This window comes from Chenopodium quinoa, unplaced genomic scaffold (assembly GCF_001683475.1).
Source record: "Chenopodium quinoa cultivar QQ74 unplaced genomic scaffold, ASM168347v1, whole genome shotgun sequence".
Taxonomy (NCBI): Eukaryota; Viridiplantae; Streptophyta; class Magnoliopsida; order Caryophyllales; family Amaranthaceae; genus Chenopodium; species Chenopodium quinoa.
In genome coordinates, this window is record NW_018743906.1 from 1,173,149 (window position 1) to 1,245,237 (window position 72,089).

Here is a 72,089-nt window from a genome sequence, read left to right on the forward strand (position 1 = left end):
TGTCTTTCTCTGTCAACCCAGTATTTACTGTCCCAATACGTTCACTCAAAGCAAGAAGCTCCTGCAATAAAGAAAGCAAATATCATATCATATCACCATTACCAGGGTACATGTAAAGATGTAAGAATAATGTACATGTCAGATTGCACTCAGTAATTGATCTGCAAGAGAAGGTTTTATTTTCTAACACTATATATAAGATTCATAAATCAAGATCAGATTCATAACTCACCTCATAGGACATGTCATCAATATCCAAACGCATATCCCTATGATGATCAATAATGCTCTCGACATCGTAGTCTACTTCATAAAGGTCTGGGAAATCCAAAAGCGCAACTCTCTACAAGTAAGCAACGACGCAGTATATTAGCAGTCTATAAAAACAGGGGTTCCTCGTCTATATTATATTGTGCATCATTTTAGTATTATCAGCAGTAAGCCTGCAACTCTAATGGCCCAGGTAACATCAAATCTCCTTTACTTGTTCATTCCCAGAACAATAAAGGAGTAATGATTTTCTAAGCAAAAGCAGATAACTTAAACAAGTGTCATGCATCATAATAGATATGCAATAATTAAGCAGATCAGATTATGTTATTCTAACCTATAGGCTAGAGATATGAATTAGAAGTTTAAAGAATGGACATACATCTACTGGAAGAGTCCTCAAACGAGGAAGATCACGTCGTCTGGAGGCTACATCAGGCACAAGGCTTCTTCCATGAGAACGATATATTCTAATGCCTGTTGGCCTATTTGCTGGCTCAGCACTTTCTTGGGATATATACGAAAGATCATGAATCATACCATCACTTGGTGGAACTCTACTTGGAACTGCCAGAAAAGGTGGATAACAGGCAACACCATACCCTCTCACGCCCTGAATATTCTGCGTTGGATGTAGATTGTGGTGTTGTTGAATAACAGGTGGCACATGCAAGAAATTGGCAGAGCCATGGTTACTAGATCTTTCAGTGTTACCAGGTGGACAAGCATTTCCTAGCTCAGGGGAACCTCCATGAATATTGTTCCCTGGATAAATCATAAAAGGAAATCATTAATTAGCCATCAGCGTATACAACAATTTCTGAAGAAAACCAAAAAAAAAAAAAAAAAAAAAAAAAAAAATCACACTTCAAGCGTGTAACTTGAAAAAAATCATCAATCATGTGCACTTGTTTATGCATGTTACACGGGTCATTGTGCCAGCCTCTCTCTCCCTCTACCCCCCCCCCCCCTCTCTCTCCTCTTTGTGAGTTGTGTGCACGTAGGAGTCAGGATGAAATAGAAATCATCAGAGACAAATGCATTACCTTGATAATAAGGCAACATGGGAGGTCCACTCCATGGTAAACCCCCAGCATTGCTGATTGACTGTTGCTCCAACCATGAGCAGCTAGATGGCTGAAAAGATTGGCCTCCATAATTCCCTTGAACTATAAAATTATTATAGTTATGCAACATAGCAGAATCCATATGAGGCCCAACAGCACCAGATCTATGCCTAGCTCCTGAAACTGCTTCCATCATAGGATAAGAGCCATTGCCTCTGTAATCTGGCAAAGAAAGTGATGCTTCCGTAGAAGCAGACCCAGAATCATAATGACTGCTAGTCATAGGGGCAGCTGAAGAGCTACTAGGTCCTGCAGAAGCACCAAAATGCATAACATTCCCAGGAATTCCTTCGGAATTTTTCCCCTTACATAACTCTCTAACACTTTCTGCTGAGTAATTGATCCTCCCATGATCATTAAAGGGAACCACATTGCCTCCATAATTACTTGAAGATGGTAGTTGGTCAACAAATCCATGGTTTAGTGGAACTGGAAACACCCTCGATCCAGATGCAGGTTCCAAATGCCCATTATAGAAGTTAGGCTGATTTGTAGCAGGATGGTTAAGCTGATTATACTGTGTCATCCCATAAAAAGATTGCCTCCCAACAACATGCTCTGGTAAATGGTGGAGATCAAAGCTGTTCATACTTCCAGATGGAGGTAACACCTGATTTATATGTGACCGTGGAAAATTAGATGTGCTTCCCAAAAAAATGCAGGGCTCAGGATGAATTTGATTCTGGACTTGCTGGCCATTTGCTAAATCAAAAGCCCGATGGCTGCTACACAACAAATCTCTTTCGTTCATATTTATCAGATGAGAAGATGTTCTTATAACTGTAAAAGAGAAAAAATTCTATCAAAATTTGTAACTCAAGAATCAGCTAGATAAACAGAGAAATTAGACCAATTGGTATGATTGCTTATGCATGATTCCAACTTCTGACAGTAGTTTAAGCACAATCAAACACATGCTTAAAATAAAATGCTTCAACAATAGAAAGCTTGTGCATCAAATATGAAGATGATACCTCCTAAAACTGTAAGAGAGAAAAATACTCTCAAAATTTGTAACTCAAGAATCAGCTAGACAACTCAAGAAATTAGACTAATACGTAAACAATAAATGCAAACAAATACGTAAAACAAAATGCTTCAGCAATAGAAAGCTTGTGCATCAACCATAGTAATGAAAACAACAAAATGTTATTATATTTTGATCTTTTCCAAATTTTTAGTGCTGATAATAAATAAAAACAACACACATAATAATTTATATTTCTATTATTACAACTAGAAAAAATGACCAACACAATTCACAGATGCATAACCTACAACATACCCCCAAATTTCATTAATTCAATTAAGGAAACTAAGACATCAACTCTAATATACTTGTAGATGAACTCACCCCCAGCCCAGCCGACCCCGACCCCGACCCTGACCCTGCCCCTGCCCTCAACCCCACCCCCACCCCCACCCCCACCTCCACCCCTCAACCTTAAAAAAATGCAGAGAAGAGAGAAGAAAAAGGTTAAGCTTCCAAAGGCATTATATGTTCCCAAATCTAAAAATTAGTTGATTTTGACATCAAACTGTTCAACAGGAAAGTCACTAACTGCCATGAAACCCTCAATTGAGTTGCACAAAAACATCAGAACCATTTAAAGAACAATGCCAACTAAGTATTCATCTTGAGTGAATTAGGAGTCTAACAGACTAGTGCCTAAACATGATATATACCAACTCAACAATTTATTAATGTATAGCTAGTCCATGCATTAAATAGGACAATTCATACCTTGAATAACATCAATAATCAAAATGGAAGTTAATTACTTCAATTTTGGCGGGCAATCGCAATCAGGAGACTAATTACCTGAAAAAATACACACAAAAAATTAGGAGCAATACAACATTAAAACCAAAAAATACCCAGAAAAACTGAAGTTCATTAGTTTGAAACCGAATAAAAATTAACGGTAAAATTTACGGTAGTTGGGCCCAAATTTTGCTAGATATTAAATCAAAACCCTAATTTAAACAGCATAAAAATCCAATTTTTTTCGTCAAAAATCCCAGAAAAATCGATTACATTAATGGGGTAGAATCAATTAAAAAAAGACGAAGAACAACTAAATCGATGATCAAAAACTCAAATTGGGAAAATTCTGATCAAAAATTGGGGAAAATAAAATCGACCCATTATAGAATTGATGATTAATTAGAGAAATTGCTTACCAAGTTAGAAAATTGATGGAGAATAAAATCTAGATCGATGAACAAATTTGCAGAAAAGGAGAGAGGAGAAGAAGAAAGGGAAGGCTAACAACGTCTGGGTTTCTATTTATCGTTGTTTTCCCCCAAATATTTATTTTTGCGGAAAATAGAGTTTGGTACTTTCTTTTATAATATAACCGTTTTTATTTGCCGGAATAAATTTGGTGCCTAATTATTTTTTTGGAAACTAAAAAAAAAAAAAAAAAAATACCGTTTGGATTATTCTTGAGGATCAAGGAATTTTTAGGCGGTTAATGTGGTAAAACTATCCCGCAATTTTTAAATATCATTGCAATAAATCCCATTTTAAATAAAAAAGAACAAAAAAAGGCCGATAATATTAAAGAGTGTGACCCTTCTTTTTCATGACATTTTAGAGTTGGTATTTCTTTTTCATGATATTTTAAGGTTTAGTCATAAAGAGTATTTTCTCTAAAAAAAAATTATTAGGAAAATATGAAAAGAGCATGACACTAAGTTGATATATTAATGTTTTTTTTATTATTTATTTATTAATGTAAACTCGATTGTACTTTGTAATATCCAATTTTGATGTTTTTAACAATGATGTATTTATTCAACGATTAGATTAATTTTCTTTTCTTTTTCTTCAATATTTGTTCTTGGAAACAATCTTTACTTCTTTTGATTATGTAATGTGTTTAGCTTAGTTTTGTTGAAATTACTTTACCCTTTTGACTTGGTAACTCTTCTTCTTATACCCTTCAACATGATGTGCTATTAACTTATATGTGGTTGATCATAATGTAGTGATGTTTCTTCGTTTGTATTTTAGACACCAAAATAATATTTGGTCTTTTTTTAATAGTGCAAATAATTCAATAGATTTTTTACTTATATAGACTTATCTTATCTTATTTGAATTCATTTAAACTTACCTAAACTTACCAAAATCTATTCGTGTCTACACTTATTTTTCTGACTTATTAACTCTTATATAAACTTATTTAATTTCCTAAATAAGTAAAGATAAGGTAAATTGAACCGGACTTAGATTTTTAGCTATTTAAATTTTGACTTTCCTACAATATATCGAAGTTTTAAAATAATTTGCTTTTTATTTTTACTTTTGTTAATTATTTTCTCTTCACATTTGCTAATACATATTTTAACCATCAGTATTTTTATTACAGATTTGTCATAGCTAGAGGAGTGGGGGCCCAGATTGTATCTCGGCGCCACTAATTTTTATAGGTTGTATGACTTTGTCTGTTTTTGAGAAATAATAATAATAATAATAATATTTTAATAATTATATGTAGTTAGTTAATTATGAGTTTATGACATACTTTGTGTATTTTAGAAAATAAATACAAAGAGACCATATTGAACTATAAGCTTTTATTAGTTATAATTATTTATTTAAATTTTATATTTTACCATTAACACTCATTAAATAAGTTTTTTCTTTCATATATTTATAACATATGTCATAATTTCAACTTTTTTTTTCTATTATCATTTGTGAACAAAAGCTATTAAGACAACTCTACCAAAAAAAATTTAGCACAAGTAAATAACAAAAACGATTAATTAGTGTTATAAAAAATAAAACAAAAAATTAAGGATCGTTAGCCCGTGGGCAAGCCCGACTCTTTTAATAAGCGGGAATGGGCAATGTATCAAGCCTACATATAAGGGTTTGGGTTTGCTACATAAAGCCTGTTGGACAAAAAAAAAAAAAAAAAAAAAAAAAACATAAACTCGGACTGCTACATGCTCATGCCCGCAAATGATCACCTCTATTTATAATTTATATTAATCGGTTAAAATAATATACGGTTTGTTTAAATTTATATATATATATATATAATCTTTTTTATTTATCAAAATTTATAATATATATAGATAAAATTCCTAATATCAAAAGATAATATTTTATATTTAATTAATTTAAACTAGGAAATCTAATTTGTCAACTTTGCAAAAAATCATTGATATAAAATTAGTTAGTAACTAGATGAAGCCCGTGCGATGCATGGTTTGTTAGTCTTTTTTAAAAAAATATTTTTCATATTTATGTGATTAAAATTGTTATTATATTAGTTTTAAAATATTAGATAAAATTTCTAATCTCAAAAGATAATATTTTGTATTTAATTAATTTAAACTTTAAAATCTAATTCGTCAATTTTTCTTACGTGGCATTTGAATTATTTAATTGTAAAAAAAATTAATAATCTCTTATTTAATTGGCTAAACTCAAGGAAAAACTCAACCCTTACCCAAAGTTTTGGGTTTTGGTCAACCCAGCGGACTTTAAACATTTAATTTATTTAATTTATTTTTTGCTAATTTTTTTTTTATTTTTTTAAATGTATTAAATCAAACAACGTTATATTAGTCATTACATGTCTACTAGATAATAATCGTCACAAAACACACATCAATTCCCAAATAATTTTGTATCAATAATATATTTTAAAATTTGATATATAGATTAAAAATTTATCTTAAAATTGAATAAATAACTCGGGAATCGCAAGGGACATATAGCAATTCATTAATTCATCCATGGCTGCTATAATTGTTTTCTTCAGTCTTATTTGGTCTTAAAGACTATACGACATGTGACATAATTAAAAGCATAAATAATCCAGGCATTGACTATAAACAGAGGCCTAACCAAACAAGTAATGAAGTTCTTAACGCACATGTGGCCGGTTGGACAAGCCAGCTAAAATATTGATTAGACATAAAGAAGCATTCATCTGTTACTTTAGAGCATATGTCATCTCCACTTATGCTCCACATATAATTATTCTTTGTTAAAATAATGATCCCTATTTTTTCGTATAGAGCCACGGATGAAAATACTCCCTCTATTTTTTTTTTATATGCATCACTTGGGAATGCACATAGTTTTAGGAGATAAATATAATATTGTGAGTGGGTGAATAAATTATTATAATATAAGTATGATGGGGACCATGAAAGAAAAAGTATGTGAGAGAGAATAGATATTTTATTATTTAAGTGGGGACTTAGAAGAGAGAGAAATGATAAAATAATTTGAGTGGGGTTTAAAGTAAGAGAGAGAAATAATAAAATATAGTATAACTTTACCAAATATAGAAATAATGCATATAAAAAAAACACCCATAAAAGGAAAGTGATGCATATAAAAAAAAGGAGGAAGTAGTATACATGGATCATATAGACAATAGAGAATATCATCCAACTATTATACGGAGTATCATATATCTAGCGAATAGATGATATCATCCCGCCAATGAAGAATATAGACACAATTATAAATGATATCATATAAACAATAGAGGATATCATCTAGCCAATAAAGAATATCATAGACACAATTATAAATGAATGATATCATATATCCAATATAGAATATCATCCAGCCATGCATGATATCATATAGCGAATAGAGGATATCATTCAACCAGTAGAAATATCATCCAACCAATAAAGAATATTATATAGCCAATAGAGGATATTATCTAGCCAGTACAGGATATGATCCAAATAATTGAAGATATCAAAATTCGCATTTCGTCAGTCTGAACTTGTGTATCTATTATGCTGAATTGCCTTAATACATATGTCATACTAAGTATTTATTTATAACATATGTATCTCCACTTATACTCCACAACATATAATTATTCTTTGTTAAAAGATCGATTCATTATCATTTTATAGCTGTTGACAGAGATAATATAAACAGAATTTAATCTACTGGTATAATTTTAAACAGTATTCTTGAAATCAAAAGTTGCCAATTGCGTTACATATGTCCTTAGTTATATACTCTATATGTATGAATACATATGTTACCTGAATGTTGTCTTTATTTTCCTATCTAAAACAAAAGTTATCCTTTGATGAGTACCCAAACAATTGTGTGAACACGTTAAAGCCAAGACGTCACGAAACTTTTTCAAGCATTGTTAGGAATTACAAGCAAAGATAAGGCATCCCGTCAAAAAAATAAAAAATAAAAAATAAAAAAAAGCAAAGATAACGCATGTTAGCATGGTAAAGGTATATTACAAGGATTTTATAATATAGATTAATTAATGTAAATAGGCTTAGTTATAGCCCAAAGCCAGGCCAAATAATATCTCTTATCTTATGTTGATAAAACTAAAATAATTTTGTGCTATTAACGTGATACTTCTTAACAAAATTAATTTTGGCGATGTTCTCTTTAACATCAATCAATAACATAACATAATATTAAAGGCGAATCTGATATGATATTTGTCATGTTTTGATTAAAAAAATTCCCGCCACTTTTACTTTCCTTTTTTTAACAATATTTATGAATATTATTTTATAATATCCTATAATATTTAACTTTCAATTTGACAACTAAATATAAAGTATATTCTATATGCATTCAATCAATGAAAATATTTTGACATATAATATTTTATATTAGGTATTTTTCTATATCAAACAAACATATACTACATATAAGGTAATATAAGGAATATTGGAATAATGTAAAACTCCAGTTTTCCATAGTTCATATTAGGGGTGAGCAAAAAATCAGGGTACCCTGAATCGGAACCGGAACCTGTTAGGAACCGCAGGTTCCGGAACCAGAACCTGTACAAGAGGTTCCGGTTCCGGGTAGCAAACTGGAGAACCTGTTGTAATAGGTTCCGGTTCAAGTTCTCAATTTTTTGGAACCGGAACCTGTAGGGTACCCTGTACCTGATAAAAGTATCACTTAATTTCAAATTATACACTAATTCTTACTCAATTTTTAAATAATAAATATCAAAATTACAATTATAAAAATATATATATTAAATTTGTTAGACAACTACTATTAGTTTGTCTTATTTGCAAGTTGCAAACATTATAAATTAGTGACCAACCATTTTTTTATTAAAATTTCCGCGAAAAAGTTAGTGAGTATATTATAATACAGGGTACCCTGAATTGGAACCGGAACCTACAGGTTCCGGTTCCGATTCCCAATTTTCAGGAACCTGTTCAACAGGTTCCGGTTCCGGTTCTCATTTTGAGGAACCTGTTGCAACAGGTTCCGGTTCCGGTTCTTGGAATTTTTATAGGGTACCCTGTTATGCTCACCCCTAGTTCATATCATTCTACATCATATATTTTTTTTCCTTTGAAAGATTTTTTGCTCCAACTGGGATTATTACATTTCCTTTTATTTATTATTTATATTTTTTTTAGAATTGTTGATTTATTTATAAAAATAACACTACAATTCAATAACAATAAAATAAAAATTAAAAACCTTGATTATTAATTGTCACAAAAAAAATTCAATTAAATTTGTATAAAACATTATACCGTCAAAGTATGCTATAAAACATTGTGCCAGTCAAAACATGCCAACAAAATAGGGATATAGGGGGTACATAAGTACATTTCACGGGTTATAATTAACATAACATTTTAATCTGATATAAAACCCTATAATCATTAAATATTGCTTTTTTTTTTTAAAATAACTTTTGATATCAATATAATATAAAATTCAATGGAAAAGAAAATCAAGTATTGTTTCAATTAAAATATTGATTTTTATTATTTTTAATTATTATTAAATTAACATTATAATTTATAAATATGCTAAGTAAAAACCGTGCATTGTACGGGACTTAAACTAGTTATTTATACTACTAAATCTAATATTCTAAGCTCACGAGCAGAATAGACGCTTGAGCCTACCACTTACGACATTCTTTCAGAACCTTAGATATGAGTACTTTGCAAGACTATTCGTCAAATGAATACGAGTATCATTTTAAGTTTTGGTTAATTGCTTGGTTGTTCGATTTTTTAATTTTTTTTTTTTTTTGGCCCTTGATAATATGCATTGAATTATTACTCCTTTTGTTTGATTTTTAAATTATGTCATATTCCCTTTTACAATAATTACATGATTAACCAAAATTGCCCTCAGTTCCTAAAATTTCGACCCTTTTGGCCTAATTTTAGTCCCAAAATGATCGATCAATCTATCTGTCTATATCTATAAATAAACTAAAGGAACAAACGCTGACATCATATATGTCCACGTGACAGCTTTATAAGAAAAATTTTCCCGCCCAAATAAAATCTAACGTCATTATATTTGGTTTCAAATTTCAAATTTAATTTTTCCTCCTCTCAATTTATCTATACTCTTTAATTTATCTATACATCTTTCCCGTATGCTTCATCGAACAAAATACTTTGATTTGATGCATATATTTTTTTCTATTTTTCTTTATATATTACAAGTTTAAAATCATTTTTTATTTACTTAATTAAAATCGTATATTAAAAATCTAACTTTTATGTATAGTATATGCTTAAATTTTCATATTCGGTTTGTTTTTCTTCAAAATTAATTTTATAAAATTAGCATTTATAACTAATGGTTATGTCTCAATAATTTTTTTTGATACGTAAGAATACATAAAATATACACTCTATATTTCAAAGAAATCCGTACATCGCACGGGACTAATCTAGTTTGTACTCCGTATTAAAATAGCCACCAATTTACAACAATATTTATGCAAAATTAGCTTCTCCATATAAAGTTTTGTTTTTTCATGCATTTTTAATACTTTATCTCTCTACTTTTTTTTACAAATTCCATGTAAATTTATCTTTCTAACATGTTTTTATTTCTTTTTATTTAACTTTCTTAATAACCGCGAAATCAACCCAAAGAGTCTGACGATTTGTTAAATTAATTCCTAATTACTTCAATGATTTTTTAAATAAAAACTTAATTGTTTACGGAGTACAAGTTACAACGCAGCCTTACTTTAAATGGTTTCCTGCATGTAACTAGCCACTGACAAGAAAGAGTGTTAGAAACAAGGTATCTGTCTGAAACTAGCTAATTCATATATCGTTTGCCGTTAGTTTAAATTTTAATTGCATGTATGGTTTTAAAAGATGCTCGACTTATTTAGTAATTTAGTTGATTATAAACAAAGGAATGAGTTGGCTATGACAATGTTCAAGGGCTACCCTTACCCTTACATTTACACCATCCACCTTCCTCATCTTCCAAGATTCTCTCTTTGTCATAATGCCCCTTTCACCAATTTACTTGTATCTCTTTCTTTGTATCGAAACAAAATATAATTTCTGTCCCTTTGAAATTGTCCCATTGATTGAAGCGGCTTGATTAGTATGGAGTACATTAATTAAGTTGGTTGGATGAAATTTATTAAAGGAGAAAATTGGTTAAGTAATTAGCAGGTGTAAGTAAGACTGTATAAAGGCGAGAGACTGATAAGCGTAAAGTATGACCCTCGACCATAGTCAATTATATATGGAATACATTAATTAAGTTTTGGAGTACATTAATTAAGTTTTGGTTGGATGAAATTTATTAAAGGAGAAAATTGGTTAAGTAATTAGCAGGTGTAAGTAAGACCGTATAAAGACGTGAGACTGATAAGAGTAAAGTATGACCCTCGACCATAGTGAATTATATATGGAATAGATTTAAAGGGATAATCTATATCGAAGTTGTAACAACAAAATAAAGGTAGAGAGATGTTCACCCATACGTAGAATTTTGTATTAATTAAAGTAATTACTATATTGAAATTTTAACAATTGTCCTAGTGGGTATTGATCTAATCTCATGAGTCATGATTGTGAGATACAATCCTTACCTCTGTTGCTTGGTGCCATTGTCAACAAATGACCCTCGACTTACTTAACAAGTGATGCGTGTATAATTCAAAAGCTTAAATACACTTCTACTAGGTTTTGTACAAAGTAATACGTAGTATATACTAGTATATTAAAATTTAAAAAGCATTCCTAATTAAACATATGAGCCACCAAGCTAAGCTTCATCTACGAGGATACATTGTACCTTTTAACTTTGCGATTGAGATTCAATCAATACTAGAGACACTTTGAGAGTGGGGATCTCTTATCCTCCTCCTTGTTTGATCCGCAAATATTAGACCAAAAGCAAATCTTAGTCTAGTGGGAAGATTTGTATCTCACAACCAATAAGAGGTTTTGGGATCAAATCACAATAGAGACACTTTAAAAGTGGGGATTCCCTTACCCTCCCCTTCCACTCCCAAAGTGTTTAGCCCACTAACCTGGGGCAAGAGGATTTGTGAGAGGTTCTGGCCTAATAAGTCTCTTTTCCTTGCTAAAAAAAAAAAAAGAAAGATAGACATATGAGCCATTAAAGGTGGGCATGGGCCGTGCAGGCACGTGGGCGGCACGGGCCTGGCACAGCACGACAGCCCACTTGTGGGCCGTGCTGTGAACAAAAAATTGAAATCCGACACGAGCACGACTGGCGACACGGTCGTCGGCCCGTGGGTCGGCACGGCCCACTAGCCCAGCACGTGGCACGGACCACCAGCCCGACACATGGCACGGCCCATGCCCACCTTCATTTATATAAACTTATTTAATTAATAAATAAATAAGTTTATTTATGTAAACTTAATCAAATTAAAGTTGTTTTTAAAAAAATATATATTAACATTAACATAAACATAAATTAATTACATTATTTATATAAACTTAAGTTGTTCCAAAAACATACATACATATATATATATATATATATATATATATATATATATATATATATTTTAAAGAATACGGGTTGACCCGTTGCCTGGCACGGCACGGCCGCCAGACACGTTAGCTGGGGTTTGCCAAAATTTGGCATGGCACGGCACGGCCTGGCACGAGCCCACCTAGGCACGACCCGACATGGCACACGATACCCATGTTTATGAGCCATGTAATGCCAAGAGTGAGGAATAGCTCAAGTGATTAGCTCTCCTTTTGGTTCCAAGTAATCTTGAGATCGATTCTCATTACTCGCCCTTATGGATCTCTAAACACTAACTGTTAGTATGCTACTTTTAATTCTTTAAATAAGCCGGATGCTAATAGTCACCTTTCTTAAAGGCTACACTCACAAATTTCATTTGTGTTGTTTTTAAAGGTCAATAAGACCATTATATTTTTAAAATGTCAATAACATCGAGTGCAACATATTAGTGCTAAATTCATGCCAAATCTAAAATTGATGTCTATGTATGATCTATGAGGCCATGACCTAACAATGTGTCTTTCATATCGTGCCAGAGTAGCCAGATTCATGTCAACAATCAAGTCAGACCATTTTCGTGCCATGTAACCATGTTTGACCTACACCGGTTAATGCTTGATGGAGGAGAGCTTATTTATCGTAGGAGCAGACCTTGTATTCCACATTTCCACCCCTAACTGGCAGCACCATCAATTAAAACTTGACGACAAAGTAAAAGAAAAAATGGGGAGTGAGGTCGTAAGGAAGAAGAAGAACCCTAAAATGGCGCCTCTAAACCCTAATTGGGCTCTGCTTCAACAGGTACAATCTCTCTCTTCTTTGCATTCAATTCAATTCTTCATATTTCCATTTATACAAATTAATTAATCATGTATTCTGCAATCTTCCACAGAAATTGAATCTTCAGGGTTCCAAACCCAAGCTTTCGCAGCACTCTAATGGCGGCTCCTCCCCTACAGTATTAGGTCGCTTTCTCTTTCTCTTCAATTTGTAGTTTGTAGTTTAATTTTATTGTTTGTTTTGCTTAACTTTTCTCTTTTTTGCAGGAAAACGGAAACAACGCTCTGTTCCTGAATCCGATGAGTCTCAAGTCAATGTTCTTGCTCCTACTTCGTCTGATTGCAGGTACCACATTCACGCTTTCGGGTTTCTGTTACATTATTTATTATCGCCTACCAAACAAGCTGTTATATGTTTACCTTACCTTCCTGTATATTAGAGAGTACTCCGTATTAGTGAACTTTGTTGACACTGGACTGTATGCATATCAATTGTAATGTGAATAGCTATATTTCGACCGTTGTTCGACCGGTAATTTGGATGTTCCAATACTATTCTTATTTACCTTCTGTTTCCCATGGGTTCTATAGAATCCTTTTTCTTAGTTGTGACTCTCGAGAGTGTGTTAACGAGTATATTAATGTTAATCTATATTCATATTTCTTAAGGTTGGTGGATCATCATCATTCGTGTTCATGCTATTTAAGTTATACTGATGTTTGGATTATATTTAAAAATTAATTTGGAGAGTAGATGGTATTGGTGTCAATTTTGTACTCTTGTAATTTCCATGTATCAATTTATCAACTGATCATTTGTATTTCCTTCCTAACTGTCAGCATAACTTTGTTTTTTCTTTTTTGCCTTTTTATGCACTCATATTTTGTTACTATGACATTTGATTCATAAGGGAACTTAATTAAATGGGGAGTGTTAATAGTTGTTGGAGTTTTTATTTGTTGCTTGGAATTTTTATTTATTGCTGGTTTATGTTGTAATGATTTTTTTTTTCTTAGTTTGACAGATGAGGTAGCCATGGATTGTGAGATGGTTGGGGTCAGTCCTCAGGGTAATAAAAGCGCTCTTGGGAGAGTTACACTGGTACTATATATTCTTCATTCTCACATTCAAGCTCTTCTGTTTCATTCATTCATATAAAGTTGTCTGCCTTTTTAAAGTACTGCATCCAAATTTTCTTTTTGTTCAATTTATAAAACGAGCTGACATGTCTGGTTGTTTGTGAATTTGTGTTATTCCACTCTTAATGATTTTTAATCAATCAACTTCTGTTATTTTTGTGTATTCACCTTTTGTTTTCTGTCTGGAGGAGCTATTAGGATGCATGTCCAATTTCCCATTGCTGTATCACCTAGCTCTTTTTATTGTGCACTTGTATGCATTTTCCATTTGAAAGTTATTTGCAGTATTTGGAATTTCGATGTAGTAATAATATTTTGGGAAATTCTCATTGGTAATCATAAACTTTTATTTTTTCTCAATGGTAAAGCCTGAAATTTTTGATTATCAATGGTAATCACGAATTGATATTACTAAACTAACGGTAACTTAAGTTAAACAATTTGTTAATTCCTTTACCATGGTTTAGTAATTGGACTACAAAAAGACATTAATACCCTTATGTCTAACCACTTCTTTTTTCTTCCTTTCTCTTTCTTACTCCATAATTCTTTCTTGCTTCAATTCTTCCCCTGCAACTCAGTTTCCAACCACCACCACCATTGTTAAACTACTTGTTAAAGTTGGAATCGGAGCGAACTCGGAGTGACGCAGCTTTAGTGTTGTATAACCTATTGCTTGATCATAGCAACCGAGTGAAACAAGAGAAGCAATTCAATGAGGTGTCTCCGCTTCTGGCGGTGCTCTGGCAAGAAAAAAAAGTCGACCGTCGGGAAAGTGCAGCTGGTGTTGTATAAATTAGCGGCGAGTGTGGAGGGGAGGCGATGTTGGATGGAAATGCGGTGGCGCATTTAGTATGGATGTTGAAAAAGGGTAAGGGCATCCATCCACCAGCTACCTCCTCCTCCTATCGACATCCAACCTCCGCCACCTCCAAACGCTGCTGCAAAACCCAGCAAAATTCAACAACAAACCCGACAATTTCGACCTAAGACTAACAAATTTGACCACTAATTCGACCCCAAATCAATATATTACGCAAATTTGACCCCATAAATTAACAGATTCGACCCTAAAAGCAACAAATTCGACCCCAAAAATCAACAAATTCAATCCCATAATCGACAAATTCGACCCCAAAAATCAACAAAATCGATCCCAAAATCATCAAATTCGACCTAAAAAATCAACAAAATCGTCAAATTCGACCCCCCAAAATCAACAAATTTGACCCCAAAATCAACAAAAGTCCTAGAAATTTCAACCAAATAAAGGGGAATGAGAGGGAATTGAGGAAAAGGGGAGGGTGGCTGATTCCGGCATGGGATGATGGTTGGTTTCGGCCTCGGCGATTTTGGTGGTGATGAGAGGAAAGAGAGGGTGGGTCGAGAACAGGGGTGAGGGTGCTCGTTCTAAGATTGGGGTGTCGGTGGTGAAGGTCTCCGGCGTGGGAGGGGGCTGAGACACCGTTAGCTGGGCCGAGCTGAGCGCCGGGGAGGGGGAGTGGTGGTTGGTTAGTGGTTAGGGAGGGGTTTGGATTTTTTTGTTGTATTATCAAATAATTTGAAGGGTATTAATGTAATTCTATTGTTACTTAACCCATGATTAACCCTAGCTAATCTTTTAATGATATTAAAATATCATTAATGTTACCATTAGCTTAGTAATATTAATTTGTGATTATTATTGATAATAAAAAATTTCAGGCTTTACCATTGAGAAAAAAACAGAGAGAATTTCCCTAATATTTTTGTCTGCCTATTACCAATTATCTACCATTGCACATGCAAAAATTGACGGAATAGGCTAATACGACGGCTTTACTACCAATTATGTTATTAGTGCACAAACAAAAACTGGCCTAAGACAATGGCCGTGTCTAGTCATTCCATCTTAATAAAATTGCTTTAGAACTTTATTTGGATGTGTTATAGTACAGATTGCGTTGCTGTCCAGTCAACTCTCTGCTTTAGTGTTCGGTACTTATCAACAATTCACTCCACAGCTCTGAATTCTATCGAGTTCTATCAATCAAAATTACATACGAGCTTCCCTGCATCTATTATGCGTTACAAAACCAAATTAGTGCTCTAGGATTATGTGGATGCATGGAGCTTAAGAGTTAAGGCCTTTCAATTATCTGCTGTCCGAAGATATAGATGCTCTCTCTTCCATGTTGCTGATGTTTTTCCTGGTTCTTGGGTTGTTTAAGGGGAAGGTATTGGAAGATGAGTATTTGGGCTTTAGGAGCCTAACTTTTATGTCTCCTCAAAGATTCTGTTCTCAATCCCTGGTTATTTGTGATTTGGTACTTAGTTTATAGGTTATGTTGTAGGAGTTTTTTTTTTTTTTTTTCATTCATGGTACTGGAAACTTTCCAAAGGATAACCAGAGGTTTGAAATTCTAGGATTCAGCAGGCTTGACCAAGAAAGGGATGAACTATCTTTAAGACTGGTTGCTTTATGTGAATTTTGTGTGCTACTATTTTAGACTAGTTTCAGCTTCCAACTACCGGTTTGATTAACGTCTCAAGTGCGTATACTTTAACATAATATATCATTGGAGTAGAATGGTGTTTTGTAGCTCATGGACTTTGTTCCTTGATCTATTATCCCTCTCATATAGTTATATATGTGGCTTTCTCCTGTTCATATATTTTCTCGTGTCTAGGTCCCCTATTAATGATTTAATGTACATCAGTTTCTGGCAGGTAAATAAATGGGGAAATGTGGTATATGATGAATTTGTCCGCCCCATTGATCGTGTTGTTGACTTCCGAACAGAAATTAGTGGAATCCGACCTCGTGATTTGAGGAAAGGTATGCTGGGCATTTTTTGTTGTCATTATTATTTGTAGTGAAGATTTGAAGCCTTATGGGATTAAGGCTTTGATTGATTGAGTTGAAGCCTTATGTCTTGTGTGGTCGTTTTCATATTCGTATTTAGGCTTCTTTGTTTTTACTCAGATCCTGCTAGTGACTGTTCATTGTATTAGAATGTCATATGTTAAGTTTATGCCTGTATCAGATGATATAGAATAAATTGGTCCAAAAAATTGTGCAATTACTATTTGTGTTTGAAGTTGAACATATCATGAGTGAATTTTAGGCCCCGTTTGGTTTAATGTAAAACATTTTCAATGGAAAATTAGTTTTCATGAAAAACATATTTTCAAAGAAAAACACAATTGCATACTAGTTTTCCTTTGTTTGGCTGCATACAAGAAAAGTCCAAGAAAATAAAAAATAAGAGTGGAAATGTAAGGATGAATGAGAGGAGAGTAAAAAAAGGAGGTAAGGAGAAGAGAGGAAAATATGGCTTCCCTTGTTTTGGGAAGGAAAATGTTTTCCATCATTAAGGATGGAATTTTCCACCCTTGGAAAAATTGTTTTCCATCCCTTAACAAACCAAACAAAGGAAAATGGGAAAAAATGAAAAATTCATTTTCCATGAAAACCTTTTACATCAAACCAAACGGGGCCTTAATATCTGTATGAGAATGAAGGCTCAATATATATATATGTGTGTGTGTGTGTGTGTGTGTGTGTGTGTGTGTAATATATATATATATATATGTGTGTGTGTGTGTGTGTGTGTGTGTTTGTTTGTTTTGAACAGCATTAAGAAGTCAGAATAATTTTAAATGGACATGAATAATATAATGATGTGTGTGTTTTGAACAGCATTAAGAAGTCAGCATAATTTTAAATGGACATGAATAATATAATGATCAGAAATTTCATTCTGAAACTAATTATTGATTATGTGACTGGGTCTTGAATAAAGTTATGGCATAATTTGTACTGTATCTGTTTTTATTGAGTGCTTCTCATTTTGCTTATGGATGATTCTACAGCTAAGGATTTTCCTTCAGTTCAAAAAAAGGTGGCAGAGTTGATCAAAGGAAAGATTCTTGTTGGCCATGCTTTGCGTAATGATCTAAAGGTTAGTTTCCCCCCTTCCCCCACACTAGTAATATTTGTTGATTTTATCTGTATCCTACATTTTAAACTATAACCTCAACTAATCATCTCTTTACAGGCACTTTTGCTAAGTCATCCAAAGAAAGATCTGCGTGACACTGCAGAATACCAGCCATTTCTAAAGTATGTCTCTTGCTTCGTACTCTTTTCTTTTTCGAGGCTTTTCCTTTCATATAAGTTGAATTGCTCATCTTGAACTAATCAGTTTAAAAAATTATGCTCCATTGGAATGAATGATAAGTAATTATTTGAGTTCTGATTGTTTTTCTTGAAATGAGTAGGGAAAGTCGTAGAAAGGCACTTCGGCATCTTGCTACTGAGTTTCTTGGTGTAGAGATCCAGAATGGAGAGCATTGTCCTGTGAGTATCTTAACCTGAATTCCTTGATCCATCCAATGACTTGTCTTAGTTTATAAATTTATCTTTTGACGGTAGGAACTAGGGTGTAAAGATGTCAACACTCCATACATATAGTTACATATAGTTTCTTATTATTCTGTTAAGGAAAGGATTATGCCTATCTGAAGATGTTGATCTTGCTACTGTCTCTCTTGTTGAGATGGAGAGATGTGCATTATGAACTCGTTGATTGTTCGTTGGCTATGTTTTATTGTTTTGGGTGCTCACTATTTACACTAAGTCATAATCGTTATGTCAAGGCCTTGCTTTTGTCACCCTATTTTTACTAATTAAAACTTATATGTACCGATGTTATATTCTTTTTTTTACTGATTAAAGCTCTGATTTAATCTAATCATTACTGGAAAAAACTTATTTTTACTTGACTTTGCCTTAGTGTAGAGTAGCTATATTTTTTTGGTTGAAATACTTCTGCTTCTACATCTATATAGAAAAAGGATTCTAGTTTACAGTGTGGAAATTGGGATTATGAGCAGGATTCTGATTGCCTGACTCCATGAGTTAGAAATAGTATATTTTACTTTTGGGCTTTGATTATTAGCTTTGTAACTCCATGAGCTGTTTATTCAGCAAAGCTATAAAACTACTATAACTTTACTTAGAAGTTAATCAAAAAGATGCTTTTACAAGGGTCCCTGTAGCACTTCTGAGCTCTAACTAGTAACTACTAGCAAGCCCCCAGTTAAAAAGGCTGATATAAGGCTAATTCAAGTAGCGGTTTCCCCTTCAAATTGAAAGCTGATATACAAATATTCTATATCAGCGTTATTAACTTGTATTTTCTCCTAACCACTAGGGTTCTTTCAAGCTTGGAAGCCCCCTTGTGAAGTAGGTGTAGTTTAGACCTCATGGTAGTGGAGACAGGTGAGGGGAGAATCTATTGACATATAGCCAAGCAACTCAGCAAGTTGTGGGAGTTGTTGATGATTGGAGTTCTACAGAATACATAATAAGTTTATTTAGTTCTAAGGCATTGTGATAATACAAATCCTTGTTGTATGGCATGGCTTAGTTGTAACTCCTAGATATTTTAAAAGCACTTGTTAGATCTATGATAGTATTTGAACTTCTGATAGTTGTTGCAATGTGTAACAATGTAATTGGATGAGGGAATATGGAGGGAAGGAACTTAGGAGTGTGAAGGGTTATTTTTCCCTTGTTTAGAAATGCAAATGGTGAAGATAAGGAAAGGAAATTAGATTGACTGAACACTCGAAATCACACATAAGCTTAACTCATAATAATAACAAAATTTGGTTGTATTTATACCTAGCATTGTCTTGTTACCTGCTCTTAACAAGAAAAAGGAAACTAAATAATCTAGTAAAATAAAAAAGACAATGACTAAATAATTAATTAATGAATGAATAAAAACTGTCCTAAAATTAACCCTGACAACTTGGAATCTACTTATACTAAACACCTATACTTATTATATCATTGTAAAGATAATAATAGAAGCCACTTGTAAAACCCCTAATATAAAAATAAGGTAACACCAAGAGGGTTCCTAATTGAAGCTGTAAAGATAGTCATAAGGATTCTTAATTTGCATCACCTCACTACTCCTTCCCTCCCCTCTCTTCCATTCCTTTCCCCTGTGTTTGCCAACCAAACACATTTTAAGATCTTAATGCATCTGCGTTGTGAGGGTAAGAGGGTGTTACTGAATTGATTAAGATTAATATAACTTTTCAGGATTTTGTGTTGATTTAAGAAATGATTTTAAATGCCTCTCATATGCTGACTTTTGGAATAATCTTTTGTAATTTTTTTAATTGTATTTAAAATTCTTCAATATTTAGAATCACCAATCACTTATTGAAGGGATAATTGTGGACTTTAAAATTATATGTAATACTGAAGAATAATAATTTGTAGTCTACGTAAAAAGGTTCTTGGAAGCATTTATAGCAAATTGAAGGGGGGATAGTTTTGGTTTAGCTCCAATTAATCTCATGGCATATATTGGAAATACCATGTAAGACATTCTGAATGTCATGCATAGAAACCTCGCACATTCTGGTAGAAATTTAACTTCTGGTAATTTGATGAACTCAATACACTTGATTACACTGAAGTGGGGTGAATGGATTTATTAGTGAGTGATAAAACCCTCCTGCAAATTATAAAGCATGCTGCAAAGTTGCTAATAGAAATCATGTTTTAATACCCTGAAATCCTGCATTCTGAATGAGTGAACAATTAGCAAGCATATCGTCCTTGGAGAAGTCTTCAAAAAACTGATGTGATTGCAAGGTTTGGTATTGAAGCTCATAATTAAAGGTTTTAAGTAAAACTGCTGAGTTTTCTAAAAAGTAGTTTAACTTGCGCAAAGAAGCCTGGTGGAGGCTTAAAGATAGCCCAAGAGCAGTTGTTCTTAAACAATCTTCTTAAAATAGAGCCTGATCTTGTACACTTTGTTTGGATAGACAGGAAATGTGAGACAGAGAGTGAAGGAAAAGGGAGGGGAATAAGTTTTGTTGTTTGGAAGGTGGTTGGGGGGAGGGAAAGGGAGCAATCCATTTTCTCTCCCATCTTTAATTAACATGATCACTCTAAAATTGGAGATATTTGGAGGAACTAAAGCCCCACCTCTCTCCCCCTTTCTTTTGCCCTCTCCTTCCTTTCCCTTCTATCTTGCATTCAAAAAAAGTATTTTTTTTTTCTTGAGACAAGGAATGAAGAACAGTTGAGCAAACAAGCTAGACTAAAAGAATTCTGAAGAGCAAGCGGAAAATTTTACTTTTGCTTTGATATCATTGTTTCTCATTATATTTGCAAAAGAGTGTATATTGTATAGGGAGTATTTGGACCATTTGATGAAAAGAAAGTGAAGGCGCTTGTCTTTGATCTTGTGATTTAATGAGAAATTATGGCTCATTGTCGTAAGGATGTAACAAGGTGAATTGAGATTGAAGAATGACGAGGGGATTCAAAGGACATTTCTCCTTGCCGAGTTGGCAATTATATTAGGAAGTTCGATTTTTTATTCTAAAGATGCAATACCAGTTATGGTGTATATGAGTGCCTCAAGTTCTTTATTGAACTTAGTTCTTAAAAGCGCAAGGTGCACCAAGGCGCAAATGGTCCTTGCAGCCTAGGCGCGAGGCGCAAGGCGAAGGCGCATGTATTTATATATTTATTTCAAATTATTTTTTTTACTTTGATAGTACTTAATACCAATTAAAAAGATTCATAATAAATTAAGTAATGATATATTTAAAGCTAAGGTAGTCTGAATTTGAAAATCAATTTATAACTTAAATCTTAGTTATTTTCCTTGAGGCGCAAAGCGAGCCTTACCAAAGGCACTTTGAGGCGCACAAAGCGCGCGCCTTCCGTAGGTGACAGAGCCTCACCTAGCTAAAGCCCATTTCCCAGAGCTGGGAGTGAGGCGCGCTTTTTAAAACCAAGTTATTGAACCTATTGGTATCAAAACATGTAAGGTAGCTTACAAGTAGAATGATTCAACTGGCTGAATACTGCCTCTTTGGGTGCTCCTTCCATGAACAGAACTGGAAAGTTTTATAACACAAGGTAAGAGATAGAAGATATCAGTGATGCCTGTCTTGTTTTATGACACAATGATAGCAGATATGTTTTGACTGAATACTGCCTCGTGGTGCCTGCCTTGTATTCGTATGAAATAGGAGATTGCAGTATAGAACATATGTGGGTGGGGATAGTTCATAATCTATCTGCTGATGCTCCCTGCTAGAGTTAGTTTCACGTTATCAAGCTCTATGCTGATATGACCTCTGCTCTGTATGGACCTTAAATGCATATGTTAACATTTATACACATCTCTTGGGCTGGAGTCTCTGGACTTGTTAAAAAATAGACTTCTTAGGTGGGGAGGGCCTTCATTTATATTTTCTGTGAATGCTATTGGCTACTATCAATTGGGCTCTTTTTGGCCTTCACCCATTTTCCTGGATATGGCTGTCAGGGAAATAAATTACTGTTGGAAGCCAAGTCTACCTTGAAACTGCAATATTGAATCAGAATTGTTAAGAATAGGATTATAAATAGGATTTAGATTGAATTTTTGGATCAGATTCCTCGGTGATGCTTGCTAGAGCATTGTGATGTCAATCCAGCTTTTTATGATAGAACTTTCAATCGTTACCTGTTGGGTGACAAACTAAATTGGGTTGCTTGCTCCTATCTGTGGTCTCTCAGATTGAAGATGCTCGTGCAGCTATGTTGCTGTACCAGAGGCACAAAAAGGACTGGGAGAGGAGTGTCAAAGATCGGTCAAGGCTTATGGAAAAGCAAAAGAAACGCAAAAACAGGAAGAAATCAAACAAGAAAGTGGCCTCAGAGGTGAAAAATGTTCCAGTCCTGTAGATCTGTTAGTTTTTTTTTCTTTTCTTTTTTTTTTTTCCTTCGGGTTTATAGTTCTAGAATAGCAGTCCATTCACCTTAGCTTTTGAAAGAAAAGCACCATATATGGTTAGAAGAATGTTTTTAATGCCTTTCGATTATTGACCTTTTTATTTTTAATGATTTAAATTTTGTAATACGAAGTAGAATTTATGTTTGGTAAAAGAATGTACTTAGTTATTATACTTGAACAGAGTTGCCTAGTTCAATATAAAAACAATTCAATGCAATTCCTAAGTTTTAAAACCCCATATACGTTCAGAATTGAGTTTATAAAGCCGTTGCCCCTTCTCAAGGATGAGCTTTATCGTCTAATCTCGTGGGTTTGAAATCGGGACTTGTTATTCATCGCCCGCAAATCTCTACATAAAGCCCACATTTTATAATTTTTTGACAAATTTGCCCTTTTTATAATTTTAACCGAAGATAAATTTTTCGCACTAAAAAAATGTGGAGCAGCACCGGATCGCCGAGGATCACCGGAGAATCGCCGTCGTCATCGGAAAACGAGGTTCGTAACGCATCGTAAGGACGAAATGGTGGCTGGCGCCTAGCCAAAAGGCCATGCCGTGGTTGTGGCGCCTAGCCAGGACGCCGCCACCGTGGTAACGACGCCTGGTGGAGAAGCCTCGACCATGGTAGTGGCTCGTGGCCAGGACGCCGGAGCCACGGCCAGGGCGCCTGGCCAGGACGCCGCCACCATGGCGGCGGCGTCCTGACCAGGCGCCCCGGCCGTGGCTCCGGCGTCCTGACCAGGCGCCACTAGGGGAATATATTTTTTTTTTTTTTATTTTTTTTTATTTTTTAATTTAATCCCTTTTTTTTTTTGTTTTTTTTGTTTTGTTTTTGTTTTTTTTTATTTGTTTGTTTGTTTTTATTTTTGTTTGTTTTTTTTTTTGTTTTTTAATTTAATCCCCTTTTTTTTTTTTTTGGTTTTTTTTTTTTGTTTTTGTTTTTTTTTTTATTTGTTTTTATTTTTGTTTGTTTGTTTTGTTTTTGTTTTTTTTTTATTTGTTTGTTTGTTTTGTTTTTGTTTTTTTTTTGATTTGTTTGTTTGTTTTTTTTTGTTTGGTTTTGTTTTGTTTTTGTTTTTTTTTTGATTTGTTTTGTTTTTTTTGTTTATTTGTTTTGATTTGTTTTTGATTTTTTTTTGCTTGTGGTGTTTTATTTTGTTTTGTTTTTTTTTTTTGGAATTTTTTTGTTTTTGTTTGCTTGTGTTGTTTTATTTCCTTTTAATTTTTTTTGGAGGGAATTAATTTTTTTTTTAATTAAGTTTTTTTAATGCATCTTTTATTTTGTGTTTGTTTTTGTTTTATTTTGTTTTATTTTGTTTTGTATTTGTTTATTTTTTTTATTATGGTTTTTTTTGTTTGTTTATTATGTTTGATAAATTTGAAATGAAATGTGTGTTATTATTTTGTTTTTTAAATGTATTATGCGTTAAATATAAAAATGATATTTAGAAATTTAAAATTTAGAAATTGCGTTTGTGATAATTTTGTGTTAAGTGTATTAATTTAATCTTAATGTAATTATATTTATACGTTATATGTTATTGTTACAGGATTATGGTGGAGACGGAAATGATTACAGTGGGATTTTTGTACATGATGGCCTGTTCGAAGATGCTAAACAAGCGATTGATTGGGCAAAACAGGTTGCAATTAGATCAGGCTTTTGTTTAGTAGTAGCAACTCATAAATCTCAACGGGATGGTAGAATGGATCGCATTTTGAGATGCGACCGTTATCGCAAAAGAGAAGAACGAGATTTCAGTAAAGCGATTCGGTTTGACTCAAAGCGGAAAGGTTGTGGGTGTCAGTTCCGAGTTAAGGTTCGACAACATCAAAGGCGTGACGGTTGGGAATTGAAGGGTTACGGCAAATGGGGATATCACAACCATGAGCTGATAGCATACAAAGTGGGGCATCGGCAGTTAAGCGGCCTAAGTCCAGCTGCGAAACTAGTTGTAAAAGAAATGAGTGATGCTCAAGTGAAGCCCGCTAAAATATTAGCGTCTGTGTTAGAGAAATTCCCCGAAGACCAGCCAAACCGAAGACACATCTACAACGTCAGACAGAAATTGAGGTTTGAACGGTCAGAGGGAAGGAACCCTATACAGCAGCTTCTGCACCAGGCACAAGCACGTGGTTACCTTTACTGGTTTGAATCTGACGAAGACACATCGGAGGTAACTCATTTGTTCCTTGTCCATCCTGATTGTGCTGATATGATTTCGTCTTGGCCATCTGTGATTTTGATCGATTCAACGTACAAGACAAACAAGTACAAGTTCCCACTGGTTGAGATGGTTGGGATGGCTCCAACGAACCAGAACTTTCTGATTGGTTATGCAGTCATGAAGGATGAGACGGCTGCGAGTTACCGTTGGGTGTTGGAAAAGTTGAGAAACTACATCGGCCCAAATGTACAGCCATCGGCCATCGTAAGTGATTGTGAGGGTGGTCTTTTTGCCCCTATAGCGGAGCTGTTTCCGGAGTCGAGCCATTTACTGTGCACATGGCACATCAACAACTGCGTGAAAGTCAAAGCCTACAATCTTTTCAACAAGAATTTAGTAACAGCAGAGACATTGGTAAATGGTAAGTGGCGGAAGATCATGCAAGCTACCACAGAGGCAGAGTACGATCGAGCCTTGGAAAACTTCAAGGATGCGTACAAGTGGTGCCCGCCAATCGTAGACTATGTGATGCACCAGTGGGTACCTCAGAGGGAAAAGTTTGTCAAATATTGGACGAACCAAGTTCTTCATTTTGGGAACACTACGACATGCAGAGTCGAGAGCGCTCATAGAGCTTTGAAGGACTGGATTGATTCTTCCACGGCTGCTCTGGATACACTGTTCGAGAGAATAAACAAGGCTATTGATACTCAGAGGAACGGTATCAAGAACTATCTCGAGGACTCCAGACGACGACATGGCATGTTGTATGGCCATTTCATATTTAAGATTCTCCACGGTCGTGTGTCACACCACTGTTTGGGGTTGATTCTGAGCGAGTATACCAGGATGAGGGAGTTGGGCGATGAAGTGGCTATTCGGTGCGGATGTGCTATATCAGTGACTCATGGATTACCTTGTGCATGCACCATTCACCGCGTAATTACGCAAGACAGGGCGTCGTTACATGTCGATCAGGTTCATCCATTCTGGCGGACGCTCGTTATCGGAGAGCATGCTGTTCCGCATACGGTTCACCGTGAACAGGAGGAGTTGGAGCAGTTTCAGTTGATGTTTGACCAAGTGTCCTCCAGTCACCCTTCGATCATTCGTAGTGCTACACACATACTTCATGACATGTTCAATACATCGTGTTTGGATACCGAGGAACCGGAAGGGGTCGAGCGACCTAGGGGTCGACAACCACGGCGGAACAAGAGTGCGTTTGAGTACATTCGCGGTCGTGGCCGTGGCCGTGGCCGTGGTCGTACATCCTCATCAAGTGGCAGCCAATCATCGTCGTCGGTGAATATGCCCGGCACCGGTAAGACATTCGACTTCAATTTCTTTTGTTGACTGTTTGATTAGTTTACTGTTGACTTGTTTATTGTGTTTATTGATGTGTGTAACAGGGAGAATGGACATTGAACATTTTCCATATAAGGACAGGATCCCTAATATCATGATGCCATTCTTGGACGGGTGGAATGATGTCATTGCAGATGGTAACTGCGGATTTCGGGTTGTGGCGGATGTGTTTCAAATGGGTGAAGACAACTACGGTTTAGTGCGGCAGTTGATGTACAGTGAAATCGCATCAAACCGAGATGTGTATGGCCATGTGTACGGCGAGGACTTGGATAGGTCTCTGCAGCGTATCCGGTGGGGAGGGGGACCTTGCGATCAAAATCATTGGTTCGATGCGCCACTTGATCTCTTTGCCGTTGCAAACATCTACAAGTGTGCAGTCATGCATTTCGGCCTTGGTTTACATAGTCGAGCCTATTATCCATGTACAACGGTTCTGCCCTGGTGTTCGCGCGAGACCGTCACCAGACCGGTAAGGGACGTTGCTATTGGATTTCTTGGGCCGTCATACAGACATTTTATCCGATTAGACATGTCACCCGATTTTCCGGTCCCACATATCATACCGAAGTGGTATGAAATTCGTAGAGCAAGCGTGGAGGGTTGGGATGCTTTGTACCATGCTCGCGTGCAACAGTGGAACAATTTAATTGCCATGTAGTTTTTGTTGATGTACACCTACCTTTTACTATGAGGCCTTGTATTGTCAATACTATGTCATTTCTATGTGTTCATTTTTAAAAGATAATGTTTCATTTTAAAAACTAACAACAATAATTTCACAATATTACAAACTAAAAAGATAATATTGAATTTTAAAAACTAAGAACAATAATTTCAAATATTACAAACTAAAAAGATGGCCTCGACGTCATGCAACATGATCGTCATCTCACCGAACGGAAGGTGGAACGAGTTCGTATCCGGCTGCCATCGCTCAACGAAAGCCGTGATCAGCGTCCAGTCAATCCTGTCGTGCATGGTGGCAGGAAGGTGACTCACTCTAGTGCCCCTCAATCGCCCGACCATCTCGCTCTCCTCCGGCCAAGCATCAGCCCAGCTACACAAAAACCTACAAGTCTTTTCCCGGGTTTGGCATTTCAAAATGCCTGTATCCAAAGCCCTCTCCTGGTCCTCCCAAATACGGGTAGCGATGTGTCCTAAAAAGCTAGGAATCACACTCCCGTCTATAGGTCCCCCGGCCACCTCACCCCTCACCATCCAAGAATCATTAATGGCCCTCGACCGTTTTCTGCTACCCGCAGACACAGTGGACGCAGATGATGTGCCAGATCTACTAACAAACCTACCATCTCGACCCTTACGCACATCTACCCTATGCGTCTCATACGTATCATCAAGCCTCTGACTGAATGGACCGTAATCATCATATGGTCCACTCTGATCGTCGACATCCTCATCTGCATCATCCTCGTCCTCGACCTCCTCCTCCTCGACCTCCTCCTCCTCCTCCTCCTCCTCCTCATCATCATCATCTTGATCGTCCGCAGAACAGTGCACCCGTTCTCTGCGGGCCGAGGCCGAAATACCACGGGATCTAACGTGTCTGGGCCCCGAGCTCTCCATTGAGTAGATCGTACTCCTCACGACGTCAATACTCTTCCCCGCACCAGGTCCAAATTGCGATGCCTAACTCCAAGTAAATAACGAAACATAATAACGAAAACAAATTAAAAAAAGTCGAAAATAAACACAAAAGCAAATAAACAAGTCACGGAAATAAAATTATAAACATAAAAAATATAAATATATACAAGACAATATACATATAAACATAAAAAAAAATAAACATAAACATATACCAAAAACAAAAAATATAAACTACAAACAAAAAAAAAACAAACATAAACAAAAACAAAAACAAAAAATATTACCAAAAACAAAAAATATAAATACAAAAAAGGACGAAAATAAACACAAAAGCAAATAAACAAGTAACGGAAATAAAATTATAAACATAAAAAATAAAAATATAAACAACACAATATAAATAAAAACATAAAAAATATAAATATAAACATAAAAAAATATAAATATGAACAAAACAATATACCAAAAACAAAATATATAACCAAAAACAAAAAATATAAACAACAAACTAAAAAATGAAAAACATAAACAAAAACAAAAAATCAAAAATGCAAAGAAAAAACCAAAAACAAAAAACTAACAAAACTTAAAAAATTTAAAATTGCAAAAACTTAAAAATAGAAGAACATCAAAATTTTAAAGAAAATTTATAAAAAAAAAAGGGAACTTATAATTTTTTTACATACAAAAATATAATTCAAAAAAAAAAAAAAATACATAGGAACATAAAATTAAAAATTAAAACCAGAAACAATTTTTTTTTTAAAAAAAAAATAGAACATAAAATTAAAACAAATAAAAAAACAAAATTTAAAAAAAAAAGATAAAAAAAAAGGGAACATACAATTTAAAAAAAAGAAAAACAAATTTTTTTAAAAAAAAAAAAAAAAATTCGAAAAAAAAATTTAAAATTAAAAAAAAACAAAAAAAAAATTTAAAAAAAAAAAAGAGAAGGAGGCGCCTAGGCAAGACGCCCGTACGGTGGTGGCGGCGCCTAGCCCAGACGCCATTACCACGGCCGTGGCGCCTAGCCTATGCGCCGCCGCCGTGGTAGTGGCGTCTGGGCTAGGCGCCGCCACCACCGTATGGGCGTCTTGCCTAGGCGCCTCCTCCGTGGTGGTGGCGTCTTGCCTTGGCGCCCCACCGTCGCCGGAGGTTTTTTTTTTAAAAAAAAATTACAAAAATTTAAAAAATTACCTTCTGGCCGGCAAACCGCCTTCCGCCCACCGCCGGTGCCGCCACTTCCTTGTCGGGCCGCCTCGACATAGCTCTGGAAATAATTTAGAGAGAGAAAGTGGAAGTAGAGAGTAGAGAGAGAAATTGTGTTTTTTAGTTTGAGGGCAAAAGTGTCATTTCACTCTTATTTTGTGGGCTTTATGTAGGAATTTGCGGGCGATGTTTAACAGTTCACTTGAAATCTAGATATCATTATAGTTGGTCTTGAAAACTCTGAATTAGTTTTAGTAAAACAAGTCAAAAATCTGACCACTAGATTGTCTATTTAACTCATGCAAGAGATGGGTTTATCATCCCTCCATCTAGATCATAGGATTTCCAAGAACGTCCCAATGCAATAACCTCATCGAGTCGTTTCTATTCATTCACACCATAGAATTTCACATTAAAACGTTCCAATAACTTTGTTTCCTAAGCTCGAATCCACGATACGCATCTTTAGCAGTTCCATAGCAGTAAGATGCTAAAGTACAGACTTTTTATTCACAATAAACAGAATCAAGAATGTATAACCATTGGTTCCTTTTGCGCTCGAAAGATAATCAAATTAGGGACCAAGAAAAGTGGTGACTCCAGAAAAGTGCGTTGAAAGCTAAAGTTGGAAGCAGCACTATATCTATATTTTTTATAGCAAAGATCGCTGATTAGTTAGCTCAAAGATGCCAGCAAAAACTATGTTACAAAAAAAAAAAAAATGTGTTAAGTGGAAAGTGGTTTATTACTTGGTCAATATCGATTTGATTCTGTTGATTATTATTGGTGATTCTTCTAAGTGGTGATTTAAGTGACTTCCTATGTAATGATTAATTGAAAGTAGGCAATGGCTTTGTGTTCATGTAGCAGCATAACCTTAACTCCTATATATTATATAACACCACAAAATTCAATTACTTCTAATGCTTCATCTTGTTACTTTAATATGATTTTCATCACTCTTCTTTGTGGCCGCTACCAATTGGTGTTCTGGCATCATAAGTCGTATTATTAATGTCCAATGGTGATCGAGTAGAAAGTTGGAGATGATGAACACAACATGCTAGCAAAATTTCATCACAAAAGCCTACATATAAAGCTTGACGATTCTTAAACAATTTGTACACGTTACACCGAAGTGATCGTTGAACAATAACCTAGGGTATAAAAGTTGTTAAACGCGTGCCAATATGCATCATTCATAAATTGTGACTGATAAAATGTTCATTCTTTTCATCTGAATAACATATACGTGGTATTCGTTTAATTAGTTCGGATAAGGGTCAATACATTATAGGCAAATTTTGACAGACAAAACTTACACGAATAGAACGAAGCCTTAATGACTAAACTGCAAACTGCAAAGTGGAAATGGAAACAAACGCACCTAAGAAAGTAAGAGGTGCATATTAAGACTAGAGAGTGGAGATGAAGCGCAAGTGCACAACAAAATTATCAACAAGAATACAACAAAGGTTAACAATATTCTACTAACTATACTAAATGCATGTGTATGACTAGGACATCCTAGAATTTACAATAATCATTAACAGAAAACAACAAGAATACAACAAAGGTTTTACCAATATTAGGCACTTAGCCACATAAATACCACAATTATTGTCATTTATGCAAGCTTTAATTAATTAATTTTAAAATTAGGTTTATGATATTTCTAGAGAACCATATCATGCTACTAACAGCGCACAAAGTAGGTCTATCCAATAGTCTTAAACCCACAAAAGTTCCTTTTGTATAGTTTAATTAGTCTTAATGTACAAGTGCACAACCATTATATGAGTAATTATGAGCTACTTGTTATTTTTAGTATATAGTTTCTTTTTCAATTGCTATTTATAGCTCAAACATGAGGAAAAATGTAAACCAAGTGAATCTATGTTTCCAAAAATGAAAACCTCTTCTATAGCAACACTCCTCTTCCTAGCTATCTTCCAATTTTCATTTGGTAAGTTTCATTTTAATTCCTATTTATAATTTTTTTAGCTTTTCTTTTTTCAAGCTTCTTTTGTCTGTCCATTTTTTTTTTCCTTAATATGTTATGAATATGTATATATATTGTTTGCAAATATTCTTTAAATTAAAATAGATGTGATATATAGTTTCTATATCATTTTGTTTATCTAATACGTGTAGCTCGTATATATACTCATGAGGTAACACATGTTAAGTTACAAAAATAAATTTTAGCATAATTAAATGGAAAACTATAAAATAAGAGTATGGGAATGATGAAATTTAAAGGAAAATTTACTCTGTATAAGGAATCTTTTAAATGTTACGTACTGTGTGCCCATGAACACACATTAGAAAAATCTTTTGATTGTTTAGCGGTTACTGGCTTACCACAATTCAAGGTTCACATAATTATTTGAGCATTGAGAGGCAACTGATTGGGACATATCAATTGAGTCAATAAGGTCATGTTACGTTCATCTTATTTCATTTAGATCAGAAAAAATAGATACATGTAAAAGTCGAAACCTACAACTTAAATAACTTCTGATTTTCTATAAAAAAAATTCTGATAAGTTTAAAAGTGAAAATCTTGTGAATATAACAAACGCTCTATATGTCTATATCATGTTTTTAAATTAAACAATGAAATAGTAACTACTATGTATTCTAATATAGTGTCATTTTTTTTTTCCACATGAAAAATAGGGTTGAAATCAGGAGAGTGCCAGTTATGTTCATTTGGAACAGTGGAAATGGAGAGATGCTCAATCCCTCAATGCTCTTCAGACTGCAGGAACAAAGTTTCACATTCAACTGGCAGATGCATTGCTATTGACACTTGTTGCTGTGTTGCAAGAGCTCATTTCCATAATTAATTACTTTTCTTTAATTATGTTAATGTTTTCACTTCCGTATTTACCAATTGTCATGCTTTTTTTTTTTTTTTTTTTTGAATCGGGAGGCTTATGCTTTGAGCAGCAAGTGAGTGAATAACGATGTACTTTAAAGAGGCTTTTTTTGTTTTGCTTTTGGGCTACTTAAGATTTGTAAAGTAATACCCCAAAAAGTATTGTAAGCTTTTGATACACCACCTATTAAGGAGAATAAATTTTTATCTTTTGCATGCAAAATTTACATGATTCTTTAAATTTTTTTGATGACTTGTATAGTTGTATATTTCTATTTCAAACTAGTTTCAATTTGCCACGATTTTATTTTATTTTTTCTCCCGTGGCATAATATTTTGTGCTTAATTAACTTTTTGGATTGACTACATTTTCCCGTGGCAAGCTCAAATTATGCCACGAATTTTTTATTCCCGTGGCATAATTTGTGACAAAAGGGTCATTTTGTTGTATATGTTTATGTAACAAATCAGATTTATATACCTTATACTATGTATGTGCATAATGTTGTGTAGGTGTGGCGAAATTGGAGAGAAGGTACACCTTTAAAAATGGTGGATCCAACATTGTCAATAAGATCAAAGGTGGATATTATAAGGTGCATACACATGGGCTTATTTTGTGTTCAAGAAAATGCAGAGTACCGACCAACAATTTCCTTTTTAGTGTTAATACTAAGTAGCCATTCGCTCTTCCGGTGCCTTCATGTCCTGCGTTCATCACGTCCATTGCTAGTAGAGGGGACACTAGGTCACATCATCATAGCAAGCAGAGAACGATTGGGCGTTCATCGGTGAACAAGGATTCGATTACCGACTCTTTTCCACGATAGGATCCTCCGAAGATGAACACATTCAACACAACGATTAATAAGTTGGCCTAGACTAGTATCTCCTGATTGTTTAATGTTTCCAACTCAAAATAGATAAGTGGAAGGCAACAAGTATATTTTTATTAGAAAATCTTGCGTGGACCTGGTCCACAATAATATTATTGTGGACCTAAGGTTTATACACATGTAACTGACATTATATTCGACATAGTGACTCTTGATTTGAATATAGTAATCTTATTTTTAAGATAGTAACCTTTTTAAAAACTTATGTGACCTTTAATGTTATTATGAACTTAAAGAACGATATTATGTTAGATAGTGACCTAATTTTAACATAGTAATCTTTATTATTCATATTGACCATTATATTAAAATTTCATTAAAAAATTAACCTCTTATAGCTTTTAATGTCACACTAACTTTTATTTCAACATAATAACCTTTATTTTAATATAGTGACCTTTTTTTTAATCAACAAATAAATCATATTGTCTCTAATGTTAGTGGTGCACAATAAATTAGTGTGAACCAGGTCCATTTAAGTATTTGTATGTATATTTTTATATATTGTTTAGGCTAAACGATAGGATATAATAAACATGTTCTAGAAATAGCAAATTCTTAATTGTAAGAAAAATTCCCCCTTGGAAACTTTATATTTCACTATATAATAGATGATAATTAACTATATTGTAAGATAGACATAATCATGTTAAACACTAATGAAAATTACACTATGACAAAAGGGTTGATTACTTCTATATAAACTAGTCAGACCACAACTGTAATTTATGGTTTCCATGTCTTATTTCTATAAGAAGTCAACAAAATATCTATGTCTTATTTATATTTCATGACCAAATTTTATTAACTAAACATAAGCCAAAATGGTAACATCACTTAACTACATGTCAAAACCTCTCCTCCTAATCTTTTATCATTTGTTGTTGTTTTTGATTTCTCCTATTGCAGCCTCAAAGCTAAACCATGCTTCCCATATATGTATTCATGACACAGGTAATTACACACAAAATAGCCGATACGAAAACAATCTCAACGCCCTCCTTAAAGATCTCATAGCCCATGCCTCCAAAACTAAATACTTCAACACCACTAGTGGTGAAAGCCCGGACAAAGTATACGGTCTATTCTTTTGTAGAAGTGATATCACTACTCATCTCTGCAATGAGTGTGTGCAATTGGCAGCGAAGAATATTACACAATCTTGTCCTAAAATAAAGACCTCGTTTATGTTTTACATGGAATGTACACTGCGATATGCAAACAGCTATTTTGACAACAAGCCGGAAAGTTATGACGCTTGGATGAGTTGGAGAAGCCCCGGAAACATGTCTGATTCGGCTAAAATAGAGGAGGTACTTCCCAGTACAATGGAGAACATTATAATGAAAGCATCTTACCAAGATGCTTATCACGGCTATGCTACGACAGAGGCTAACCTCTCTCATGGTCGGAAATTATACTGTCTCACGCAATGTACTCCTGATATACTTGGCTTACAGTGTGAAACTTGCTTGCATTTTGCTTATGGAGATATGATGGATGATTGTTGTAGGAGCCAAACGCTGGCGATACTTCGGCCTAGTTGCATGCTGATTTATGGTATATCACCTTTTTATCCAATGTTGCCTCCACCTCAGCCTTCTTCACCACTCCCACCAGGTACTAATAGTCAATAATGAATGTAGACCTATTGATTAATGCATCAATTAAACTAGTTTTAATCAACTCTTTTCAGCTTCGATATTGTACTTTTCTTTTGATATATGATGGATTAATTAAAATTTATGCACATAAAGCCGTCAAAATTACTACTCTCTCCATCCCAATAAAATGCAACATTTGACATTGTACAAGCTAGTTACAACTTTTATTTCAAAAAATTGATGTTTTGAAAATTTGCTAAGAAAAAAAATAATCTTATAATATTTCTCATGGTTGAGGCTCAGGAATAAGTTTTATACTCTATTAAAAACGTTGCTCGAAGTTAACAACAATAATTATTTACCTTGAAGAGTCAGATGTGCATGTTATTGCAATTATTTTTGAAGCATATCCTAATACATGTAAGCATTCCACATTGATATAAAATTGAGAAGGTCGAATACTTTATAAGGGGATAAACCTTTTATTAAACAATTGTAAAAGTTTTTTTTTTTTTTTTTTTTTTTTTTTTTTTTTTTTGGGTCTATCTTATTAACACTCCTTTACTCCTACAGAATCCAGTGCTGCTGCTGACAAGAGTAACGGTGCTATTTATTATATTATCAGAGCTGGAATTCCTGTTGTAGGCTTCATAGTTCTTCTTCTTTGTGCCATTACTGCTTTCTACATTCATAAAAGGAGAAAGACGAAACAATGCTCGGGTAGGTTCGATTTAAATGGTGCAGATAGAGTTAAAAGTTAATTAGCTCGTGACATAAATAAGAGCTTATGCCATTCATTTAAGTATTACAGAAAATGATAATGCTACCCTCGAGTCATTGCAATTTGATCTCGAATACATCAAGGTTGCAACAAACAATTTTTCACAAGATAATTGGCTTGGAAGAGGTGGATTTGGCATTGTCTACAAGGTGATGGACCTTCACCTTTGTATAACTTCTGATCATAAATAGTTATTACCTGATTGAGAAGTGTATATCTTGTTTAATTTTCATCAATTCAGGGCAAACTGCCTGATGGCAAAGAAGTAGCCGTGAAGCGGCTTGTCACAAAGGATTTAGGGAGGGGTGGCGATGAGCAATTTAAGAATGAAATTCTTATATTGGCTAAGCTCCAGCATCGAAACTTAGTGACACTTTTAGGATTCTGCTTGGAAGAGGATGAAATGCTTCTAGTTTACGAGTTTTTGCCCAACAACAGCCTCGATTATTTTATATTTGGTATGGTTAATCTATGTTGAAATAATAAATAGAGATGAGAGAAGGGAAAGAATAATAAAAGTTGTAATTAATCAAACTACAATGAAAGCCTTATATAGGTATAACAAATAGACTAGGGATGCATTACATCATATTCTCACGTAACAACTTACTGTGATACTAAAAGTAACCACTAACTTCTTATTCCTAAATTTAAGAAAAGTCAACAATTAACTTTGAATCACTAATCCACGATATATCCAACATACCCCCTTGATTCATATTAAAGTTCATGACATTCACTAATTAACAACTTGTACTAGAAAATAGCAACTAGCTATATATCGTGATATTTGGAGCATCAATCAACAATCTACATGTAGGTTTGGTACGAGTACTCAATGTACTATGTTATGTTAAATATATTCTAAATACGTTTTTTATTTTTAAAAAAAAAACTGCAGATTCATCTAAGAGGCATACATTTCTACGATGGGAGACACGCTTTAAAATCATCAATGGTATTGTAAGAGGACTTATCTACCTTCATGAACAGTCAAGACTTCGAATCATTCATCGAGACCTAAAAGCTGGAAATGTTCTCTTGGATGAAGAATTTAACCCTAAGATATCAGATTTCGGTATGGCAAGACTATTCAACATTGACCAAACTCAATCAGTGGCAAGCAAAATTGTTGGTACTTTGTAAGTATATATATACTCTGTAATATATTGCAATTCTATAGTTGAAGATCATAGTTAGTTTCCAACCACATCTAATTAAATGTGATCCAATTTTGGTGTAGTGGATACATGGCTCCGGAATACGTGCTTCAAGGCCAAGTTTCCATGAAGTCGGATGTCTATAGTTTTGGAGTTCTAGTATTGGAAATTATAAGCGGGCAAAAAATTAGCTCATTTCGATCTGAACAAAATCTAGAAACCCTTCTTGAATTTGTAAGTTTGCTAATACAATATCTCAACAACATTACCTTATTTGGTTTCATTCCATGCTAAAGTTACATTGATAGTAGTACATAAAAAAAAATTTAGTTAGTCATCATTCAAAATTATATTGTAGTAGTTTGAAATTTGACTACTATAATGTTTTAATGATTATACAGTTCATGATTGACTTGTTTTCTTCAAGTAATAAAGTACATTTCTTAGACGGTTATTCTTCACTCACACATGGGAAACTACCAATAATCTTAGACCACTTGATCGAGTAGGCATGAGTGCTCAATTTCTCTAATTGCTGATCTTGGAACATTTAATTTTCTAGGTGTGGAGAAATTGGATAGAAGGCACAGCATGGAATGTTGTGGATCCTGCATTGTCGAACGCTCATAGCATGGAGATTCTAAGATGTATCCATGTTGGCTTACTGTGTGTACAACAGAACCCAAAAGATAGACCAACTATGCCTCTAGCTGATCTTATGCTAAGAAGTGATCCCATCTCCCTACCGGTGCCATCGAAGCCTGCCTTTTTCGACCGTGGCAACATGCTAGACAATGCTCCACTACAGGGTAGTACTTCAAACCAATCTAGTAATAACAACTTTGTTGGGAATTCAACAAACGAGGTTTCCATAACGGAGCTTCACCCTCGTTAACATTCATGAGTATCAAAGTTAATCTTACAATGCCATATTTCCTTTTAATTTCTAAGAAAAATATTGTTATGACACAGTACATAGCCTGCAAATTGCAAATTGAAAATTGAACACTGTTCGTCTACTACAGAAGATTGTACATGCGGTTACTTTGGTTTTATAATTTCAATATTAATTTAGAATTTTTTACAACATATTGGGAAGAATCATCAGCCACACACCATTTTACATAAACGAGAAAATGGAGAAATAGAAAAACGAAAAAATAAATAAACTCTGCGAGAAATTGCCTAAGAGGCTACCAAGTAATAAAAAATGTTAGTAATTAACTACTCCACCTGTTAAAATGTAAAATGTTAGTTGTAATGTAGTACTACCTGTCTACCTTCCATCGGATTTCCACCCTTGACTTTTCTTTCCGACTTTGACCATCTCACGTAATCCTTAAGTGACTTTTAATACAGTAAGTCATATCTCCCTTTTTCCCAAATCAGTTAATTCTATTATTCATAAAAACGTTATTCTCTCATCTACTCTCCCTCCCTTCATTATCACTCCCTCAACCATCACACTGATGATATAGACTAAATTTACAAAAGCATTTAAAGATCATTAATGGAGAAGTGCAGAGGACATTGAAAATGTGCAACAAAAATAAAGCAATTGCGTTACATAAACCCTAATTTCATGAACACCCAGTTTTGTTGACAAAGAACAACAATTGAAAAAGGGTTTCGATTGAAAACAATTAAAAACATATAAAATAAAGAAATTCTACCTTAATTACAAGCAAGACAAGAGAATTGGCTGGAAGGAGGGGGAATACAAAGTACAATTAAGGGATTTTGGGGGTTATAAGGGGCTGATCAATATAATTGGATACGTAGCAAGAGAATTTGGGGAAAAAAGGGAGAAACTCCATTAACTATTACTAAAACAGAAAATAGTTGACATTATCCTCTCCCCAAATTATATACGTATCGCTTTCTCATAAAAAACTTTCCCGTCAAACGCACTTATGACGTCATATATATATATATATATATATATATATTTATATATACTACCTCCGTTTCATATTATTTGCAACAATTAGACATTTTTCCTCTCTACTTTATGTCAAATCGTTGCAAATAATATGAAACGGAGGTAGTATATATATTTTTTATTTTTTTTTTATTTTTTATTTTTATGAGTTGGTTATTTTTATTACTCTTTTTTATTTCAATCTTTTGACTATGTCAATAAATAAATAAATAAATATATATTTAACTTAAACTTTTTAGGTAACTGATAACTACGAAGTTTTTTTTAGAAAAAAATAAAAAATAAAAAAGGTTTTAATGCTATTTGTGTGTTTTTGTTTTTTTACTAATTGTGCAAGCAACCTAGCTATGAAGTCATGCAAATACTAATAATATGAATGTTTGTTATACAAAAATGAACTAATGTTGGTAAGTGTTACATTATTTTTTATTTCTAAGGTGCTTCACTACTTTTTTTTTATTTAAATTAGAATTGATAGAGTATAAAAACATAATCTTGGACTTCAACTATTGGCTTAAGCTTTTTATTGAGTTGGTCATTTAACAAGGATTTTTAGATTACAAGTATTTTTATTTTGTATTTCAAACTCTTAGATGGAGTATATAATGAATTCGTATGCATATGGTTTGATTAGTTCAGATATATTGGCATTCAATTTTATATTTTGTTACAGCTCATGTAATTTATGATGATTGATATGTTTGTATGATCTAATTTACAACTCATGTAATTTATGATGATATGTTTTTATGATCTAATTTATAAGCATTTTATTGAGTTGGTCATTTAACAAGGATTTTTAGATTACAAGTATTTTTATTTTGTATTTCAAACTCTTAGATGGAGTATATAATAAATTTGCATGCGTATAATATTTGATAAGAATATTTACCAAAAATCTTACATACAAATGTGCTTTAGTATCATTGAATACTTTTGGACTTACCTATAATTAACCAAATTTACAAATTTGACATCAGAAGGGTAATAACACTAGTAGAAAAAAACATTATGGGAAGCAGTTCAAACCCCCAAATGGGAAGCGGGTCTGAACCGCATGGGTTTAGGGGGCTTGCCAATTGCCAAGCAAATGGCAAGCGGTTCAGAACCGCTTCCCATTTGTGGAGAATGACAAGCGGTTTGGCGCCAAAATCGCTTGCCATTTGCACTTCACATAACATTATGTGCAGTGCAAATGGGAAGCGGTTTTGGCGCCAAACTGCTTCCCATTTGTAATTTTTTTTATTTTAATATATATAATAATTAATAATAATAATATTATTAGTGACCTGTTTTGAGAAGCACATTATTCTAGTTTTTTAAAAATTATTATTATTATTAATATTATTATTATATTAATTAATATTAATAAATAATAATTAATTAAAAATATTACAAATTTTGGAATAATAATAATTCAATAACAATAAAATGCATAATAATAATAACATATATAAAACTCATAAATAATGTATAGTACTAATTACAAATAAGTAATATAATGTACATATGGATTTACGTACTATATATAAAAATAAAAAAGATACGGTATGTAACAACTAAATATTAATATTTATTATTGTTCATAAAAAAAAATAATAAAATAAAACTCAATCCAAGTCATTATCTAACTAACACATATATATTATATATTCTACCTAGATGCCATCAAATGTCACAAAAAAAGCCCACATGTCGCGAATTTCATCAACCTCTTCCTTTGTCAAAGGGCCTTCCCTTTTACAAACCTTTGAAAACAAAAAAAATACCAAACATTAAACATCATTCATATATATTACATAAAATTCAAACTAATAATTAAAAATAATAATGTATATATGTTAAATAATTCAAACATCATTCTAACTTGCCCGATTTAGCATTCAACTAAGTTTTAGGACGGCTTTTACCCGAAATCGCCTATTTCACTACTACTTTGCCCGTTTTCTACATTTCTTATCTAATGAGCTATTTGTCTATCATAACATGTCAATTAAAACTAGTCTTTGGTGTCCAATGTTTGAAATCATAGCAAATTAGCATTATTCTAAGTTTTAGGACGGCTTTTACCCGAAATCGCCTATTTCACTACTACTTTGCCCGTTTTCTACATTTCTTATCTAATGAGCTATTTATCTATCATAACATGTCAATTACAACTAGTCTTTGGTGTCCAATGTTTGAAATCATAGCAAATTAGCATTATTCTAAGTTTTAGGACGGCTTTTACCCGAAATCGCCTATTTCACTACTACTTTGCCCGTTTTCTACATTTCTTATCTAATGAGCTATTTGTCTATCATAACATGTCAATTAAAACTAGTATTTGGTGTCCAATGTTTGAAATCATAGCAAATTAGCATTATTCTAAGTTTTAGGACGACTTTTACCCGAAATCGCCTATTTCACTACTACTTTGCCCGTTTTCTACATTTCTTATCTAATGAGCTATTTATCTATCATAACATGTCAATTACAACTAGTCTTTGGTGTCCAATGTTTGAAATCATAGCAAAAGATCATTTTACTCAGTTTTAGGACGACATTTACCCAAAATCGCCTTTTCCACTTCTACTTGCCCTTTTTTTTTTATATTTTTTTCCGTTTGGAATTTTTTTTCATAAACATTGTCCATAATACACTAACAATGCAAGTACGCAAAAATTACACAAAGTTTCATGAACGGCTCGGTTTCACGAACGGATGCTGCCTGGGCTGCTGTAGTAGCTGCCTTGGCAGCTGCCTGGTGGCTGCTGCAGCTGCCAGTGCAGCTCCCTGGTGGCTGCTGCAGCTGCCTGTGGCCGCTGCTGCAGCTGCCTGTGCAGCTGCCTAGGCTGCTGCTGCTGGTGCCTGGGCAGCTGCCTAGGCTACTGCTGCGGCTGCCTGGCAGCTGTTGCAGTTTGGTGGCTGGCTGCTTGCAGTTGCCTAGCATAACCCGAAGCTGTTGCCTCGGGTGCTCACTTTCCCAATTTCTTCATTTCTTACCTAATGAGAAGTTTCTTTATTATAACATGTCAATTATAACTAGTCTTAGGTGTCTAATGTTTGAAATCATTGCAAATTAGCATTCTACTAAGTTTTAGGACGACTTTTACCCGAAATCGCCTATTTCACTACTACGTTTCCCGATTTCTACATTTCTTATCTAATGAGCAATTTCTTTATCATAACATGTCAATTATAACTAGTCTTAGGTGTCTAATGTTTGAAATCATTGCAAATTAGCATTCTACTAAGTTTTAGGACGATTTTTACCCAAATCGCTTATTTCACCACTACGTTGCCCGATTTCTACATTTCTTATCTAATGAGCAATTTCTTTATCATAACATGTCAATTATAACTAGTCTTAGGTGTCTAATGTTTGAAATCATTGCAAATTAGCATTCTACTAAGTTTTAGGACGGCTTTTACCCGAAATCGCCTATTTCACTACTACGTTGCCCGATTTCTACATTTCTTATCTAATGAGAAATTTCTTTATCATAACATGTAAATTATAACTACTAGTAGGTTTCTAATGTTTGAAATCATTGTAAATTAGCATTCTACTAAGTTTTAGGACGGCTTTTACCCGAAATCGCCTATTTCACTATTACGTTGCCCGATTTCTACATTTCTTATCTAATGAGAAATTTCTTTATCATAACATGTCAATTATAACTAGTCTTAGGTGTCTAATGTTTGAAATCATAGAAAATTAGCATTATACTTAGTTTTAGGACGGCTTTTACCCGAAATCGCCTATTTCACTACTACGTTGCCCGATTTCTACATTTCTTATCTAATGAGCAATTTCTTTATCATAACATGTCAATTATAACTAGTCTTAGGTGTCTAATGTTTGAAATCATAGCAAATTAGCATTATACTTAGTTTTAGGACGACTTTTACTCGAAATCGAACCGGAAAAAAGTAAAAACAAATACCTCCTCAATGTGTTGGGCTTCAGTGCACCTATTGACTATGTCATTCATAAACGTCATCACGTAGAGGGCACAGTCAACGCTGTTGTCTTGTTGCGCACACTAAAATGACACAATGTTAAAATAGTCATGCATAGCCAAAACTCAAGGCAATTTTTTTAAAAATTCAATATATCGAGGCTTTACCTTCGCATATTTCCACGTGGGACCCGCAACCGAACGACAATTCAACTTCTTCATAACACTTCAAAAAAATAAAAAAAACAAACGATTTAGGAACATAGTCACTCAATCACTTAAGTGATGATACAAAACAATATATAGGAAGCGGTATGTACCTATTCAATAGGTTATTCACTAGCAACTTCCTTGGTGGCCATATACGAGCCGAGTCAAAGTAGTAGATTGTGTTATTGGAAACACAAATCACCATAAGGCTCCAATGTAGACTACATGTATATTAAAGCAAATATCATATCAATCAATTGTTATGCGTCAACATCTATACTTAACAAACAACCTAAGAGTGATATATTTACACTTACTCCTCAAAACAAGGGGCTAATAAGAACTTGTATCCCGCACGCATTGATTCTCTAATAGCCCGCTCAAGGTAATCTATCACATCACGAGGGTTATTCAAGAATTTGGTTACGGAGGTCTGCTCGGGGCATAACCACCCAACTGCTGCTTCACCATCGGGTTTACTAGCAAGGAGCTCCTGTAGTGACCTTCAAGAAAGTAATGTGTGCAAGTAATTACTAGTTGCATTGTTTTGGTATGAAAATATCAAAAATACAATATTTTTAGAAATAGTCTCGTTAATTTACCTCATGAATGTTTGAATGATGGATATGTTAAGCATGGAACCGGTTAGAAATTCCGTCACATCCTCTCTAGAAATGTATGCGATCGCATCCTCATCATAGTGGAACAATGCCTTAGGCAAGTTCACTTGAATATGTGTACATGTAGGCAACTCACTAACACGGTTGTGAAGAAAAGTACATGCTTTCGAAAGCGACCTAAGGACTTTGGCTTCTACTAGTGGAGTACATGAAGCTCTCGAACTCTTCTTCGACACTTGTCCTTGTTCCATCTTCAGAGGACCTTCTTCCTTGGATTTTTGCTTCTCCACCTTCTTTCTTTTAGCGGACTAAATTTCCATAGTAATCTAGTAGCATAAAAAAACATGGTCATTGCACAAAGCACATGTTAATCTAGTTACATACAAGTAGTTACATACAAGTATTGTTTACTTACCCCTCATACCAACCTCAACCGATCACGTGGCCATTGCACAAAGCTCCCGGTCGCGTCACGCAGCTTAAAAAAATCATATTCCTCTCTAGGCACCGGTAGTGGTAAGTCCTCAAACCCAGCAACTATAGAATCGATCCCGACCGAGATGTAATGGGTGCTAGTATTAGACTTAAAATGCACCTTATCAAAAGGTTGTGCACTACCATACCCCACCAACTGCAACTGTCCACCAGTTGTTTCCCCGGGGTGAAGAAGCTCACAAGGCGTCTCTTCCTACATATTTGGTTAGGAGTCAGGACATAGATTAAGAAATAATAAACGAAAGCCTAACATAAGAAAAGCTGATTAGGTAGTGAAGTTCACCTTAACATCTGGAAAGGTTCAGGCATCGGATTTGCTCTCTTCAGTGACTCTACATTCGTAGGACTTGGATCATGCAAAAGTAAAATAATTAAACATGCAAACGACCTCATTAGACGAACTTCATATGACGTAATTCATCCTAGTACTAAAATTACCTCTCTCTCAACTACTGGATCGTCCTCGGGGCCTCTTGGGTGACTACATGAGTCTACTGGGGTACTCGAGGGAAATGGCAAAGGCGGCAAGTTCATGTGCTTCAGAATGGCATTGAATTGACTTTGCATCTACTGGGGTTCTCCACCTTAATTTATTCCTTTTCCTTCTCATCAATCCGATGTGTCGAATTAACACTTGATCTGCTTTTTGCTGATTTGGTGTATTCTGAACCCATCATCTTCTCCCACCCTAGTTGTTTCCCGCCAAAACCAATTACTCGCCCAGGGTGGTATGGTTTTCCCAAAGCTAAGGTGAAAGGATCATGTGCGATGCTTGGAGTCAGCTTGCCTTCAATCACTTCCGAAGTATGCTCGAGCTTTAACAACACATAAAAATTTATCAGATCTAAGTACAATGTACTTGACAAGGAAATACAATTAATAAGTAGAAAAATTTGCTTACAAGTGCATCTGCTACTACTTTCTTATCCGGTTGCATGACATACTTGCCGGTTTCCTTGTCCAACCCATGCATAGCACACCACCAGTCAATTGCATGAGTAACCAAAGTTGTCACCGAGGAAGAAAGTGGTTTATCAGTTGATGATATTATGGATTTGGGGTATAGACCCGCTTTGACCCACTTTGGTCTTGACTCCGCAAAGGTCTTACAACCCATATGATGATTATACAATTTCTTTCCGGCATTGATTCTAGCTTGTTCGGTTTTTTCCTACACATTCAGATATATATGTTAGCATCAGTCATTGTAAGAAACTAAATATGAGTAGCCGACTCTATTGATAAATAAAAACATACAAGTGCGGTCCTAGTGGAAGATATTTCCACAAACTTCTCCCAATCATCCACCGTTATTCGTGGATATAAATCCCATGGTTTCTTATCAGGTTTCTCTTCTTCTCCATCCGCAGGCACATTTTTCTTTGTTCTTCTCTTTCTTCTCTTATGGATCCATCTCGTCCTCAAGTAACTCTTGAAGTTTTTGAATCTCTCTTGTATAAAAGATTCAAACACTTTTCTCTTGGCCGGCTCATCAGGAATATGGAACATACTCTGTAATTGGCGCAAACATCCACGTTAGGCAAGAGAAAAAAAATGAAAAAAAGGAAAAAAATTAAAAAAAAGTTTGATTGCAATAAATACTTACCATAGTATCGTCCCAAAATGTTTGAAGAAACCCGTGAGGTATCTCGGCAAACTCAAGTGTGATTGGTATTTTACGAGTTAGAATGCCAACTTGACTAGAAAATTTGTCGCCCCATTGGCCAGTAGGTTGACCTAACTCATCAAACTCAAGCACCATAGGAACGCCGGGTTTCTTGAAAGCTTTAGTTTCACCCCTACTCTTTTTGTTCACCGGTGGCTTTACCCCTCCTCCACCACCGGTTTTTTTCACTTGCCTTTTGTAGACACCCATTTGTGTCTCCCCAAAACCAAACCCGGTGATGAGTACCTTTCACGTCGAATCATAATCGAATGAAACGAAAGTGTGGAAAGGTCTAGTGTTGCGGAAAGTTTTATTTCTTTTCTCTTCTCCCTGTTTTGGAAAACTTTATTTTAAGAAAACAGCCAATAAAGTTTGGTTGGTCCATAATATGGGTCCAATAGTGGTATAGTTGGATGGGGCTTGCAAAGACCTTTCCAACGATATATTATAAGCCCAATTCCGATGAATATTGAGGAAGTTATGACCAATTTACTAAACTGGGCCCGGTTTGAGCTTTATGTACGGCCCAATGATTTAGGGGAGGGCCTAATGTGATTTATCATTCCTAATGCAATTAGGAATGGTTTTAGTCTTCTAGAATCTTCTAGAAGGTTCTTTTCATTCCTAATCCAATTAGCATTGATAAGTTGACTTTGTTGACTTTTTAGAGTTTTAATCAAGATCAAATAGCATTTTTCGAAGAAATTATATTATTTTATCTTCCAGTACGGGAAATTTATCAGATTTTCGAAAACACGTTGAAATCCGGTTTGGCGTCTGTAGACACCCATTTGTGTCTCCCCAAAACCAAACCCAGTGATGAGTACCTTTCACGTCGAATCATAATAGAATGAAACGAAAGTGTGGAAAGGTTTAGTGTTGCGGAAAGTTTTATTTTATTTTCTTTTCTTTTCTCTTCTCTCTGTTTTTGAAAACTTTATTTTAAGAAAACAACCAATCCAGTTTAGTTGGTCCATGATATGGGTCCAATAGTGGTGTAGTTGGATGGGGCTTGCAAAGACCTTTCCAACGATATATTATAAGCCCAATACCGATGAATATTGAGGAAGTTATGGCCAATTTACTAAACTGGGCCCGGTTTGAGTTTTAAGTACGGCCCAATGATCTAGGGGAGGGCCTAATATGATTTATCATTCCTACTGTAATTAGGAATGGTTTTGGTCTTCTAGAACATTCTAGAAGGTTCTTATCATTCTTAATTCAATTAGGATTCTTTAGAGTTTTAATTAGATCAAATAGCATTTTCGACTGAAATTATATTATTTTATCTTCCAGTACGGGAATTTTATCAGAATTTCGAAAACGCGTTAAAAGGCGGTTTGGCGTCCAACCCCAGGCCTTGGCGCTTGGAACCAGGATTGGCGCCAGACGCCAGCCATTGGCGCCTGGCGCTAGCCACTGGTCTTGGCGCCAATGAGCCAGGGTTGGCGCCAAGGTGGTTCTGTGGTCTTCAGACTCTGTTTTGATAAATTATCTTTTTTGGCTGATTTTCTCTATAAATATCGTATCAAAAATTCCGTTTTCATTCACCAATTATCAACTATCTTCATCATCTACATCTATTAATCAATTCTCATCAATTTTCCAATTCTCATCAATTCTCTTCATTCATCATCTTTCGTTCATCAATCACCAATAACATTGATTCTTTAGTATTCTTTTCTATTTTGCTTTTTAATACGAAATTCCGCATTCACAGATCTTGATACACCTAGCCATATTCGAAGTTGCCTTCGCCCTAGACGTGAAAGGTTTTAATTTCTGAGGGTTTGGTCCCAAATCTCTCTTTCAATTATTTAATTTAATTGTTTTGATTATTATTTTCCTTGAAGTTACTAACGTGTGTATTTTGTAATTAGAAAGAGGTACGAGGCATCCAAGTAAGTACTTTATTGATTTATTGATTTTATGATGTAGACATCATGTTTATATTGTTATTTTGATTCCTAGTATCATGTCTAGGGTGTTTTTAATATCAAGCATGATTAAAAGTATGATGCTTCCTATGTTCTTTCTAATGTTTATTATTATTTATTATGTTGCTTGATCACCTTTTATTGCAGGTTAAAGGGAATTGGTATTTACAATCACGCTTAATAAGATAATTAATAATCTTGTTAGGGTTAATTGTGATTATAATTCAAGTGATCGCCAATAACAGTTTATTTGTGCATTAAATTCAACCAACATAGATTAAACAGGTTTAGGGTTAACCTATTGATTGTATGTTAGTCAGAAAGCGCACATGAATACGAGTTGAATAAAGTAGAGGCCTATTATTAGGGCAGGTTCAGTCTCTTTTAGGTTGGATTTGTACCTTCATCCCCGAACCCTTATTTGGTTCATGACCTTATGGAGTTGGCGATCTCTTGGATCGTTAAGGGGTGTAACCTTCACCTCGTGAACGGTTTACAAGTTCCTTAAAAACTTGTTGGCGACTCTTTTGCTCTATCTTCTTCCCTTTTGGACGCCACCGTACTTTAGTGTATGATCACAGTGGGGTTCAAGCTAGTGGGATTTTAAAGGCTTGAAATTATTCCCTACAGTTTTTGGCGACTCCACTGGGGAGGATTTCTATTTTAATTCCTGAATTTGTTTCGGCAATGATTTAGAATGAGTGGATGAGACTCAAAAAGTTCTACGTATTTCATGTGCGTAATTTTGATTAACATTGTGTCATATGCATAAAAAGGTTCTCATTGGAAAGACCATTTGTAATGAGTCAAAAACACAGGATTTTACACGTAGGAAATTTGAGAAATGTCTTTCACAACTAGGACTGAAATAACACCGCGTGAAACTGGATGATTTTATTGAGCACAGAAAGCTGATGAGGCATGTGGGAAGTAGCGTCAGGGGCTAGAGCTTGGCGCCACACTTTTTGCCGTAGCGCCAGACGCCAGTATTGGCGTCAGGCGCTACAGTTAAAAGTTGGCGCCAATCTCTGTTTGCTGGCGCCAATTTCCCCCAATACCGAGCCAGAAATATGCGTTCTAATTTCGACCGGTTTTTCGTATTGTTTGCTCGATCCTACTTCCTGATTGAATTTTTTCTCACTTTTCTGAAACCCATATGTGTTCTACATATGGACATAACCCTCTGGGAATTCATGCTCTATCTACCCGATTAAACGCTCGTGGCAACAAAGGGTACATCTGAGAGGTTGAATTCACCAAACCATGGAAGCGAGTTTTTTCTAAAAACTCGCGGTGTCCTATCCACACGCGTTAACCCTTCACGGTTAGGCTTCTACGCGGTGCATCTGGACAATTAACCATGGACCCTATTTGACTAAACCATATCCTGAACTTTAGAGAACTAGAGCCATTGTTAGGTTGCGAACTCATTGCATCATATTGTGCCTACTTGACTAATTGTGCATTATTTGTTGTGCATATATATTCCATGTTCCTCTTAACCGTTTGTTGATTGGTGTTGAGATTATAATTAATGACTTAAAGAACTTTGCCTAATTAATTGATTAATTAATTAATTGATTTGAGTCAATAAAGTTTTTTCTTCTTTTAATCGGAATTGACCTAGTACGACTTTAGGCATACCCCATTTGACTAATAATACCGAAAACAGTCCCAGACTGAGGCTCCAATATTGGTGCCAAAATTTGAGCTGTAGCGCCACTGTAAGGTGTGTAGCGCCAGACATTTACTAAAAAGTCTGGCGCCAATCACCATATTGTGACGCCAGTCCTGTCGCTTTGCCGACAGTTCGGATTATTTGTCGAGTCATCACCTAATGTCTAATTAACCAGTTTTCTAATTAATTCGGTTGATTTCCGCTGTCAATAAAACCTTGTCAGGTCATTAATCGAGTCTTGGTCACATAGTCTAGCCACATGGTCATGACACGAGTCTTAACATGTCACCTACACTCACTAGTCTTAGCACACACTTTGAGTATACATCACCATGGCCATGTCTTAGGTTCATGCATGAGTCGGTTTTTTTTTCCGTCATTTGAGTTGAGGTGGTACATTCTATTCTTAATTCTTCACATCCCTCCACCTAAATCTTCTTACATTCTTTCATATTTCTTCACCTCCTCCATCCATTGCATGTTGAATAAAGTTTGAGTCAAATAATTAACAATAAGTATCCCCAAATTCCTTTTCCACAGTACTTGGTCGAGGAGAGAAGGGCGATTAATCAAGGACAACCTCTTTATTCAAGTCTCGCTTTTTGATAAACCGATTAGTAAAAAGAGGAAGGCTAAGAAGATAATGGCAACTCAAGAAGAAGTCAATGAGCTTAGGAACCAATTGGTTACCATGACTGAAACACTGAATCTGCTCACCCTCAAGGTTGATGATCCCGTGAAGCTACAACAGATGGACCTCATGCAAGAGAGCCTAAGTAAGTTGTCTAGAGATTACAAGTTTCAAGAGCTTACATCACACGGGGTCTCGGTGGACAAAGATCTTCTTCCGCAGAAGTTCAATGCCAACGACATCCCAAAATTCAAGGTAACCGATAATCCTTACTTCCATTTAAGAGCTTTTGAAACTATAATGACCATTAAGGGTATCGATAAGAAGGTTTTCCTCTCTCTGTTCCCACTATCTCTTGAAACCGTTTGCCAATAATGGTTCTTCTCCCTTGACAAGGAGAAAACCTCTACCTGGGAATCGATAGCAAACGCTTTCGCTGATAGATATAAGTGCAACATCCAAGTCGAAACCGATCATAGACAACTTGAGATGCTAAGACAAAAAGAAAATGAAGGCTTTACTTCTTTCTTTAATAAGTGGAGGGAAACTTCCGCTAATATGATTGAAGTCCCCACCGAAAAGGAATCTGTGAGGATGTTTATCAAGAATCTCCAAGAAAAGTATTCGAAGCACCTAAAATATCAACACAATTTGAATACTTTCAAGGCCGTTTATGACATCGGAATTGAAATCGAAGATGACCTTGCAAAGCAAAAAGCTACTAACAATAGTAACCACGGTGGCTGGAAAGGAAAGAAGAACGACAATCCTTCTTCTTCCGAAAACGCCCACTCTAGTAACAATGTTAGTACCTTTGATCTCAGTGAAGTTTTAGCCATGGATAACCAAGGATCTAAGAAGCAACTAAAGAAAGACTTCACCCCCATTGGGATGAGTTACGATACTGCCTTCGATCGACTCCATGCCAAAGGAATTATTACTCCCATTGGACTTATTCAAGATCCCGCACCTGAAAAGAGATTGCCTAGTTGGAATCCAGACGAACACTGCAAGTACCATCAAGGTAGGGGTCATACTACTGAGAGCTGTTGGAAACTAAAGGAGGCTATCCAACATTTGATTGATAATAACAAGCTTCCCATGCCTCCAGTTAACAAGAAGACTCGGTGATGATGAAGCAAATGACACAAGACAAGAGGCGAGCTGCAACGACAAGATTCGTGACCTCTTTTTCTATTTCTTCTTCATTTTTTTCCTTTCCCCAATAAGTCTAGAATAGGCACCTTTTCTTTTCTTTTAGATTAATTTTATAGGTTTTTTTTTCCTTTTTCCCTTTTTAATAAAATGAGCATTTATTTCCTTGAATATGATCATTTCATTACATTGCATTCAAAAAAAAAAAAAAATCCATGTCGAATTAAGCACAAGGTATACCAAGGATTTGAGGCACCCCTTGTAGCCACATCATATCTCCTTTTGCCTTTCAATTTACACATCCTTTCTTCATAAACCACTTTGAGCCTCGTCTAACGATAGACCCTTCTTTATTCAACCTACATCTACCTAACCTTGGGATGGGATGGCTTGCAACTTGTGCAATTCTAAAGAAAGCTTGAGCAAATTCAAAAGATAGGAATAGCAAAAATAAGCAATAATAAAAAACAAAAACAAGTGTACAAAAGGGTAAGTGTTCCAATGTCTTTGATATGAAAATATCTTCGATAAGAACACGTCTCAGATTGCGTCTCTTATCGAGTGCTCGGTACCGTGCCTGAGAAACATGAATGCCAAGTGAGTGATAGACCGCATGATCGAGATTGACCACACTTATTAAAATAAAATAAATTCTAAAGCAAAAGAAAGAGCTAAAAAAAAAAAAGAGTAGAAAACCTCAAGCATGAAAATACAAAGATTCAGAAGCAAGGTTGCACACCTTGGGGGCTTGTCTAGGGTCTTGAGCCTTTATCCCCTTCTTCTATAACCTTTAGCCTAACCGCGTTACAACCCTTAAAAGACCTTTTTGAGGTATACACACTTGTGCGAGGTTCGGCTAGAGCTATGTTTGGCCTGATTCCTAACGGATACGTAGGCAACCTCACATCGAGGTGCGACCGTAATAAACATGCATTCATATTCACATTCACACACTTACACCATGATCATATCAAGGGATCCCCTGTGCTCATCCCTATTCATTTAGAGCTAGACTTGGGGGCTTGATCCTTACATCATTAGCTTACCTAGCCTAAGAGTCACCATTATTTGGCTCTTCTAACAATAATATTTTCCCACACACTTAGCTCTTGCGGCCTAGCTTTAGTGTCACTTTCACCCATGCACAGATGCATGACCAAATATACTTCCCTTAGGATCCCTTTGTCATGAAATCTTAACGCTGAAGCATGCCTTGTCACATCACAAACCAATCATAATTATCATAGCATCGAAGTATGAAGTGCTTTGCCTCCGTGCCTAAGTTACCCAAATACTTTCATTATGGAGTCAATAGTTGAGATAGCCTAGGATGAATTAATCCTTGCACCTTGAGAGATAGTATCAAATAACATTTGACTAAGCTCATTCAACATGCATCTTCAAACTTTTGATTTTCTTTTTCACGTCTTTCTTTTTCGGGAGAAAGTCGGTACCCTCAACACAATTGAGGGAAATTTTTTGCTTTTTTGCTTTTTTCGAGTCGCACGATCACATTACAATGCACACACGAGTCATGTACACATTGAGTCATGTCATGCCATATCACTTTGATTTGAGTCACACGTGTCATTTCACTTTGAGTCGAGTCAACCTCAAGTCGGTCGATCACACGAATCAAGTTTATGCCTTGAGTCGTGTCAAGTCAATGAGTCAAGCAACGTTAAGCCTTAGGTTAATCCTAAGATGATTAAAAAGATTGGCAAAGTTCTATAGTCAAAATAAATACAGGTGCAGCAGAACAGGGAAGACCCTATCGCAGCGTTCGCGACGAACACAGCAAGAAATAAAACGGAAAATTAAATTTAAAGAAGAATTCGTGCTGGCGCCAGTCCCTAGGCATTGGCGTCACTTTTTGTGCTTGGCGCCAGACGCCAATTCCAGCGCCTGACGCTAATGCCATATGTTTGGCGCTGATTGATTTTCAGCGACGCTAAAGTAGCCAGCCACCTGTTGGGGTTGTGCTAGCCTTCTGCAATATATTTTTGGGTTCCTTGGTACGCCAGTTAGCCCCTTTAAGCGATTTGACATGATTAAGCAATCGGCTTGATTACGTAAAGTGATCGACCTGATGAAAAGATCGTCTCACTTAGCTTAAAGCGCTTAAGCATTGGCTCATTAGCAAAAAGCACCGACATATAGGTTCAAGAGCATAAGGCACCGACATACAGGTTCAAGAGCAAAGAGCGCCGACATACAGGCATATCACAAGCAAAGTTCAGGCGAACTTTTAAGGATCGACAGGCATGGATCTTCGGTATTTTCCTTTGGGAAATTATCGCATCAAATGAGGATGACTTCAAGTAAAGTTATTTTCGACAGCGTTCGCTAAGATTGTGGAAGTTGTCACCAAAGATTTGAGAAGATAGCACAAGATGGGCGGTCTTCGACGGCATTCGCTAAGATTGTGGAAGTTGTCACCAAAGATTTGAGAAAATAGCACGAGATGGGCGGTCTTCGACGACATTCTCTAAGATTGTGGAGGTTGTCACCGAAGATTTGAGAAGATAGCACGAGATGGGCGATCTTCGACGGCATTCGCTAAGATTGTGGAGGTTGTCACCCGAGATTTGAGAAGATAGCACGAGATGGGGAGTCTTCGACGACTTTTGCTATGATTGGAAGGGTTGTCACTATGATTCAAGAAAAGGCTCAAGCTGCAGCAACATTGATCGACAGCGTTCCCTAGATTGCGGAAGATCGTCAAAACAAATAGCAAGACGGCGTTCCCTAGATTGTGGAGAGTTGTCACAAACAACTGAGGATTGTTTCAAGAGAAGCAATCTTCGATAGTATTCCCTTGAACGAGGAATGTTATCACAGCGGAGAAGGTAGTTTCAGGCGAAGCAATCTTCTAATTGGAAGCAGTTACGAGGCGTAGCGGTTTTCAAGCGGGATGACATTCTCTAGCTTGTAGGAGGTCATCAAAACAGATCGGTTACTTTCAGAGACGTGTGCTCTACGGTGCAAGATACGCGTTTCATAACTCTTTTATCTGTTTAACTAATGCTAGTTTTGCAGGTATCGGCGTTACAAGATTGATTTAGGATCGCAGAACGTTCTAAATCATTCTCCGTCCCTATCGATACTTTGACTTTCGTTTTTCGAAACTTGCGTTTCTCCAAACTCAGTCAAAGTGGGGGCTTCTGTAGACACCCATTTGTGTCTCCCCAAAACCAAACCCAGTGATGAGTACCTTTCACGTCGAATCATAATCGAATGAAATGAAAGTGTGGAAAGGTTTAGTGTTGCGGAAAGTTTTATTTTCTTTTATTTTCTTTTCTTTTCTCATCTCTCTGTTTTTAAAAACTTTATTTTAAGAAAACAACCAATCCAGTTTGGTTGGTCCATGATATGGGTCCAACTAAACTGGGCCCGGTTTAAGCTTTATGTACGGCCCAATGATCAAGGGGAGGGCCTAATATGATTTATCATTCCTAATGTAATTAGGAAGTGTTTTGGTCTTCTAGAACATTCTAGAAGGTTCTTATCATTCTTAATTCAATTAGGATTCTTTAGAGTTTTAATTAGATCAAATAGCATTTTCGACTGAAATTATATTATTTTATCTTCCAGTACGGGAATTTTATCAGAATTTCGAAAACGCGTTAAAAGCCGGTTTGGCGTCCAACCCCAAGCCTTGGCGCTTGGAACCAGGATTGGCGCCAGACGCCAGCCATTGGCGCCTGGCGCTAGCCACTGGTCCTGGCGCCAATGAGCCAGGGCTGGCGCCAAGGTGGTTCTGTGGTCTTCAGACTCTGTTTTGATAAATTATCTTTTTTGGCTTATTTTCTCTATAAATATCGTATCAAAAATTCCGTTTTCATTCACCAATTATCAACTATCTTCATCATCTACATCTATTAATCAATTCTCATCAATTTTCCAATTCTCATCAATTCTCTTCATTCATCATCTTTCGTTCATCAATCACCAATAAGATTGATTCTTTTGTGTTCTTTTCTATTTTGCTTTTTAATACAAAATTCCGCATTCACAAGATCTTGATACACCTAGCCATATTCGAAGTTGCCTTCGCCCTAGACGTGAAAGGTTTTAATTTCTGAGGGTTTGGTCCCAAATCTCTCTTTCAATTATTTAATTTAATTGTTTTGATTATTATTTTCCTTGAAGTTACTAACGTGTGTATTTTGTAATTAGAAAGAGGTACGAGGCATCCAAGTAAGTACTTTATTGATTTATTGATTTTATGATGTAGACATCATGTTTATATTGTTATTTTGATTCCTAGTATCATGTCTAGGGTGTTTTTAATATCAAGCATGATTAAAAGTATGATGCTTCCTATGTTCTTTCTAATGTTTATTATTATTTATTATGTTGCTTGATATATATTTTATATTGTTATTGCTTGATCACCTTTTATTGCAGGTTAAAGGGAATTGGTATTTACAATCACGCTTAATAAGATAATTAATAATCTTGTTAGGGTTAATTGTGATTATAATTCAAGTGATCGTCAATAACAGTTTATTTGTGCATTAAATTCAACCAACATAGATTAAACAGGTTTAGGGTTAACCTATTGATTGTATGTTAGTCAGAAAGCGCACATGAATACGAGTTGAATAAAGTAGAGGCCTATTATTAGGGCAGGTTCAGTCTCTTTTAGGTTGGATTTGTACCTTCATCCCCAAACCCTTATTTGGTTCATGACCTTATGGAGTTGACGATCTCTTGGATCGTTAAGGGGTGTAACCTTCACCTCGTGAACGGTTTACAAGTTCCTTAAAAACTTGTTGGCGACTCTTTTGCTCTATCTTCTTCCCTTTTGGACGCCACCGTACTTTAGTGTATGATCATAGTGGGGTTCAAGCTAGTGGGATTTTAAAGGCTTGAAATTTTTCCCTACAACGTCCAACCCAGGCCTTGGTGCCTGGAACCAGGCTTGGCGCCAGGCGCTAGCCATTGGTGGCTGGCGCCAGCTAGCCAGGGTTGGCGCCAATCTTGTTTTGCGATCTTCAGACTCTGTTTTGTTAAATTATCTTTTTTGGCTGATTTTCTCTATAAATATCGTATCAAAAACTCCGTTTTCATTCACCAATTCATCATCTACATTCACCTACAACCAATTCATCAATCAAGAATCATCACCAATTCTCCTCAGTCACAAGTTTTAATTAGCGTTCTCTAATTCATTCATCTTTGATTCAATTCTTTCTTGCTTTTTCATACAAAATTCCGCATTCACAAGATCTAGAAACACCTAGCCATATTCGAAGTTGCCTTCGCCCTAGACGTGAAAGGTTTAATTTCTGAGGGTTTGGTCCCAAATCTCTATTTCAATTATTTAATTTAATTGTTTTGATTATTATTTTCCTTGAAGTTACTAACGTGTGTATTTTGTTATTAGAAAGAGGTACGAGGCATTCAAGTAAGTACTTTAATTGATTTATTGATTTATGATGTAGAAATCATGTTTATATTGTTATTATGATATTCCTAGTATCATGTCTAGGTTATTTTTAATATTAAATATGATTGCTATGATGCCTTTTATTCTCTTCCTAATATTTATGATTGTTAGTATCATGTTAGGGATAAAGATTTGATATTTATTGCTTAGTGACATGCTAGGGTTTGTTATTAATCTTGTTAGTATCATACCTAGGATCTTGCTATTTTTATTATGCTTTAATATTAACATGAACATGATTATGATTATAATTGTTATAACTTATGATGATTGTGAATATTATTGTGATTATTATTTTGATGATGATTATTTTATTTATAATTATTATTCATGATGTTTATTGTTTATTATGTTGCTTGATGCTTATTATTTATTGCTTGATCACCTTTTATTGCATGTTTAAAGGGAATTTGTACTTGTAATCATGCTTAATAAGATAATTAATAATCTTGTTTAGGGTTAATTGTGATTATAATTCAAGTGATCACCAATAACAGTTTATTTGTGCATTAAATTCAACCAACATAGATTAAACAGGTTTTAGGTTAATTCTATTGATTGCATGTTAATCAGAAAGCGCACATGAATACGATCAGAATAAAGTAGAGGCCTATTATTAGGGCAGGTTCAATCTCTTTTAGGTTGAATTTGTACCTTCATCCCCGGACCCTTATTTGGTTCATGACCTTATGGAGTTGACGATCTCTTGGATCGTTAAGGGGTGTAACCTTCATCCTATGAACGATTTACAAGTTCCTTAAAAACTTGTTGGCGACTCTTTTGCTCTATCTTCTTCCCGTTTGGATGCCACCGTACTTTAGTGTATGATCACAGTGGGGTTCGAGCTAGTGGGATTTAAGGCTTGAAATTATTCCCTACACCTTTGCATTTGAGTTTCACAATGTGAATCACCTACAAATTCAGTAACCACATTATCATTAATAGGTGGGGCAGTTTCAGCTATACGCTCAAATTCATCAAGCTTATGTTGGAACTGGTCATAAGCTTGGTCTTCCGGTTCCCCCATATCCGTCTCCTTATTAACATCATACAACTCGTCCCCAGAATCATCATCTATATCCTCATCAGAATGAAGGTTCTCATCAGGATCCATGATATGTGCACACCTACAGTAAACAAGCAAAGCATGTTGTTAGTCATCAGTAATGGCAATCAATTCTGAGGCACGATGAAAGACAAACACTTACCCAACTTCTTTGGTTTCATAACAAATTCACATATAATAATCTAAACAATTCATATATTTAGTGAATATTACATGCTTATACGTTGAAAATACAAAAAAAAATAAAACACTTCCCGAAATAAAAACAAACTTGTTGGAGCATAAGATATTTAGTAAATGAAACATGCATTAATAAAAGTACCTCATTCGTGTATTCCCTCATTGTGGTCAGATCGAATATAAGTTGCATCATCATCTACATCAGTTGCTACATCAAGTGTAGGAGCAGTGAAAGGGGGAGAATCATCAAATGCATCATATTCTTCCTCGTCCTCAACCTCTCCAACCCCTAAAATTCTCCTTTTGCCAGATAGGACGATGGACCATCTTGGATCGGACGGGTCAGTTACATAGAACACTTGCTTAGCTTGAGATGCAAGGATGAATGGTTCAAGACTATCCCGCAAGTGGCCAAGATCTACAAGAGTGAAGTCATCATTTCTCACGTTGCGCCTATTATTATCGACCCATTTACACTTGAATATACCAACCTTGAAGTCACGGTAATCTAGTTCCCATATTTCCTGAATTCGTCCATAGTATGATAATAGTGCGTCAATTAGTGATGTATCCTTTGCACTGGCAAACTCTCTTGATGAAGCCACAAGAGTGACACCACTATTTTGAGTCGATGAGGATTTCTAATCCCGACTTTCAGTCCAAAATGTGTACCCATTTATATCATATCCCTCAAATGAATGAACATCTTCCTTCGGACCATAAGCTAGCCACTTTATTGTATCAGACACAGTCTCATCCAATTGACGCATCACACGATCATGGAACCACTTCACAAACATCTTATTATGCAACTGCATTAGTGCTCTTTCCCCTTTTGATGGATATTCAACACGCAAACTATCCATGTGCTCTTCTAAATATGGGTGAACCTCCGCAATATGATGAAGCACAAATAATTGAGCTTGCATGATTTGATCTCGAGAAGCCCAGATCCTTTTTGACCCGATTGTGCCATGACCATCAACTCTCCCTTCATGTCGGGATGTAGGAAGCCCAATAGGTTCGGCAACGGCAACATACTCTACCACGAAATTCCCAATCTCCTCGGACACAATTCCTTGTATCATACTGCCTTCCGGATGGGCTGGATTTCTTACTTTATCTTGCAGTGTACCCATGTGTCGTTCAAAAGGGTAGCACCACCTCATAAATACTGGACCGCACAACTTAATCTCACGAACCAAATGCAGAATCAAATGCACCATTATGTCAAAAAGTGAAGGTGGGAAAAACATCTCAAATTTGCACAAAGTTACCACAACAGTCGCCTGGAGAGCATCAAGTGTAAAGGGATCAAGAATTTTGCTGCAGATAGTATTGAAAAACCCACAGAGGCTTGTTATAACTTCTCTCACGTGCTTTGGTAAAATTCCACGAAGTGCAATCGGTAGGAAAACTTGCATCATCATGTGAGAATCATGGGATTTCATACTTGTCAACTTCAATTCTCCATTTAAGGAAATAAACCTTTGCATGTTTAACGAGAACCCAGAAGGAAGCTTAATCTCATACAATAAGCACAAAACCTCTATTTTTCTTCCTTTGATAATGTGTAGCAAGCTGGAGGTAAATACACCTTTTGGTTTTTTCCTTTTCCATCACCTTTCTTCTTTGCGATACCCGTGGCCTTGTCCTTGCGCTTCCCCTTGCGGTTTTCACCACCATCTTCGTTTCCCTTTTCCTTAACCTTCGCCATCCCTACCTTAGCTTGAACCCACAACTCCGGACGAACACCCCACTCTTGCAAATCTAACCGCGCATTCTTGCCATCCTTCGTTTTTCCAGGAATGTTCATAATTGTCCCCAGAATTGCATCACAAACATTCTTCTCTATATGCATCACATCGAGACAATGTCTAACATCATGTTCTTTCCAGTACTCAAGGTTCCAAAATATTGATTCCTTTTTAAAGAGAGCGTGTGGGTAAATTGGTTTCGTTGTTTTACCAAAAACACATGGAATACCCTTCACTCTCTCATAAACCTCCTTTCCACTCAATGGCCTAGGCGCAACCCCCTCCTCAACTTTCCCATCGAAGGCCTTTTTCTGCTTACGATACGGATGATTGCGCCTAAGAAATCTTCGGGTCCTCACGTACACATCTTTGCCATAGTGGTCAAGGTACACGTTCGGTGTGTCATCAATACAAATGGAACATGCTTTATGCCCTTTGTTCTTGTACCCGGACAGATTGCCATATGCAGGAAAATCATTGATGGTCCACATAAGGGCAGCACGCAAAAGAAACATCTCGTTCTTATGGGCATCATAAACGGTAACACCTTCGTCCCACATCTTTCTCAAATCATCAATAAGGGGCTCAAGGTAAACATCAATGTCGTTTCCAGGTTGCCTTGGCCCCGTTATCAAAAGTGAAAGCATTATATATTTCCGTTTCATACACAACCACAGAGGCAAGTTGTAAATCACTAAAAGTACCGGCCATGTGCTGTGTTTAGTACTAAGAGTGCCAAATGGATTCATACCGTCTGTGCACAACCCAAGCCTTAAATTTTTGACTTCACCACCAAATGCCCTAAACTTCATATCGATGTTCTTCCATTGTGGAGAGTTAGCAGGATGCTTCAACAAACCATATTTCTTTCTTCCCTCAGCATGCCATCTCAGGTTCTTGGCGTCTTTTGGAATTGAAAATAGACGCTTTACCCTTGGAATAATAGGAAGATACCACAACACCTTGGCAGGAGGTCCTTTACTACCAGCATTGCAGCTTGATCGCTTGTAACGCGACTTACCGCAACGTGGACACTCCTCCAACTCTTCATATTCATTTCGATACAGAACACAATCATTAGGACATGCATGTATCTTTTTATACTCCAAACCAAATGGACACATTAGTTTCTTTGCATAATAATAGGAATTAGGAAGTTCATTCCCTTCTGGCAACATATCACATAACGCAGTCAACAAAGAAGTGAAACTAGTGTCACTCCAGTTATGCTTAGACTTAATGTTAAATAGTGTAAGCACGGCTGAGAGTTTTGTGTATTTTTTGGACCCGGGATACAAAGGCTTTTTGGCAGCCTCTGATAATGACTCAAATACATCAGGTCGGTCACCAAATTCACCTTCAACATCACACATCATCTCATCCAAGTGATCATCACCACCACCATCCTCGGTGTCATCCCCTTCACCACCATCATCACTCCCATTTTCTTCTTCAACATGAATCTCGGCACTTTCAACATGCGTCTCATTGCCAACAACATTCTCCCTATACGCTCCCTTCTCACCATTCCAAACCTAAACATGATATTGAGGCCTAAACCCATGACATTGTACATGAGCCATGATGGTATCCACACTATTGACCCTTATGACATTATTACAATTGACACAAGAACAATAAAGGTAATTGACACCCGTTCTAAACTGATACTGTGAAGCACTCTTGCAAAACTCTTGAACCCCATTAAAAAATTCCAATGAATCACGTCTACCATACATCCAACCGCGATCCATTGACGATTTAAATTACCTTTCAACATACCAACACATTTCAAACAATGATAAATGTAACATATATTATGTAATCAAAGTACATAGCATATATATCATCCATAAATCGTAAAAATGAATGCTCCCAAAAGGTCCTTATCACTCCAACCTAACCCATCCTTGAACGTCTAATCTCACTAGTGAATGTATGTCAACTTTTCAATTTTAAGGAAATCCGGCAGCATTTCCCCCCACTTCTCCAAGTACACGATGTAGGTAATAACTTACCTACATATGTACCCAGAGAACATGGTGAGAAAATGAGAAGCCCGGATATTCCTTAAAATCGAGAAAGAGACATACATTCACTACCTAAGTGAGATTAAACGTCCAAGAACAGTCCCAAGTGGGGACTATTCAAGACTTTCTCCTATTGAGAAAGACTCGAACGGGTATCTAGGCAAATGATGATGCAAGCATTCAATTATTATTTTCATTTATTTGACATTCAACAATAAACAAGTTCAATCATTTAAATAGGGCTAATAATTAAATTAACATACATACAAAATCAAACTAAGTTTACTTATATATATATATATATATATATATATAGATATAAATCCATTATATTCATATATATATTGCAATTTATTAACCACATTTAACAAACTAAAATGTTAACTAATATATATTCTATTCATCAATTTCATATAAAGCTACTCAAATTCAAACAATATATATATACATATGAAACTTGGATTAACTACTTAAAACCCTAACTTGAAATTTGGAATAACAAACAATTAATACTAATTAATACATATGAAACTAAAATTTAGCAAGAACTCACCCTAATTTGAGAGTGAGAAAGACAAAGATTGAAGATTGAAGCTAGAGTGCGTGCTTGGGCTCGGTTCAACAACACCCTCGAACATGCACCACCACCAAGTACACCCACGAACACCACCAGCTAACACCGGTGGCCTCGAGAAACCACCATCAACCTCCGACCAAGCAGCAGCCGCCTCGACCCACCACCAGCAGCAACTTCAACCCACGACCCACGCACGACCCCCAAACGCCGCAACTTCAATAAAAATAAAAATGGAGTGGTGGTGGCTGGAATCTAAACAAGTTAACTAACAGTGGTGGTGGTGGTGGTGGCCGGAAGACATGTGAGAATGAGGGAGACAGAGAGGAGGAGTGAAGGCGGGGGAATTGAATATTTTGGGAAGTTGGAATTGAATGAATGAAACAGGGAGGAGAAGAGGAGGAGTGAAGCGTTAATTCTAGTATATATATAAATAATTTCATATACATGTTAAAATGCTGGTGGCTTACTGGTAGTTGGGCTTACAATAGCTCCTCTAGGTTCAAGGTTTGACTCTAATTAGTGTACAATTATTATTTTTTGTTCAAAGTTCAATTCTATTTAATTAGTGTTCTATTATTATTATTTCTAACATTTTATTTTTTTTCTCTCTCTCTCGTTCTTTTTTTTAATGCCAAAATTCTATACTAAACTTCTTCAACTCTTCCATAAGTGGATTATCTTTTTAATCTTCTACTTGTATTCAATCGGATAATTTTGTCTAATTTTCAAATTTGTCTATAGACCATCTTTTTTTGGGATGATATGATTGGTATAATCATTGAAATTAGAAGCTCTTAATTTTTAAAATGAGTGGTTAATTGTCAACAAATGAATTTACACTGGTTTTATACATAAGAAAATAAAGTGCCAATAATTTTAATATGTAATCTATTATTGACATTTTTTTTAATATGAAAACTCATAAATTGCGATTCAAAAAAAATTGTTATAATAATAAGCCATATATTTATATATTGATTCAACCGTTGGCTCCTCTAGGTTCAAAATCCTGGCTACGCCCCTGAATATGTACACGAGGTTTATATAAAACAAGTGTACCAGTAGCTCCATAGAATAATGTGTTGTTATTTGAAACATCATTATTTAATTGAAATCCTGCAACCTACACCATTTATAGTGATTAATATAGTTAATACCTTTGCATGAATATATCACGTTATTACTTACTTCCTCCGTTTCTATTTAATTAACGCGTTTTAAGGAGAGGAGAGAGAGTGAGAGAGAATAAAAAAACAAGCGGGATAGCTTGTAAATACAAGGTAAAAAAGTTACCCTAAAAGGAAACGTGTCAACTAAAATAAAAAGTTCTTAAGAAGAAATACATGTCAACTAAAAATAAATGAAGGTAGTATATTGTTATGTACAAAAATTAAACCTAAGCATTAATATGTCATTGCATAGAAGCACGTGGTACAGTTTTGTTTACTGATTATAAAATAACTTGTCATTCGTGTAATTTGCATATGGTTTATAGCTATATAATACATTTTAATGTATTTATTAAAACAACCAATAGTTTAGAAAGGAGAAGGAGCTGAGGGTTGTTAAATAAATTTTAGGAAATTAAGTTAGGCACTGATGAAATAAACAACATTAATATTTTTAATTTAATTTTATTTTATTTTACGTGAACCTTAATATGTGTAATAAATTAATGTTAGTTTGTGGTTTTTTTTTTTATTTTAACTTTTACCTTTATTGCACGGGACCATAAATCATTTATAAATTATATACAAAGTATTTTTTTTAAAATACTAACGACACATTGTGCCCAAAAAAAATTAAATTAATTTCATCAAATTAAAATAATTTTAAATTAGTAATATTAAAAAAATCTTGCGCAATTTAACAGGTTGGTTTGAGGAGGTGGTGCATCCTCGCCTCAACGGGAACTTGGATTGGTTCTTAAAATGGGTACAGTCCCTATAGGGAAATCACCATCTTTTAGTCCAAAGCCATTAACTTTCTGCCCTTGAAGTTATTCTATCAAATTTGGCAATACTTGTACATGAAAATAAAAGTTAAAGAGGACCTATGAGGGTAAATTTATTTATTTTATTCTTTTTGAAAAAAAATACTCTCTTCGCATTCAATTATCTGCAACATTTTCCATAATTGGGTGCTATCTATTGTCTGCAACAAATGTTTTTATTTCTATTTTTAGTAAAATTTATAGTGTAAAAAGACATCCTTACCCTTACTTTTTTTGTTTTAAATTTGTTTAACTTATCTTAATCATACACAAAGGGGACCACCTTTTCTCTCCTTTTTTCCCACTCAAATGTACCCACATGAAAAATTAAGTCACATGGACCACTTTCTCTCTCCTATTTCCCTCCTTTTTTCCAACTTAATTAAACACTCTAACTTGTCATTAAACTTCCTTAAAAGTTTTGCCTAGGAGTCCGTAAAAGTTGTCTTTGTTGCAGATAATTGAAACCGGAGGGAGTACTTCATTAATAAAAAGTCTTATGGCTAGGAATGACAACGGATCGGATTCGGATCGGATGTGGCTAAATCCAAATCCGATCCGTTTAGTAAACGGACCCTGGACTCGGATCCGAATCCGAGTCCGAATCTGAAAAATCTGAGTCCGAATCTGATCCGACTCGTAATTTTCGGATCTGAATCCGGTCCGTTTATATGGACTTCTTAAATGATCCGAATATTTTTTTATTTTTATTTTTTGTAATGTCATATACTTATAATTACTTGTATTGTCATACCAATTAAAGTATAAACATTACATGTTTAAATTACTGTATAAACTAAGTTACATAACAAAATTTTGCTACAAAACAAGCAAATAGTTGTCCCAAGTTATAGAGCATATGCTTATACTCTCGGATTCGGACTCGAATCGGACTCCGTCGGACTTTGCGTAGGGTCCAAGTCCGATCCACCTCCTATTCGGATTCAGATCTATTTTATCGGATTCAGACTTATTTTAAACGGATTTGAATCGGATTTTTTCCTTCGGATTGGATCGGATTCGAATCGAACTCGGATTAAATTGCCATCCCTACTTATGGCATTTCAAATGACATCTAAATTCAATAATTAAATACATAAAAATTAATCAAATAAATAAAGATTTCCTTCATAGAACCCACGTTCATCGAATGGATCTTGCACTGTGGTACATCCTTACGTACATCACCATAAAGTACAACCTTTTTGAAGAGACAATATAAGAATTCTTTGTAGTTAAGAGTTTATTGTAGCTAACTATCTAAGAGGATGAATATCATCTAACTCATTCAAATGTACATACTTAATAATTTGACAACCTTATATGATTTTTTACCAACGAATCAATTATAAGGCATAAGAAGATTTATTTATTTTTAATAAGCCCTAACCATAAATAATTCCCTAAGGAGAACAAACAACTGACTTATAACAATGACCAATAACTCCACCATAAATAATCATCAACTCCACCACGAGGAGATAATTGGTACATCTACACTACTCTTGTAGCTAGAGTAGTATTCGAAATTATCAAAGAAAAATAAAGAGAATAAGTTTAAAATAGTCTTATTTCTTACCCTAGAGGAGATAAGGCAGGGAAAGAGAGAAAAACTTATATATATATATATATGTGTGTGTGTGTGTGTGTGTGTGTGTTTCGGGTAAAACAATGGGACTTTCGGCGAGGTCCTTCTGAAGTGGCTGAAGACTGGGCTCGGTCCAAGTAATGCTGGGATGAGGGTTTCCTGCACAACAAACACACGTAAACTGGCCTCGAGGGTTGTGCCAAAGAAGGCCCCTCTAATGCCGAAGTCAGTACAGTGTTTAGAGAGAGAAAGTTATGCAAGAGAATTAATTGCTTGAGGCTTATGTGAATGAGGGTAAAAGTGATGCAATTGATGGCTTTTATACCTTAGCATAATGAGGAGAAGTGGGATTGAGGCTAAGTGGGCTGACCACGTTGACCGGACCCCTGACTTGACTTGGCATGGATTGGAGGCTTGGACCTTGACCTTGGGCTTTGATTGAATCATATATGACCAGGCCCAATTAGGCTAAATTGGACCCAAACAACTTGCCCCCCAAAACCGATTTGGAAGGATGACGGGTCGGGTTTGGATTTAATATAAAATGGAGGGAAGTTAATGATTTAATCAAATCAAAAGATTAAAATTTTTAAACAGTCATTAAGGAAATAACTGTCATTTGGATAATAATTGAGGAAGTTGGACGGATAATGGGACGTTAATTAGGAGGGAGTGTGTTTAACAGTTACTTAATGAGTAATTAGGGAGATTTTTAAGGGCGCCAACACCCAGAATTCCCATTTCTGGAAATATATTTGGATATTCGCACTCTTCTTCCTCATTTCTTCACCAATTCTCGCTCAAACACTCGCGCAAACCCTTAATTCCGATTCGAAACTTCGCTAAATCCCAGATATTAAGACTTCAAAACCAAAATCCTTCGCTCCGAACTTGTAGATCGGCAAATTTCGCTTCGATTCAAGGTAATTTTCTTTGAATTTGGTTCGGGTTTCTTTAATTTTCGAGGTATCCTTTGTTTTTCCGACCTTTCATCCATTTTCCGGTGACCCAAAACCATGGCTAGAGGTAGAGCCCGTGGTCGTGCTAGGCATCCGAGGGATAGAATCACCACCCAAGGTGGTGAGGACCCTCGGCCGGCTCCCGTGGAGGGAATCGTCGTCGTTCCTCTAAACTCCGCACCTCCCCGTGAAACAGAAGAGGCGGGTACCTGTAGACACCCATTTGTGTCTCCCCAAAACCAAACCCGGTGATGAGTGCCTTTCACGTCGAACCATAATCGAATGAAACGAAAGTGTGGAAAGGTCTAGTGTTGCGGAAAGTTTTATTTATTTTCTCTTCTTCCTGTTTTTGAAAACTTTATTTTAAGAAAACAGCCAATCCAGTTTGGTTGGTCCATGATGTGGGTCCAATAGTGGTGTAGTAGGATGGGGCTTTCAAAGACCTTTCCGACGATATATTATAAGCCCAAGTCCGATGAATATTGAGGAAATTATGGCCAATTTACTAAACTGGGCCCGGTTCGAGCTTTATGTACGGCCCAATGATCTAGGGGAGGGCCTAATATAATTTATCATTCCTAATGCAATTAGGAATGGTTTTAGGCTTCTAGAACATTCTAGAAGGTTCTTATCATTCCTAATTGAGTTAGGACTTTTCAGAGTTTTAATTAAGATCAAATAGCATTTTCGATGGAATTATATTATTTTATCTTCCAGTACAGGAAATTTATCAGATTTTCGAAAACGCGTTGAAAACCACTTTGGCGTCCAACCCTAGGCCTTGGCGCCTGGAACTAGGCTTGGCGCCAGACGCTAGCCACTGGTGCATGGCGCCAGTTAGCCAGGGTTGGCGCCAATGTGTTTTTCCGATCTTCAGACTCTGTTTTGTTAAATTATCTTTTTTGGATGATTTTCTCTATAAATATCGTAACCAAAAATCCGTTTTCAATCATCTACAATCATCATTCACCAATTATCATCAATTCTCATCAACTCTCTTCATTCACCAATTACCAACATTCATCATCTTTCATTCATCAATTTTCATATAACATTAATTCTTTAGTATTCTTTTCTAAACTTTGCTTTTTAATACAAAATTCCGCATTCACAAGATCTAGATACACCTAGCCATATTCGAAGTTGCCTTCGCCCTAGGCGTGAAAGGTTTAATTTCTGAGGGTTTGGTCCCAAATCTCTCTTTCAATTATTTAATTTAATCGCTTTAATTATTATTTTCCTTGAAGTTACTAACGTGTGTATTTTGTTATTAGAAAGAGGTACGAGGCATCCAAGTAAGTACTTTAATGGTTTAATTGATATTATGATGTAGAAATCATGCTTAGATTGTTATTATGATTCCTAGTATCATGTCTACGTTAATTTTAATATCAAATATGATTGCTATGATGCCTTTTATTCTCTTCCTAATATTTATGATTGTTAGTATCACGTTAGGGCTAAAGATTTGATTTTTATTGTTTAGTGACATGCTAGGGTTTGTTATTAATCTTGTTAGTATCATGCCTAGGATCTTGCTATGCTTTAACATGATTATGATCATTATGATTATGATTGATATTATTATTATTATTATTAATGATGTTGATTATTTATTATGTTGCTTGATATATTAATGCTAGGTTAATTTTAATATCAAATATGATTGCTATGATGCCTTTTATTCTCTTCCTAATATTTATGATTGTTAGTATCATGTTAGGGCTAAAGATTTGATTTTTATTGTTTAGTGACATGCTAGGGTTTGTTATTAATATTGTTAGTATCATGCCTAGGATCTTGCTATGCTTTAACATGATTATGATTATGATTGATATTATTATTATTAATGATGTTGATTATTTATTATGTTGCTTGATATATTTTATATTGTTATTGCTTGATTACACCTTTATTGCATGTTTAAAGGGAATTGGTACTTGTAACCACGCTTAATAAGATAATTAATAATCTTGTTAGGGTTAACTTTGATTATAATTCAAGTGATCGCCAATAATAGTTTATTTGTGCATTAATATTCAACCAACATAGATTAAACAGGTTTACGGTTAATCCTATTGATTGCATGTTAATTAGAAAGCGCACATGAATACGATCAGAATAAAGTAGAGGCCTATTATTAGGGCAGATTCAATCTCTTTTAGGTTGGATTTGTACCTTCATCCCCGAACCCTTATTTGGTTCATGACCTTATGGAGTTGACGATCTCTTAGATCGTTAAGGGGTGTAACCTTCACCTCGTGAACGGTTTACAAGTTCCTTAAAAACTTGTTGGCGACTCTTTTGCTCTATCTTCTTCCCTTTTGGACGCCACCGTACTTTAGTGTATGGTCACAGTGGGGTTCAAGCTAGTGGGATTAAGGCTTGAAATTATTCCCTACAGTACCATTGGCAGGGACGAAGCTCCGGCGGCCGTACTGTGGGATTTGGTTCCTGGAGCCGTCGAGTGGGTGGATGTTATGGCCAATTATGGCTTGATGACGAACCCTTCCTACTCCTGGTGGGTCAGAAACGGGGATGAATACCGCTCGCCGAACAGGTGGAGTTGACCTTTGGCATTTTGGAAGAAGACGGGTATTGGTGCCGAATGCCTGTTGAAACTGACAGAATTCACCGTCCACCCCAAGGTTACGTGGGGGTGTACATTCGGCAACTGCAGTATGGGCTTCGGTTTCCTCTGCATCCCTTTGTGAGGGGTTTATTATTAAAGTACCGAATATCCTTGTGTCAACTGACACCGGTCAACATCCAAAGGGTGATGACCTATCTTTGGGTGTGCTTATTCTACGGCTTTCAGCCGAACTTGCATTGTTTTAAAAGGCCGCATAGGCTGGTGTAGAGCTCCCAGAGTGAATACGGCCAACATGGGAGTGGGTGGTGGCGCATTGAAAGCCTGTCGAAGTACCCGACGGTCTGGCCGAACGAGAGTTCGGATAAAGATTGGCGCGACCAATGGATCTGGGTCAGGGCCCCTCTAGATCCTAATCACCCATACCTTTTTGGTGCCCCCCGGTATCTGTCCTTGCTTGACCCTACCATGGAGGACTTGGGTCCCGAAGAACCTGAGGCTGCCAACCACCCTGATTACGACCAGCTGAAGGTCTTCGGGAAAAAAGACAACCCGGGAGGGACTAGATGAATGAAGCATGTGCCGGAGATGTGGTGTAGACACCCAAATGTGTCTCCCCAAAACCAAACCCATTGATGAATAAGGTTGCGAACTCATTGCATCATATTGTGCCTACTTGACTAATTGTGCATTATTTGTTGTGCATATATATTCTATGTTCCTCTTAACTGTTTGTTGATTTGTGTTGAGACTAAAATTGATGACTTAAAGAACTTTGCCTAATTAATTAATTAATTTGAGTCAATAAAGTTTCTTTTTAATCGGAATGGACCTAGTACGACTTTAGGCATACCCCAGTTGACTAATAATACCGAAAACAGTCCCAGACCAAAGCTCCAATGTTGGTGCCAAAGTCTGAGCTGTAGCGCCACTGTATGGTGTGTAGCGCCAGACATTTACTAAAAAGTCTGGCGCCAATCACTCTATTGTGACGCCAGTCCTGTCGCTTGGCCGACAGTTCAGATTATTTGTCGAGTCATCACCTAATGTCTTATTAATCAGTTTTCCGTTCAATTCGGTTAATTTTCGCTGTCAATAACACCTTGTCAAGTCATTAATCGAGTCTTGGTCACATAGTCTAGCCACATGGTCATGACACGAGTCTCAACATGTCACCTACACTCACTAGTCTTAGCACACACTTTGAGTACACATCGTCGTGGCCATGTCTTAGGTTCATGCATGAGTCGATCTTTACGTCATTTGAGGTGGGGGGTACATTCTATTCCTAATTCTTCATATCCCTCCATCTAAATCTTTCTTCACATTCTTCCATCTTTCTTCACCTCCTCCATCCATTGCATGTTGAATAAAATTTGAGTCAAATAATTAACAATAAGTATCCCCAAATTCCTTTTCCACAGTACTTGGTCGAGGAGGGAAGGGCGATTAATCAAGGACAACCTCTTTATTCAAGTCTCGCTTTTTGATAAACCGATTCGTCAAAAGAGGAAGGCTAAGAAGATAATGTCAACTCAAGAAGAAGTCAATGATCTTAAGAACCAATTGGCTACTGTGACTGAGATACTGAAGTTTCTCGCACTCAAGATCGATGATCCCGTGAAGCAACAACATATGGATCTCATGCAAGACAGTCTAAGCAAGCTATCTAGTGACTATAAATTTCAGGGCATGAGTTCACAAGGGGTCTCGCTGGACAAAGAACTTCTTCCGCATAAGTTCAACGACACTGACATCCCTAAATTCAAGGCAACAGATAACCCTTACTTCCATCTAAGAGCTTTTGAAACAATAATGAACATTAAGGGTATCGATAAGAAGGTTTTTCCCTCTTTTTTCCCGCTATCTCTTGAAACCGTTTGCCAACAATGGTTTTTTTTCCCTTGACAAAGAAAAAACCTCTTCTTGGGAGTCGATAACAAATGCTTTCATAGATAGATATAAGTGCAACATTCAAGACGAGACAGACCACAAACAACTTGAGATGTTAAAACAAAAGGAAAACGAAGGGTTCACGTCTTTCTTCAACAAATGGAGGGAAACTTCTTCTAATATGGTCAAGGCTCCCACTGAAAAAGAATCTGTGAGGATGTTTATCAAGAATCTCCAAGGTAAGTATTCAAAACACTTAAAGTACCAACACAAATTGAATACTTTCAAAGCTGTCTATAATATAGGCATTGACATTGAAGATGACCTTCTGAAAGATAATAGTGCGAGAGGAAAGAAGAGAGACCATCCTTCTCCTCTCCCATTAATGAATTACATGCTACAAACACCTCTAAACCACGAATCTAAAGATCAAAAAGGGTGTTCACTCCACTTGGTATAAGTTATGAAACGGCTTTCGAGAAGCTACATCACAAAGGACTAGTCATGCCCATAGGGCCCATCAAAGATCCGGTTCCAGAAGCTAGGCCACCTAAGTGGGACCCTAATAAGCACTGCAAATATCATCAAGGAAATGGTCACGACACCAAGGAGTGTTGGAAACTCAAAGAAGCTATTCAAGATCTGATCGATAACAGTGAAACTTCCGAGATTCTAGCCATCGAGGATGACCAAGCATCCTTTGAAGCAATTAGGAATGGATTTAGTCTTCTAGATTCTTCTAGAAGGTTCTTTTCATTCCTATTCGATTAGCATTGATAAATTGACTTTTGTTGACTTTTCAGAGTTTTAATTAAAATCACAGAACATTTTTGAGGAAAAGATACGATTTTAACCTCCTGTACGGCAAAATTTATCTAATTTTAGAAAACACATCAAAAACAGGATTGGCGCCTAACGCTAGGCATTGGCGCCTGGCGCCAATAGCCAATTCCTGGCGCCAATCTCGTTTTGCGTGCGCCAGACTCTGTTTTGTTAATTTTATCTTTTTGGCTGATTTTCTCTATAAATAACGTATTAAAAACTCCGTTTTCATTCACCAATTCTCATCAACAATCAGTTTTCAATTATAATCACCTACAACCAGTTTTCTATTCTCTTTCATTCT

The 72,089-nt window shown here is 35.6% G+C and overlaps 4 protein-coding genes and 2 long non-coding RNA genes across 6 annotated transcripts in view; 4 read left to right on the plus strand and 2 right to left on the minus strand.

The window, feature by feature from the left end:
- The window catches only part of LOC110686935 (probable E3 ubiquitin-protein ligase ZFP1), a 4,455-nt gene extending 713 nt beyond the window's left edge, over positions 1 to 3,742 (minus strand). Inside the window, exons 1-6 of the mRNA XM_021863547.1 lie at positions 3,582 to 3,742; positions 3,142 to 3,219; positions 1,317 to 2,177; positions 653 to 1,035; positions 233 to 343; positions 1 to 61 (exon numbers count right to left, since the gene is read on the minus strand). The exon at positions 1 to 61 is cut by the window's left edge and continues 107 nt beyond it. Of these exons, the coding sequence (XP_021719239.1) occupies positions 1 to 61; positions 233 to 343; positions 653 to 1,035; positions 1,317 to 2,148 (1,387 nt within the window). The 5' untranslated portion in view covers positions 2,149 to 2,177; positions 3,142 to 3,219; positions 3,582 to 3,742. The remainder of the gene's footprint in view (positions 62 to 232; positions 344 to 652; positions 1,036 to 1,316; positions 2,178 to 3,141; positions 3,220 to 3,581) is intronic.
- Positions 3,743 to 12,844: 9,102 nt separating this feature from the next.
- Positions 12,845 to 23,153, plus strand: LOC110686936 (RNA exonuclease 4-like). Its single transcript, XM_021863548.1, has 9 exons — positions 12,845 to 12,993; positions 13,085 to 13,157; positions 13,239 to 13,317; positions 13,989 to 14,073; positions 16,821 to 16,929; positions 17,967 to 18,055; positions 18,152 to 18,216; positions 18,375 to 18,453; positions 22,699 to 23,153. Exons 1-9 carry the CDS (start codon positions 12,916 to 12,918, stop codon positions 22,864 to 22,866), a joined length of 825 nt encoding a protein of 274 aa, XP_021719240.1. The 5' UTR covers positions 12,845 to 12,915; the 3' UTR covers positions 22,867 to 23,153.
- A 2,832-nt stretch (positions 23,154 to 25,985) lies between these two features.
- On the plus strand, positions 25,986 to 27,217 carry LOC110686937. The gene is made up of 2 exons (XM_021863549.1): positions 25,986 to 26,408; positions 26,497 to 27,217. The coding sequence occupies exons 1-2, from the start codon at positions 26,156 to 26,158 to the stop codon at positions 27,111 to 27,113; spliced, it is 870 nt and encodes a 289-aa protein (XP_021719241.1). The 5' UTR covers positions 25,986 to 26,155; the 3' UTR covers positions 27,114 to 27,217.
- Positions 27,218 to 31,141: 3,924 nt separating this feature from the next.
- On the plus strand, positions 31,142 to 32,379 carry LOC110686891. Its single transcript, XR_002504343.1, has 2 exons — positions 31,142 to 31,238; positions 31,955 to 32,379. It is a non-coding gene; the product is annotated as an uncharacterized LOC110686891 (long non-coding RNA).
- A 1,959-nt stretch (positions 32,380 to 34,338) lies between these two features.
- LOC110686997 (putative receptor-like protein kinase At4g00960) lies at positions 34,339 to 37,492 on the plus strand. The gene is made up of 7 exons (XM_021863632.1): positions 34,339 to 34,672; positions 35,230 to 35,376; positions 35,468 to 35,586; positions 35,679 to 35,895; positions 36,339 to 36,579; positions 36,681 to 36,831; positions 37,160 to 37,492. The coding sequence occupies exons 1-7, from the start codon at positions 34,339 to 34,341 to the stop codon at positions 37,490 to 37,492; spliced, it is 1,542 nt and encodes a 513-aa protein (XP_021719324.1).
- Positions 37,493 to 42,516: 5,024 nt separating this feature from the next.
- LOC110686892 lies at positions 42,517 to 43,048 on the minus strand. The gene is made up of 3 exons (XR_002504344.1): positions 43,011 to 43,048; positions 42,804 to 42,914; positions 42,517 to 42,709 (listed from the first exon to the last, which is right to left on the minus strand). It is a non-coding gene; the product is annotated as an uncharacterized LOC110686892 (long non-coding RNA).
- Positions 43,049 to 72,089: the final 29,041 nt, after the last annotated feature.

What these genes read in the sequence shown, in the direction of transcription:
- LOC110686936 (XM_021863548.1), top strand. Translation starts at nt 12,916, where the DNA reads ATGGGGAGTGAGGTCGTAAGGAAGAAGAAGAACCCTAAAATGGCGCCT. An exon ending in CTCTTGGGAGAGTTACACTG is followed by an intron (nt 14,074 to 16,820) that starts GTACTATATATT and finishes AGTTTCTGGCAG; the next exon opens with GTAAATAAATGGGGAAATGT. An exon ending in CTTTGCGTAATGATCTAAAG is followed by an intron (nt 18,056 to 18,151) that starts GTTAGTTTCCCC and finishes ATCTCTTTACAG; the next exon opens with GCACTTTTGCTAAGTCATCC.
- LOC110686937 (XM_021863549.1), top strand. Translation starts at nt 26,156, where the DNA reads ATGTTTGACCAAGTGTCCTCCAGTCACCCTTCGATCATTCGTAGTGCT. An exon ending in GGTGAATATGCCCGGCACCG is followed by an intron (nt 26,409 to 26,496) that starts GTAAGACATTCG and finishes TGTGTGTAACAG; the next exon opens with GGAGAATGGACATTGAACAT.
- LOC110686997 (XM_021863632.1), top strand. Translation starts at nt 34,339, where the DNA reads ATGTCTGATTCGGCTAAAATAGAGGAGGTACTTCCCAGTACAATGGAG. An exon ending in AGCAAAATTGTTGGTACTTT is followed by an intron (nt 36,580 to 36,680) that starts GTAAGTATATAT and finishes ATTTTGGTGTAG; the next exon opens with TGGATACATGGCTCCGGAAT. An exon ending in TAGAAACCCTTCTTGAATTT is followed by an intron (nt 36,832 to 37,159) that starts GTAAGTTTGCTA and finishes TTAATTTTCTAG; the next exon opens with GTGTGGAGAAATTGGATAGA.